Source organism: Macrotis lagotis, chromosome X (genome assembly GCF_037893015.1).
Source record: "Macrotis lagotis isolate mMagLag1 chromosome X, bilby.v1.9.chrom.fasta, whole genome shotgun sequence".
Classification (NCBI taxonomy): Eukaryota; Metazoa; Chordata; class Mammalia; order Peramelemorphia; family Peramelidae; genus Macrotis; species Macrotis lagotis.
The window spans coordinates 586,479,067-586,551,155 of NC_133666.1; the positions used below are offsets into that span (position 1 = coordinate 586,479,067).

At 38.4% G+C, this 72,089-nt stretch overlaps 2 protein-coding genes across 10 annotated transcripts; both read right to left on the bottom strand.

Annotated features, from left to right (window-relative positions):
• Nucleotides 1–205: 205 nt before the first annotated feature.
• Nucleotides 206–29,771, bottom strand: KLHL38 (kelch like family member 38). Of its 9 annotated transcripts, none has more exons than XM_074201611.1 (5): nucleotides 29,560–29,771; nucleotides 26,892–26,994; nucleotides 15,355–16,996; nucleotides 3,243–3,348; nucleotides 206–1,287 (listed from the first exon to the last, which is right to left on the bottom strand). In XM_074201611.1, exons 3-5 carry the CDS (start codon nucleotides 16,702–16,704, stop codon nucleotides 992–994), a joined length of 1,752 nt encoding a protein of 583 aa, XP_074057712.1. In that variant the 5' UTR covers nucleotides 16,705–16,996; nucleotides 26,892–26,994; nucleotides 29,560–29,771; the 3' UTR covers nucleotides 206–991. The 9 variants fall into 9 exon arrangements, 6 of the variants coding, with proteins under 6 accessions (XP_074057712.1, XP_074057714.1, XP_074057711.1 ...); XM_074201613.1 differs by having other exon boundaries at nucleotides 26,989–27,035; XM_074201610.1 differs by having other exon boundaries at nucleotides 26,892–27,035.
• Nucleotides 29,772–37,231: 7,460 nt separating this feature from the next.
• Nucleotides 37,232–66,955, bottom strand: LOC141499383 (annexin A13-like). Its single transcript, XM_074202126.1, has 10 exons — nucleotides 66,916–66,955; nucleotides 66,607–66,701; nucleotides 64,731–64,901; nucleotides 60,236–60,269; nucleotides 60,049–60,128; nucleotides 58,151–58,219; nucleotides 57,662–57,763; nucleotides 49,055–49,130; nucleotides 43,292–43,404; nucleotides 37,232–37,535 (listed from the first exon to the last, which is right to left on the bottom strand). The coding sequence occupies exons 1-10, from the start codon at nucleotides 66,953–66,955 to the stop codon at nucleotides 37,416–37,418; spliced, it is 900 nt and encodes a 299-aa protein (XP_074058227.1). The 3' UTR covers nucleotides 37,232–37,415.
• Nucleotides 66,956–72,089: the final 5,134 nt, after the last annotated feature.

Consider the following 72,089-nt stretch of genomic DNA (forward strand, 5'->3'; position numbering starts at 1 on the left):
AGTGTCAGAGAGGTATAACTTCCAGACCCTGGGCTTATTCTCCCACTCACACCCTGAGTCATATTGCCAATTTGTAAAGCTCAGGAAGATGAAAGGAACTCTTGAAATAGCCAGTACTCTCAGCACAAGGGAGATAGCTGTGTTAGTTAACCTCCTAAAGAACGTGTTGACTTTCTGCCCCCAAAAACAATTCTCCTAGAATGACTCCAAAATAAAATGCTGATTTTAATCACAAGGTTACAGTTCATGCTAGGCTGGAGGAAAACATCAGTTGGTACCAGCAAATATTATTCCTGGGTTCATAGGATTTCAAGCTGGAGGGCACCTTTAGAGATCCTCTAATCTAATAATAGTTAACTTTTACATAACACTTAAGGATTTGCACAACACATTCCTTACTGTATCCCATTTTATCCTCATAAGAGCTCAGGGAGGGAGGGAGATGTAACAGGCATTACTTCTCCCATTTTACAGAGATGCATTCTGAGGTTGAGGGAACGACCCAAAATAATACAGTTAGACAGTTTCAGAGATTAGAACTCAAATTTCGAATCTAAGTCCAGCCTTCTTTTCATTGCACCCCAAGGCATCCATATGCCCTCTGGAGTTCTAATATATTATGTATATAGAGTGATTTAATTAGTATAGGAAGCTTTTGGTAGGGGAAATTCTTTACCCTTCCAACTTCAGATCACAACTCATCCAAAGCTTTAATTTTAGAGAGTTGCCTGGGACACTGAAAAATTAAGCGATTTGTCCATGGTCACGTAGTGGTCGGATTTGAACCCAGGTTCCAGTCTCCAAATTTGTCATTCTATCCTCTTTGAAATGTCTGGACCTTTCCAGATCCAGACCACACACATAGAAGTGAGAGGTTTAGAAGAACACAAAAAAATCCTTTTTCATGCTTTGAGCTTGGCTATGTTTAGTATAAAGGTTCTACTATCGCCTCTGAATCTCCTTATCTTTTTTTCCATCTATAGTGTTATTGCTATCTGTAGGGAGATTCAGAAGAATAAGGTAGGCATTGGAGAGTGAGGCATCCATGATCAAAGAGTTTGTGGGGTAATCTCCCCTGGGATGTCCAAGTATCTGTCTCTGGGTCATAGCAATCAAATGAGTCTAAGTCTTCAATGTTGCTGTCCATGGTGAGCCTCCGGCCTCCAGTCACATAGAGCTTGTCCCCAATCACTGTGGCCCCATGGTGCATCCTTCTGTCTTTCATGTCAGCACACTTTACAAATTTGTTGGCTTGAGGGTTGTAAGCAAGAAGCCTTCTTGTATAACCTGAGAATTAAAGTAATGCATTTTCACCATCAGCATTGTGTTCAACCCTGTGTTAACATTTTTATCAATGACTTGGATGAAGGAAGTCACAGTAGGCTCCTCAAGTGTGTGCATGACACAAGATTGGGAGAGGCAGCTAACTCAATAGATAACCAGGGTCCCAAATGATTTTAACAGTCTAGAACCATGGACTGAATCTACTATGATGAAATTCATTTGAGAAAGTCATATATTTGAGTTTAAGAAATTGGCCTCAAAAGGACAAGATGTTTAGTTGACAGTTTGTCTGAAAAAGAGCTAGGGGTTTTAATGGTTTTAATGGGTTATAAATGCACTTAATTCACTAAGAGAATGCATTCAGGTTACAGTAAGATAATATCCTCAAAGAGTAAGTCCTATCATACTCTATTCAGAACACACCCCAGACTGGGATATTGTGTTCAGTTCTGGTTATCACAGTGATAGACTAAGGATTGTTTAGACAAGGGCAACCAGAATGGTGAAGGGATTTGAGTTAGTATCATATGAGGACTGGATGAATGGTATATGGGTAAAAAGAATAGAAAAGAGGAAAAAGAAAGGACAGGGTGGACCTGACCTCTTTAATTACTAAAAAAGGGAGAGAGAGAGAGAGAGAGAGAGAGAGAGAGAGAGAGAGATTAAACTTGTTCTGTTTGGCCCAAGAGGGCAGAATTAGAAACCAAGATCAGAAACTGCAAAGAGGTCAATATGGACTTTATTTAAAGCCCTTCCTTAACAATTAGCACTAGTCCAATATGTGACTTCTCTCCCTCTGGCGGTCTTTGAGCAAAATCTGAATGCTCATTTGACAGTTATTTTGTAACATTGATTCTTTTGGGGGCAGAGGTTGTACTAAATGACCATTGTTGAGTACAAAATTTTGGAAATCTCAATTCATTACAGCTTTGGGGAACAGCCTATATAAAATCAAGGAGGCAGAAGATGGAGATGGAAGGATCTAGGCCTGTCTGACTGGAACACAGAGAGCAGGCAAGGAAATGACATGGATTGTAGGACTAAGAGCTGGAGATCACCAGAATTAAGTCCTTCCTAGCATGGAAGGAATAATCTCCTTTACAAGGAGCTTTAATGCCATTGGAAACAATTTTGGTTCCTTTCTTTTCTCCTCTAAATTTTCAGCTCTTAAGGGGCAAGAACCACAGGTAATTGCTCAGCCAGGTACAATATATATTACCTGCTGACATAATCTGTCACCTAGAAGAGTGCCATTCAAGCTGGGGGTTCTGGTCAATGGTCAAAGTTCTAAGTGGATTGAGATTACTTAGTCCTGGTTACTTAGACTCCAAATATATATAACTCTGCTATGTATTTTTTTTGGAGAAAATCAGGTTAAGTGACTTGCCCAGGGTCACATAGCTACTATGGGTGTGAAGTCAAATTTGAACTCAGGTCCTCTTGACTCTAGGGTCAGTGCTTTATCCCAGGGCCAGTACTCTATCCACTGTGTCACCTTGAACTTTGACATGTTTATATCTGCTCAACTACAGGGAGTTGATGTTCTCTTATTAATGAAATTTAACAAAGAGAGGATAAAGAACCTTTTCCATATTGCTCTTTATTCTAATGAGAGAAAAGTCCCTTCAAAAACAAAATCTAAATGAAACTAAACAAATTAACATGTTTTAGGATTTTAGTGTTTATAAAGTTTTCTTTAGGATAACCCTCTGAAATAAATGATGTGAGTACCTTCATGATATAAATGAAAGAACTGAGGTTGTGAGAGGTGAGGACATTTGCTCAAAATCCTGCAGTTAGTAATTGTCAGAACCAGGATTTCAAGACCTGTGCTCTTTCTAATTTCTATTAAAAAAAAAAGTCACCGGTAAGTTTGAATAGCATCTTCCTTTTAATTACTCTTCTCTAATGGGGGGCTCCAGGTTCATACTTAAATGTCACACTTCATGCAAACTTACCTCCAACGATGATAATTTGGCCCCTGAGCACCACCGCAGGAGCACAGACATTCTTGATCATTCTGGTCTCCATTCTGAACCATGTGTTTCTAGAAATATGGTAAACCTGTAAGAGAATATGGCAGGATCATAGCAATCAGAGCACAACATTGTTTTTAAGTCATTAAAGTCTATTCCTTATCCAGAATAAAAGAACAGAGTGTAATATGATTCCAGGATGATCCCATGATACTCAAAGTTTAATCTTGATGTGGCCAAGAGTTTTATAAAATAGTCCAATATTTCTGCATAATAAGATGTTGAAACCCGGATCACATATAGTTCAATTCTCTCATTTTTAATAGTTTGCCAACCACAACTCGTGACTTACATAAATGGTGTCACAGATAGGGCTCAAACCCCAATCTTCCAAATCAAATATAAACAATTTAGATTCCAGCTCCACTTTTGATTCTCTACACTTTTTTTGCCTCCATCTCAGTTTCCCTCTCAGCCTAGAAATGTATTTGTCTCTGTGGCTTCCTCCTTTGATGGGTGAAAAAAATTCTCAAGTCAGTCATGTTCACTTCCTTCCTGGCTTCTTCCTCCTCCAGCCTAACTTTTCAGCTTTTTTTCCTATGTGTTGTCTTCCCCCATTAGAATGTAAGCTCCACAAGAGTAAGTACTGTCTTCCTTTTTGCTTGGATTTGTATTCCCAGCACTAAAACTACACAGGTGCTTAATATATGCTTGTGCTCTCCCTCTCTCTCTGCCTGTCTCTGTCTCTTTCCCCCTCCATTATCCATCTATCCCTAAGTATCAATCCATCTCTCTGTTTATATTTCTACTGCTACTTCTATATATCCATCTTTCTCTTCTATTCATCTCTTTATATTCATCTATCTGTCCATCTCTCTCTCTCTCTCTCTCTCTCTCTCTCTCTCTCCCCCTCTATTTCTCTATCCTCTCTCCCTGCCTCCTATCCTCTTATCTATTTAGAAAGGACTTTGAAGTTTCCATCCCCTTCTCTCTCTATAAGGGACTTTGAAGGTCCCCTTATCTTATGAGGAAGTGAGGACCAGAATGTGAAGTGACTCGCTCAGGGTCATACACTTACTAGGTGCCAAAGCTAGAATTAGAAAAGGGCCCTGATCCACAACCAGTCTTCTTGCCCAACATTAGACTGACTTCCACTTCCTTCTATACAACATTGTGTCTTGGAGCTTTGCATGTACCTCCTTTAATAGGAAATGTAGAGTCGCATTATCTTCTTTCCACCAGTTTAATGCTGGGTTTCTCCCATTTTTCAAAATACCCTGAAGGCAAGAAGAAGATCTGAGTTCTTCTTACTCCATCTGGAGCAGGTTGGGAAGCCTTTGAGCCATTTAACACAGAATCTGAATCTAAGAATTGGAAGGCACCAGTGCTCTGTACTTGAATGAGAATCTCTATTACAATGTAAGTGAGCACCCAGTCTTGTCCCGGAGACCTTTGGTGAACAGGAACCAATCACTTCCTCAGGCATCCCATTCCACTTTAGGGTAGCTCTAATGGGTAAGTGGGGCATCTGGGGGGAGGTAAAGTAGCTAGAGCACCAGGCCTCAGAAACTGGAAGACCTTTTAAACAAATCCAGCCTCAGACACCTCCTAGCTGTGTGACCCTAGACAAGTCATTTAACTCTTTTAGCCTCACTTCCTTTTGCATAAAATCAGCTGGAAAAGGAAATGGAGTCATGGAGAGTTGTATACATCTGAAATGTGTCAACGTTTTCCTTCTACAGTGGCATGAATCTGAAGTGAGAAGAGTTCTTGAAAATCATTTGGCCCTTTCATTTTCCAGGTTAGGAAACTGAAGTACTGGGTAGTTAAATGATTTATTCATGGTTACATAGACAGAAAGGCTTCTGACTGAAGAACCAGGTTTTTTTCCTTTGTACCACACTTCTTCCATTTATATCAAACCTAAATCTCTCTCTGAATTCTTGTTTACAAATGATAAGAGTTTTTCCTTTTATCAAGGAAAGGGTTTTTTTCCCCCTAAAGAAAGAAAAAGGGAAAGAAAAGAGAAAAATGAAAGAGATGAAGGATGATATTTCAGTAACGGTTCCACATAAGGTAAAAGCTAGAGCTGGAAGAGTGGAAACCTCTCTTAGCCTCAGTATTTTTCATATAAGTGGAAGTAATAATACCACCTGCCTTAAAGAGATGTGATAAACTGTGAAAAGGGTTTTGTAAACCTTAAAATACCATATATATATATATATATATATATGTATAAACTATCCTCCTCCTCTTTGTTATTAGGCATACCTGTGAGATATAAGGTTTAGAGTATCCCAACACAGTGGTTGGGAAATATTAAGTAACTAATTTATTCCCTATACAAATTTCATAGTATGAATTTCCCCTTTTAAAATGAAGTGATACATAACATTTACATAATGCTAAATTTGTGTTAGGCACTTAATAATTACTATCTTTCTTGATCTTCACAATAATCCTGAGAGGTGGTGCTATAATTTTCACTTTTGCAGCTGAGGTAATTGAGGCAGATTGTGGTTAAGTTATTTGCTCAGAGTCACACAGCTAGAAAGTTACTAAGGCTAGATTTTGAACTCATGTCTTCCTGACCCCCAGTTCTTCACTCTATCCATTAAGGCACTCAGTGCCCCAGAAAAAGCATAGTAAATTGAAAAAAGAAACTCGGGGATTATTACTATGTCATAATTTTCATATGAATATTCTTAAACATGGAAAATATATTACAGGTAGAATCTCCCTTTTTGGAAGACTTGCTATAATGTGTTCTTATTGGTTCAGGATTGTATAAAGAGAGCCTCACCTATTGGTTGGAAAAACATTGGATGGAACGCCAGAGGTTTCTCTTTTGGCCTTTTGATTCAATGAAGCAGGGAAGCACCACATGTGTTGGAGGAGATGAAAAACTAGTAAGACAAATCACAGTGTTGCTAATAACCTTTGGAAAAGACTTTAAAATACTCTTAGAAAAAACTAATTTAGCTTGTAGTTTACCCAGATGAATAAATGCCTCACTCTATTCTCTCTTCTGAGTTTGTATTGGGTACAGTTTCATGAACAAATAAGAATGATTTTAAAAAAAAGAGCTATGTTTAGCTTGGAGAACAGAAAGCAGCAGGGACATGGTATATCTTCAAGTATTTGAAGGGTTGTCAAGTGGGAAGAGGGATTATACTTATTTTGTTTGACCCTACAGGCAGACACAGGACAGTTGTACAAAATAAGAATAAATAAATTAATTTAAAAAAACTCCCTAACTTCTAGAACTTAGAGGAAAAATGAGTGACTGTGGGGTATAGTGGGCTCCTTATCAATGGAGGATTTGAAGCAAGGAATGAATGACCACTTATCTAGTATATTATAATGGGTCTCTTATTCAGGAAAGGGCTGGAGTAGATTCTTTCCAATTCTGAGATTCTGTATTCCTATTAAGTATCAATCATTTTCTTTTGTGGAACTTGGCAAGATTATCCAATGGTAGAGTCAGAAGGAAAGGTTGGTTTGATGAGACAGGAATATGCATGCTTGATCTGAATAGCAAACTCCAATCAATGTTAAGTTTTGATGCCAATGCCCTATTTTCCAAACCAAACTCCATAGCTGTGCTTAAAAATCTCAATCTGCTTCATCAAATAACTCTAAATATTCATCTTCAATATGTTTGAATGAGTGAAATTCCCATTTCAAAAACCAGGACTAAGGAGCCAAGAAAAGCATCTGAATCTACTACTTTTAACTTTTTTCCATTGCTCCAACTGAAAACAGCGACATGTATTATACTTCTTGGCTCTGTAGCTCGTTTGATTGTATCATTTAATTCTTGAAAGCGTAGCATGGATGATTAAGAGGTTTTCAGAATGATACTGTGTTCTTCTTCACTGAGAAAGTAGAAGACCAAATTCCAAATCCCTTTCTTTCCCTATTGGAAGATAGCAGGACAGGGAAGAAGGATAGTCAAAGGGATTGGGCTGGTTAGAGGAGGAGGTGCTTTTCTCACATGGCATCACGTAGGCATGGGGTGGCATGAATAAGACATAAAAATTCCTCATTATACCTGATTTCTTTAGTTACAGATTGGAGAAAGCCTTGATCTAAGAGAGTTTTTTTTAAAAAAAAAGTCTATAATGAGGAAGTAATCAGGCTAAGAATTAACTGAGAGCAGATTAGACAATGGATGAGTCAGTCATGTATGAGCAATAAGAAAAACAAGGATTAAGTTAGCTAAGACGTAGAGTAGGAGGGGAATATTTTGGGGGAGTGAAGTTAGAATGGGCACCATAAAGAACCCATTCAGCCAGACTTCCTTGTGTGTGGGAACCAGGGAAAGAGAAAAACGATTGCAGGTTATCAGGGAACTGACTGGGATTTCAGTTCTGTGTGAATTTAAGGGAAAGAGAGGGGTGGAAAAAAAGAGCTTTAAAAATACTTGTTTTTACAAAAGTCAGAATTTAGAGACAATTTTCCCTAAGGAAGTTAAGCTTAATATCAGAAATGGCACAGTGGAAACACTTAGAAGGGTACTAGATTTAGACTCAGCTGACTTAGGTTCACATCATAGCTTGAATACTTATTAGCTCTCTGTACTCGGGCAATAAATACCTTTCACCTGAAAAATCTGTAAAAGTTATCTTTAAAATAAAAATTAAAAAAAGATTGAATTAGATAAGTTTTTTTTAACCTCCCTTCCAGCTTTAAATCTTTGATCTTGTGATCTATGAAGGACAGCTGGGTGACACAGTGGATTAGAGCAACAGGCCTAGAGTCAAGGAGGACTCATCTTTTTGAATTCATATCTGACCTCAGACATTTACCAGCTGTGTGACCCTAGGCAAATCATTCAATCCCATTTGCCTCAGTTTTCTCATCCGTCAAATAATTTGGAGAAGAAAATGATATAGCACTCCAGTATCTTTGCTAAAAAGATCACAAATGGGAGTACAGAGACAAGACTGAAAAACTGGACTGAATTATTTACGATACCATGAAAAATAAATGTAGAAATAGGAAGAATTAGAAAGAGAAAGTATATTTTTCTCTTACCTGTCTTTCAAATTATTACTCTGGGATCAGTTATCAAATCATTCTAACAACTGCAACTAGAAAAGAAATAAGTTTTCTATTCTTTGGTTTCACTCTTCATCCTTCTCACTGCTTAGAACAAGATTTCCTTTCTTGGCCATCATTCCCTAGTAACTATTGTAGCCTTATAGTAGAAAGTAAGTTTCATTAAGTTAAGAGATTCTATCTTGCTTTTCTTTTTGTCTTTCAAGAACCTAACATAGTATCTGGTACATATTAGGCACTTAATGTTTGTAGATTTTTGAGCAACTGAATCTGGGAGCCAGGGCGAGAAAGACTTCTGGAAAAAGGCTAATTTGAATATCTGTATATAGTCAACGCTCCCCAATGATTGATATATATATATATAATATATATATATATATTATATACAATAAAGTATTTCCTTGGTCTTGAATGGTGTTCCTGGTGATTTACTAATGATGTGGGGAAATTGAGGAAAATAAAGAAATTTGTTTAGCCTTGAAGCTAAGTTTGCAGGTGATGGAATAGGAAGACAAGTAACCCAGGGCAATGTACTTGTATGCAATCCCATTTTTTAGGATTGAGCCAACTTTCAGAGTATTTAATAGAGGACTCACTTATGGAATGAACAGGAAGGGTTTAAATATATCAGTGATTAGGGCAAGTATGCCACCAGGAAAGGTAATTGCTTCTTAGATGAGTGGGGTCTGAGCTGGCATTCAAGCAAGTGTTAATCTGAAGAGCAGGCTGAGTTTCTTAGAGACATTAAAATTCAAGGAGTTGAGAGTCTGAGTAGAAAATCAAATGGAGGAATAAAGATTCAGGACAGGAGGCTAGCACTGGTTCAGGAGGCAAGATACAGGGTGAGGAGAGGAGCCTAACATCTTTCCAAACCCATCTTTCATAGAAGCTACCTACTTTCCTATCCTCCAACTCATGCTGAGGGGCATGAATTGACTCCTCCACTTCTGATTTAACGAAGCCCATCAGACTTGGACCTTTCCCTTTTCTCAGAATTCTTCACCAGGGATGCTCCTTTCAATTTCAGGGTATGCTTCCTGAGGGCTGGCTCCATGTTTATCCTCAGACTTGTGCCCATGGTTTATCTTATCTCTCAGATGGATGTGTGTGTGTGTGTGTGTGTGTGTGTGTGTGTGTGTGTGTGTGTATCATCACCTCTGCTGTCTGGCATTTCAGTTCTGATATTGGGGCAACAGTTATTGGTGAAGTAGATAGTATAGTGCTACATATGTATTAGCTATTATTAAATCGAGAAGGAAATGGCAAACCACTCCAGTATTTCTGCCAAGAAAACCCCCCAAATGGTCATGAATACATCAATTAAATTACAAGAACAATAAAATTGAGTTGTGAAGTTAGGAAGACCTGGGACAGAATGCCACTGCTGACTACTATTAACTGGGTAATTCTAAGTTTCAAAATTTCCAAGTTTTTGGGATGGTCAGTGAATAGACAAAACTGATTGGGATTAGGTCTCCTAGAAGTAGACTGATTATTCAGTTGAATGGACTATATAAGGATAAATTCTCTTTTATGACCACATGGAGCAGGTCTTCGTGATTCTGCTACAGGGAAGGGAACTCTGAGTTGGGAATCTTAAGGAATAGGAGAATTATCCAAATTTTGTAATGCCAGCCAACAGTACAATTGAGAAGGGAGAGAAGTGAGGTCTATGTGAACTGAACATCTTACTTGTTCTCACTCAGATTTGCAGTGGCTTGGTCTACTTGGTTATTAATTGGTACAGTCTGAGCTAAGTTCTCATAGACTATTTCCATAACCACCATGATAGCATAAGAAGTTCTGGGATGTTTATTTTCTCTGGGATAAATCATATCTTGCATATTTATCTTCTCTAGTCCACAATAGAGTTTGTAAAGTTCACAGAGGCCTTACATTCACTATGACTGGTGGCATAGCTGGATCCAGAAACACCCTAGAGTGTTTCAAACCTCAGGTTTGATCTCTAGTGTAGGAACTAGGTAAGTGTAGGGAAGGATAACAGGATGAAGGATGGGTGAAAGATGTGGTGTAGCTTAATGGGAAGTGGTGACAGAGGGTCTTGATTCAGTAGCCTGCTCTGCCATTTATTTACTTGTGTGACCTTGGACTAATTATTTAACCTTTCTTGGCCTCAGTTTCCTCATCTAAAGGTGATCTTTAAGGTTCCAAGATTACATCTTTTAACCCACGATTCCTGTGAGAGGTCTCATTGCCCTTCTTCTAGTGACAGGGAAATATTGAATATGGCATAACTTGGTTTATCCCAGCTCTCATCCACTGTTCAATGGACTTCCAAAGATAGGCTGGAATAATGATAGAAGAGACTTAAGCTGAGCTTAATGCAGATATTTAATATATCTATATAGGATATATAGAAGATATATTCTTCTATAAGTGGATAATTGGTAACAGTACCCTTTTGGATTGATTCATTGCAGATAGAGGAGGGAAAATCTTCTAAAAATTGACCCACCAAGGCAAGGGGATTGATGCTGAGATCTTAGAGTCAAGAAGGAATTACATTCCTTCCTTTGCTGGAGTCAAGTCATTGGCTAGCAAACTTGAGTCTAAACAGATATGGGGGAGGAATATCTTTGCATTCTTAAAGGAAACCCTTAGAATTGTCCATTAGAGGGCTATTTTCAGTGACCCAGCAGGCACTTTGCCCTATTGGCATGCCACCAGGAAAACTCCATTTGCCTGGACTTTGGGAAATGCTCAGGGGAGGAGGTCCAAATGAATAAAGAACCCTGGAATGTTCCCTCTCATGGAAATGGACCCCAGCATAACCCAAGTCAACTGTTCATTTTCCTCAGTGGCAGCTCCATCTTATAGAGAAGTCAATTCTTCAGAGACTGTGCTGGAACCCCCTTCTAGAGAGTTTTCAATATGACTCTAATGTTGTCAGCCACAGGCTCTCTCGTCTTTAGAGGCAGATCACCCAGATACATACCTCCTGGCTGTGCTAGATCCCTTTCTGGTTCAGATAGGATCTGTGGTCTATAACTACTCTTGACTATCCAAGGTTGTAAATGTACAATTTAGGAATTGGGAACATCAATTTTTACATGTTGCAACTCAGCTGTTGCTTATGAAAACCCATTTGATGTGAAGCATGCTATCCTCAAATCATCTACAGCAGCCAATTCCCTGAGTCCTTGAAAGTCAGAGTCCCAAAAGGATAGACCCTTCTCCCCTCTTTGAATTATTAGTGTCAGGAGAATGACCAGAGCAGAAATAAATGCTGCTTCCAGTTTCTGGTATTTTTGACATTTTACTAGTAGTCTAAGAGTTGGGGAGGAAACAATCTGGACTCTAATGAGACTTCATTCAGTTATTTTTTCAATCAACTGAGTCATTAGAGCCAGTAAGATGAAAAGAATGGTGGACTTGTATTCAAGTGCAGACTTTGTTACTGATGAGGGTCACTATGTCACCCTGGGAAAGTCATTTCAACTCTTCTGAACCTCAGTTTTCTCTTCAGTAAAATGGGCTAATATTGATACTTCCTACCTTAGAGGGGTACTGTGAAGATCAGAGGAGATGTAATGTATGTAAAGTACTTTATAGTTATAAAGTGTTATATAAATGTTAACTACTGAATTTGTGTCTGATTAGCTTAGGTGAGGCCTTTCTATTGAGTAAAAACAATGGTTTAAAGATACTTTTATAAACCATGCTTAAAAGACATTAAAACTGTATCCTTTGATTCAGTAATATCACCACTAGGGCTATATCCCAAAAAGAACATAAAAATTGGAAAAGTCTCAGTTGTTCAAAAGTACTAATAGCAGTTTTTTGTAGTGGCAAAGAAGTAGAAATTGAGGGAATGTCCATCAATTGGGATTGACTGAACAATCTATGGTACATGAAAGTGATGGAGTATTATTTTTCTGGAGGAAATCATGAGTCACTGGATTTTAGAGAAGCATGGAAAGACTTGAATGAGCTAATGTTGAGTGAAATGAGTAGAACCAAGAGAACATTGTATATATCAACTACAACATTGTGAGATGATCAATCATGATGGATTCAGCTCCTCTCAGTAGTTCAGTGATCAAATGAAATCTTCTTTCACAACATGGCTAATATGGAATTAAATTAAACACAATTGTACAAGGACAACTTTTACCAGATTGTTTGCTGTCATGGGGAGTGGGGAGGCAAGGAAGGGTGGTAGAAAAATGGAACTCATATTGCAAAATGGATGAATGTTGAAAACTATCTGCATGTAATTAGAAAAATTAAATAAAATTTCAATAGCAAAGATACTTTATAGAAAGGGGGAACCTTTTAACATTGCAATTTATCACCCACTTCAAATTCCAGTCTTGGATATATTATCTGTCTTGGTAGAACTGAATGTACTTCAGAAGAAAGAGAATTGGTAGGTAAAGGACCTCATTTTTAGTTGTAGTTACTACCTGTATGGTTCTGAGCAATCCTGTAATCTCTGGGCCTTTGTTTATACACTTGGAAGATAAAGAGGTTGAACCAGATGATCTAATTCTCAATTTGCGTGTAACTGATTTTGTTTTCCTCATTTATTATCAGTAGGCTTCAGAGGCAGCTAGGTGATATATGTGAGTGTTGGAGTTGGAGTCGGAGTCTGGAAGACCTAAATTCAAATACAATCTCAGATTACTAGTTTTGACCCTGGGTGTGAGAAATGATTCATTTGGACCTCCCTACTCTATTCCAATCAATACTAATCAGTTTGATATGATTCCATAGGGAAAGTGATCATAAATTCTGTATATTAGATCCCAGAGCTGTGAATTATAGATTGTTTAGTTCACTTGCTCAATCAGATGGAAGTTAAACTAAGAGTTGTTATTGTGACCAAGATCATCATGGTAAAGGTGACTCAATTACACAGAAAGTTCCCCAACTTACTTTTGTACCTCTGGACTACTCTCTCTTGACCAACATGAGGTGACCATCCTAAGACCATCTTATGACCATTTAGTCAGTAGAGATACCCTATACTTTGTCCAACCTGAAATCTACCTACTGATATGCCATTTTTTGACTGATACATCATTTTTGGCCCTTGAAACAAGGTCTATCAACTAATGAGATTCGTATTATGTATAATGAATCTAAAGTGCTCAGATATCAAATCTAGTATTAAGTCTTATAAATATAAGGCCTTGGAGGCAGGGGGCATCTCAGATTGGGAGGAGGATCTGAGATCCATTTCATTTCATGGATCTTTTAATAAAGTGCCATCATCTCAGAGCACTGCCTTAGATTGTTTTATTGTAGATTTTAAACTCCACAAGGACATCATTTAACCTTTCTCAGCCTCAGTTTCCTTATCTGTAAAATGGAAGTAATAATGGTACTTTCTCTCCGGGTTAATGTGAGGTAAAATCAAATAAGAAATGTAAAGTATGTCACAAACTTTAAAAAAACTCTTTAAATATTAGCTGTTTTCATTATTTGACATTTTGTTTTGTCCTTCATTCTCAAAGAAGACCATGACATTAGGGAAGTGATGCCAAGACATGCATCTGAATTGAATCTGAGGGGTGCTGTGCAAAGTCACCAGCCTCACTTTCTTCTCTGAGCCTGACCAGATAGGAATCAGGACCACTGGAGAAGACTCTGGATATGAGATAATCAGGGTTAAGTGACTTGCCCAGGATCACACAGCTAGAAGGTGTTAAGTGTCTGGGGCTGGATTTGAACTCAGGTCCTCCTGACTTTAGGGCCAGTGCTCTATCTACTGAAGCATTTATGGCTGTTTTGTAGTGCTAATTATCTTTGTTATATATATATATATAGCTATATATTTATTATATATGTAGATACAGATTGTTATTCTGAGTCAAGGAACAGAGTTTCCAACTATGACTGAACAGACCAATATGAGTTCAGAAGGTTCTAACACAGGTCAGGTATAAATAGTCTGTGTGCACATTTGGGATGAATTCTCTATATTTATGCATCTCATGTTTCTTCTGAGCTGTGCTGGGCAGTCCTGTACCACTGTCTCCCATATCAGACAATCAATTCCAAAGTTCTTCAGAGCGACCTTGGGATGTCCTTGTATTGCTTTATATGCACATAAAAACATATCTGTGTACTGAGCTCCTACTATGTACAAATGCTAATAGTAGTTGGAGATACAAAATAGCAGATGATACAATGGTTGTTCCAAAGAATTTATGGTCTCCCTGGAAAGATTAAATATACTGATAGAAATTGCATGGTGCAGTATATTGAGTCCTGGACTTGGAAATAATAAAATCTGAGTTCAAAACTACCTCTGACAACCTTGGGCAAGATACATAGTAATTTCTAAGCCTCAGTTTTCTCATCTAGAAAACAAGGGCATTTTGGACTCAATGAGCAGCTCTATGTCTAAAATCTTAAGACATATATAATCTTCTCTTTGAAACTCAGTGAAGATACAGAATTTGGAATCAGTACCTGCCCTCGAGAAGCTTATAGTCTAACTAGAAAGATTATATGCATATGTATGTATCTATAGATATGTATATAATACAGCAAATAGACATTATATCATTTATACATAGACATTATATCAAATATACTTTAAATATATATGTCTTCTGAATTAGACTTTAAGTTCCATGAGGGTAGGCATCATACCTTTTGCTCCTTTTCATACTAATAGCCACTAATGCTTTGTACACAATAGAAACTCAATGCATTTTTGTGAAACTGATTGCAACTCTTTAAAAGACTTTCTTTCAGTGAGTGACATTAGATGAAACTTTGAAAAATGAATATAGAGTCTTGTAGTAGATGAAATTCTGGACTGGTACTTAGGTTCAAATTTTATCTCTGACATTTTCTGGCTGTGTGAAGGGGCAAGTCACTTAGTCATTATAAGTCTCAATTTCTAGTAAAATGGGGATGATAATGCTCAGTACCTATAGTACTTCAGGAAAATTTGTAAGACTTAAATGAAGTATTGTATGAAAGGTGTTATATAGCCTTAAAGTGCTCTATAATTATGAGATATATTTATAAAAGTTGCTAAGAATAAGTTTACCTGTATGAGTCGTACAGGATTTTGCATAATGTCTTCTCCTCCAAAAAGATAGAGTCTTTGGTCTTTCACAGCTACTGCAGGGTGAAGGACAGCTACAGGCATGCTGGCCATGGTTTCCCAGACATTATAGATACTATTGTACCTCTCCATGGAACTCATTATCTCCTGTTTTTCTCCAATTCCTCCAATGGAGAAGATGTAGTTCTTATAGGCTGTACTTCTGTGGGAATATCGCGCCACCAGCATGGGTTCCCCTAGCCTCCATTGATTGAGTTTCAGGGAGAAGATGTAAACATTGGGGCTGACTTTCTGCTTCCCTAACCCAACAGACATGCCTCCCAGCACAAAGGCACTACTGTGCAAAGTGACAGTGGAAGCTTTGTAAAGACGAGCTGGGAGCTTGGCAAGGCACTGCCATTGGCCGGTCTTCTCATGGTATAGCAGAACTTCCCTGGTGGTTTGCTGATTGTCCTTTCTACCTCCCAAGATGATGAGAAAATCCTGGTGAGAATGTCTCCGAGGGACATGCCACAGTGGCTTGAGGTCTGGACTGCTAGTGCCATACAAGGAAAATACTTGTCTTCTCATCACTTCCAGGACAGCTTGGCATGCTGGTGAAGACTGAAGAAGGGAGTCATTAACAATGAAATGGAAGAAGAAGGTTGGATGGACGTATTGAAGACGGACTTTCTTGAATAGTTCTTGGATATATTCTTTCCGGGCCTGGAGGTCATGCCTAATCCAGACCATTAAGGTTTCAAACACCTCTTCTTCCTCACCCCAGAGCTCATCATCCCCCAGGTAGTCACTCAGTTCTAAGGGACATAGCTCCTTTAGGTCTTCTGATAAGGCAACTTCTGGAAAACACCTTAGGGCCATTGATCTGGCTTTCTGTTTGAGGCTCTCACAACTCAAAGTGTCAGAGAGTCTGATCATGCTGAGGCAGTTGTTAGGGGTCAGCTGCTTCTGAAGATACAATGAACAGGCTTCAAAAAGTCTGAGATACTGCAACATGGATGCAGCCTCCATCAAGTGCAGCACATTCTCTGCCGTGATGTGAATCTCCCCAGTGTATACATATAGGACAATCTCATATAAAGTATTGGCCTCAATGCCTAGCAGATCAACTTTGGCCTGAGCACTCTCTCTGAAGTTGCTACAGAACATTGCCTGGAAGTAAGGGCTGCTGGAGGCCAGGACATTTTTGTGACAGGGGACTTCATAGTTCCCAACACATATAGTCACATCAGTCAGGATCCTTTTTTGTCTTAAGACATTTAGCTGCCTCAAAAGATCAGAGGAGAAGTCCTCATCTTTGAAAAGCAGACTGTCTGGTGACACCCCATCCATCTTAAAGCAAAGACAAGAGTCAATGGGTGGTAACAAAGTCAAGCCTTGCTAGCTTGCCTAGGGATGTTCAATTGTAAGATGAATCAAGACAAACCCTCTGTCTGTCTCAATCTCTTGAATCTTGTATGAATTCAGTCTGAATATTGATTAACAAAGATGGGGAAATAAATGTCATACTACATTTAATTCCTGAAATTTACTGATTTGTTTTGTTTTCTCTTGTTTGCTTGCTATTATTGTAGCCAAAGTGAACAAATCAATGAAAATATGGATGCTGGGGTCTTCTGCTAATCTGGCAAAAAAAATGGACAAGTTGTAATTTATTTGACTATGCATGGGTGACATGTTAACCTAAAATTTCTCAGATTCACAGAACATGAAAGTTGGAAGAAAACTTATAGCCTCTGTTAACTCCCTCATTTGACAGAGGTGGAAACTGAGGCTTTGGGAGAGAAAATTGATTTGCCCAAAGTCACACCTATTATAAGTAACAGAAACCTAAGACTTGAATACAGATCTCTTGGCTCCAAAGCTTAGTCATCTTTCCATTGCCTCACAAATAAGGTAACAGTTAATTTCATTTTGCACACTAGAAATAGTTGGGGTTTTTTTTTCATGGTTTTCAACAGATTTGTCATCCAGTAAATGCATGCATCTCCTCCTGGGACTTAGTCATTCCCCAAACATGTAATGCTGGCAACTCTGCCCTCCGGTAACAGATAGACTAACTCCAGAAAATGAGTGAGAACCTTGCTTTTTTTTTAAACCATGACTTCTCCCCTTTCCCCCACCCCTACCTTCTCTTTGGTTGATGTGATTAAAAAAAAAGACTGAGCAAGTTTCTGGCCTGGCTTTGTTTTGATGACAACCAAGAGCTTCTACCTGCAGGGTAATCGAATGATCGAGATATTTACCTTCTGCTCTTTTTGCTCCCGGCATCCACTGAGTCCGGAGCCGTTTATGTTCCCTTGAGATTTTCCATCATTAGGACACAAGTGAAATTGTAAACCCAGAACTCTCCTTCAGCTGGCAAGTGATTTATACATGGCAATCTCAGGATTTGTTTATTCTGACGTTCTTTTCTCTGCCTTCTGGAGCTTTGTGAAAGAACCATCGGGCAGAGAGACATTGTATACATTCCATGCCTAAGAATAGTGGCATATGTACTTTCCACTCTTCTCACATGTGACTTTCCAGTTGCCTTCTGCAACGAGCCCAGCAGGACTGACCCGAGCTGCGCATGCCCATGGGATGTTTTGCTGGCTGGTGTTTGCATCCATAAAAATAGAGCCCAAGATGAGGCTTCTCTTTTATGCCAGACCTTGCTGCCCCCTTGGAGTAGCCCGATGCCCTTCTCCTGAAAGTGCCTGGGAATTGGAGGTCTGTAAACAGGCTTCAGGGCTTAGAATCACCGGCTTCCTCCAAGCTCAGGTGCACCCTGAACTGGAGGCCTTTCTCCCTTTCTCCATCTGCTCTCTCACTGGAAATTACTTTGTGAAGACTTTACATCTTCTTGTTTATAGGTATCTCCTGGCATCTCAGTAGAATGTATGCTCTCTGAGGGGAAGGACCATTTTGTTTCCACTTTTATATCCCTTAGCGCTGAAAAAAATTTATATGAAAGAATTTAATGCCAAATGTACCATGGACTGCCATTCCCTTAAATGTTCCTTGTCATGTCAGAATTTTAGTAATGTCCTTTCATTCCTACTTTAAGGATATTTACTCTTGAGTAGGTTGAGGTGAACTACCTGAGATCTTGCCATGGCAAAGAACCGGCTTGAGCTGAATTTGCTGTCCTTGCCCCTTTCCATAGGGATTCCTGGCTTGGAGGGCAAAACAGAATGAAGTGGCTTTCTTTGCCCAGATTGCCAAGGGCTAATGGGGTCTCATGACCAGGCCTTCCTACCTCACATCTCCTCCCTCTCCTCCTAAAACTACAAAAACTTTCTCATGAGTCTGGGAAATCTACTGGGCATCCCCCAGGATGGCAGGTTTGCTACCCTGTGGTCTCATTAAGGATGCTTTATTCCTCAGATCACGGTTTTTATTTCAGGTCATGACTCTTAGCTGCTTGATATTTAGTTGTTGAATTCAACCTTCAATGCTGGTTAGTTAAGTCTTTGCCTTGAACATATTTGATTGTGGAGAGCAGATGACAGAGCACTAGATGAGTATTTTCCAAAGAGTTGGAAGGTCCTGGTGGTATTGGCTTTGAGATCCCTTATGGCTTTTTGGGTACTTTTAGGCATAATGAGTGAAGATGCTTAGTTTGGTTTTTATTAAGCATTCTTAATGTACTAAAGGGCAGTGAGGTAGTATACTGGATAGAGATCAAGCCTGGACTCAAGAAGACACGAGTTCAAATTTGGCCTAGCTATGTGACTCTGGACAAGTCATTTTAGCCTATTTGCTTCAATTTCTGGCTATCTTTGCCAAGAAAACCCCAAGTGGGGTCACAAAAAATCTTGACATGACTGAAGTGATTGAGCAACAACATTTAGAGTATATTTATATAGTATGTTATGGTTCACAACTTATTTCTATCTTGTGAGGTTGGTAGTAATATAAATTTTATTACAGTATAGTTTACAAAGTGCTTTCCTCAGAAGTCAAGATTATCCCCATTTATAGAAGAGGAAATTGAGACTCAAGAAAGATTTGCTCAAAGTACAAAAAAAAAAGTTAAGAGTTAAACCCAGGTCTTCTCATCTCAATTTTATAGGTATTTTTATTATTCCAAAGTGCCTTTGAAAAATTTTACATACTTGCTTCTTGTATCTTTTGCTTTTGTTGGAGAGTCTGGAGAGGGAGACAGTGAGGAAAAGAAATTGGAGAAAAAAAATTTAAGTGAGGGACTCCAAAATTTAAGGGACTCCAAACAACTACAGGGACAATATACTCAGAGTGCTATATCTATTCTATTATTAATATTATCTTCATGGATTATACTGAACTGTAACCCCAAGGACAACTGAAGACTTTTCCCAGAGCTTGCCAGTGTTGACAGCACATTAGGGTATGTAGAAACTGCTGAGCTGATCACTTTTGTTAGAAAGTGGTTTCATATATGATCCTTTCTTTTGTTCTTTTGATCATGTTTAAGTTCATAATGAATAAGACAATTAAGTTAAACTGGGAATCAACCAGATGCAACAAGCTTTCTCCCAGACCACTCCATACTGATACCACTAGTCAGTTCATTGTGGGAACTGATAGTTGGTTTCCTGCTTTATATCCAATTTAATTTGCCAAAGTTGAAGGTAGTTTTTCAGGCTACTTACCCTGGTTGTGTTTTGTGAAGCTTGTGACTCATGTACACAAAAGGTTTTAATTGCATATAGATCCTTAATTGGATCTATGGGAACATGGTATTAAAACAATATGAAATTTCTATAGGAAGATGGCATAAATGACCAATTGCTTGACCAATGTGACTGAAATTTCGCCACTATATAATGTTCAGCTAAAATGTGATTTGGTTTAGATTACTTAAAGCTGACATGTCTTATTTAAACTCATTTTTAACTCAATTCATTTAAACTCACAGACCTGGAAGGGACGTTGCTGTGTCATCTAGTACCATCCTGACAAAGGATCTTGGCCTTGGATTTGCAACTTGGGTGGGCAGTTTCCCTAGTCCCTCTTTGTGCCTGGAGAAGAGTTTGATATACACAGCAGTAGAAGGCTCTCCTGGGACATGGAGATAAGATGATCATATTCAATGACTTTAATGCCCATTGCCTGAAATGCAGGTCAAACTCCCAATCTAATACTATTTTTATCAAGAACAGAGGGTTAAATGCTTAGCCCAAACATCAGAGGACCAAAATTGAAATAAGGTCTCTCACTTCTCATATCATTGCTCTAGGACTTGGCACATTAAAAAAAGCAACTTCATTTCTGTTGAAGAATGAAATGCCTTCATCTTTCACCTTCAGTGAAGAGAAGATGTAAATTTGGGTTTGGCCCCGAGAGGGATAGGAATTCTTTTGGAGTAAATTTGTAGCAAGTGCCCCTAACCAGGCATGTCGTCTTGCATTCTTCTCACCGGGTCTTTTGAAATCCAGTTCTAGCTTCCAACCAGGTCTGGAAGGGTATCCAGTCACACTGACCAGCTGTAACAAATCCTTTGGAAACAAAGGCTTCATGCCGCTGGCGAACCCATGTGGTGCTTTGCTGCTCAACACTTAGATGTCAGAAAAGATACAAAGATGACTTGGTGTTTACTTCTTGGCATCTTTTAATAATCTCTTCTCCCCCTGCCTTTACCAATTTATTCAACCATTTGTGCCTGGGCACACAGACTCCCCATGTACACTCCCTCCCCAAACCCAAAAAGCTTCTCAAGTCACCTAGATGTAATCAAGCAGCTCACATTTGTCCAGAGAAAATAGCTCCCCCAGAGGACTTTGTAATGTCTGTTTTAGTTTCTGTCATGAAGACTTTTTAGCTTCAGGTCTGTGGGGGCGGGGGGAGCCTGAAAGGATGGCAGTAGTATTTCTGGCTAACCAGTCGCCAGTCTTGGTATTATTTTACATGCTTTACAGAATTGATTGGGTCTCGGTTCTTTCCTTCTTCCTTCTGGGTGGTGGGGAGGAGAACTCTTCACTCTGACCATCAGTATCTTGGGAGTTCACATCACTCCCATCTCCATGCCCCACTTCAAATTGCTGGTTCCTCATCAGGCCTGGCCTTCTGCTTACTTTGGCTGGGTTACTAATGGAATAAGGCCCTTTTTCCTTTGCCCATGGCAAATGCTACCCTTTTTGTACCCCTCTGTTCTAAGCCCAGATCCACCACTGCCTGGCTTCAGGATCTTGGGCAAGTCTGTTTCTTTGGACCTCAGGATCTGCTTCTATAAAATCAGGGTTTGGGGCTGGTCTGGGAGGACTCTTTCAGCCTTAATGTTCTCTGGTTCAGTAATTCAGCAGTACACTTCCTCAGGCTTGGCATTTGGGAAGGAATGCTGCCAGAAGCTGGGACTTAGTGATTATGGTCTCCTCAGAGCTGTTTGAGCCCTGAAACATGAGGCAAAGAAAAACCAGCTAGCCAAGTTGGCAGCTGCTCCTTTTTATTGTTTTGCCCTTTTAAGTAAATTCAGAGAGACTTTTTCCCCCCTTCACAGAGTTTTTGAGGATGAGCTGATTGACATTCATGAGGCAGTAGTATTAGGCTATAATTTTTTTTCTACCTAGTTCATGTGTTGAGCCAAGAGGCTCCACTACTGGTCCAGGTCAGCAGCAGGTTTGACTGCCCCAAAAGAAGAAAAAAAACAAACTTGTAACCCTTGTCCTCTGGATAGTCCTTTTTCCTTTCTCCTCTTCCTCCACCCTGGCTGAGTCACTGGGATTCTCTTATAAGCTGTCACCAGGATGAAACAATGCTGTAGAGATTCACTGAGGAGATTTACTTCAAGAAGTTATACAAAAGCATTTCAGAGGCACTTGTGGAGGCTTTGCCTTCTGATGCCTTCTGAAAAGGGGAAACATGTTTTGGGTATAGCTTTGGCTATACCCAATGAGCTGCAGGAGCAAAACACAGGGCCATTTTAGTAAGCCAGATCCTAGACAGTTGGGGGGAAGTGCGAAGAGACTTTGGCTCTTATAAATTTGTTTTTGTGGGTATGTTGTATTTGTAGTCTATTTGTCCTGATTTGTAATGAATTGAACAAGGACTTTGTCCTCAAAACAACAACAGAGAGGGTCCATGGTACTTGCATCTTAAGGGTTATCTTGGTTATCTTCAGGGAGATAAGATGCAAGGTGTCTTACTAGGCTAGTACAGATTTCTATAGTCCTAATGATCACACACTCCCCCCGCCCAGTCTTTTACTTTAATAAATCTTCATTTCTAAATAGAGAAGCAAGGATGGCAGAGGGGATGGGGATATGTGTAGTTGATAGTTGGACTAACAGAATGGTCTGGCCTCTCTTCCTGTGCCTGACCTCATATATCATTTATGCCACAGATCAGCTTTCTCAGCCCTAGATCAAACTGGGGGAGGGAAGTTAGACATAGAGTGGGTACAAACCAATAATATGATCAAGGTTACTTTCTTACCCTTCTTTCAGTACAAGTGGTCACTAATAATGATAGTACTGAGCATTGAACTCTATTCTCCTCCTCAGGGCCTCAGGAATCTGGCTTACTATCATTCCCTGATAATAAGATAAGCACTAGGGAGGAAAATTAACTCCCTCAGTCCACTAAAAGTGTTTTTCAAGTCAAACTACACTGTTGACTGGTAAAATATAAAAATATTCCACTGAGGACTTTTGGGTAGCATCAGTCTGACAGTACCTGGGATGAGGCGGGGGGGGTGGTGGAGACAGAAAATCAAAAGAAAGGAGAACAACAATAAGACTGGGTTGTTTAATGTTTTAAGAAGAGTAGTTATTAAAAGTAATAAAAGTTTTTGTGGACTGATAAAAATTGCCTTGAATCAGCATTTGGAAACAGCACACTAGAAATGCCCTTTTTTTCAGTGGTGCTTCCTGAGATTGGACTAAGAGAGCAAGTACTTCAGTATAGTGGAGTGTGAATGTGTTGGAGTGTAACACCTTAGAGCATGGTCAGTTAAATCAAATGTATATCTGATGCTGTGTTAAGTCTGAACATTTTCAGAGATGCACAGGTTTTTTTTTTTTAGTGGTGTCAATGGAATATGGATAGACACATAAAAAATCCACATACTTTCTTGGAAAGGGCACAAAAGAGATGTATTGAGAATCAATCTCAGATTGCACCTCGAAAAATACCTCTGATATAAGGACACATGCACAATTTTTCACAGTGCCTCTCTAAGTGCCCATCTAAGGCAATTCTGGAACCCTCTGAATATAACCTATCCCATTCCCCTTCTTCACCAAAGAGTCCTTAGTTCTTCTCAAATAATTAAGCATCAGAGAAGAGTTTTATTTATCCCTACAAACATGCATTGGAAATATTAATTCTGTCAACAGAGGACCTCAAAACTAATTCCAATTCTCATACTTTCTGCTTTTTATTACTTTAGGCAGGTCATTTAAACTCCTGTTTTTTTCATTTGCAAAAGGAGAGAGTTATACCAGAAAACCTAATGGATTTCTTTCTACCTAGAGATCAATGATCTTCTAATCCTTTAAAAACCTAAAAAAAAACCATGTTTCCCCTTTTCAGAAGGCATCAAGCAACTTTATCCTCTGGTAGGAGGACAAGATCTCTACAGCCTTCATTACTTAAGAGTACCAAAAAAAGAGCAAAATCCACAAGGTTTGTGCCTCCTCAGCATAGATCACTACAGCTCTATTTTTTTCCTGGGGAGCAGAGTTGCCTGCTGTAAAAATCCTTCTCACTCTGCTTTGACTCCCTAATTTGTTGCTGTCATTGAGTTTTCATTTTCTTTACCTCATTCTTGAATCTTTAGGACTATTTATTCGACCCAGTCCAAATCAATAACCTGTCACACAGTTGTCATTTACCATCATTTCCAAAGGTAGACAGCTGAAAATTCTCATTGACTGAATTTTCCAGTTAGTTGCTCATTTCAAGACTTCTGCATGAAATTCTTCAGTGGTTCCCCAGTTAGTTACTGAATTTCCTTTGACTGACTCAAATGGGTCTTCACCTTATTCTTCCCTTATATCCTATTTTTATATAATTATATCCATATATATGTATATATGTACTATCACATTCATCTTCTCCACCTACTCTATGTTCCAACCAAACCGGACTATTGACTATTTTGTCCCTTTTGGAATATTCTTTCAAAGATACTGGACTGGTTTGCCATGTCCTCTTCTAGCTCCTTTTACAGTTGAGAAAATGGAGGCAAACAGGATTAAGCGAGTTGTTCAGGGTCATACAGCAAGTGGTCTTCAGGTCTTGTGCTCTTGTCAGTGTGCCATCTGAGGCTCCTTGAACCAAAATGAATGAATCTATACCTCCATGTTAACTCATTTTAATGATGAGTAGACATTGACTATGATCCCAGGGAGCAGAAGCTAAATGATCACTTGTTGAAGACTTATATAAAGTATTCCTGCTCAGATACAGGTCAGATCTTTTAGTCTAGATCCCTTATTTTATAGATGATGATTATGATAATTGGCATTTATAAAGTGCCTTAAGATATCCAAAGTACTTGATAAACCTTGCCTTATTCAGTACTCATTAAAATACTGTCAGATATGTGTTATAGCTATTATTAATGGGACCCAAATGGGGTCACAAAGAGCCTGATACAACTGAAATGATTGCATAACAAAAGAACTAAATGCAAGAGTCACTGATTAAAGGCTCAGATCTAGAACAAATACTTTTTTATATATAATAGACTCTACTCATATGGAAAAATTTACTGCAAGAAACATAAATAAGTTGATAGACTATAGATTTACAAAATAATCATTCACAGAAATATTAATTTTATAGAGGAAATAGGCTTGTAGAAGTGAAGTGACTTGTCCATGATCATACTTTCAATAAAGTTTAAGAGGCAGAATTTAAAACTACTGATGGTTCCAGGTGCATTATAGGAAAACCAAGAACCTGAGATGTGGGATGCCCCATAAAGGGTCAGTGAGAAATAGCAAAGCAAGTAACCAGAACATAGGGTTCCAGGTCTAGAAACCCCCAGGGCTGGGCAAACTCAGGAACCAAGTAGACATATCCCTCTCCCTGTCTTATCCCCAATCATCTATTGGCATGTCTTTCTCTCTCCCTCCCCCAAAGAACAAGAAAGCAGGAAAGGAGAAGGCAGAAGAAACTCTGTGGGTTTGGTAATCCCCCTTCCTAGGGCCATCTGCCAAAGCCCCTGGGACTTCTTGGTAAGGAAGTGGGGAGTCCCCTGGGTTTGCTTTCCCTCCCAAAAGACAGGCAAGCACAGGTTGTGGCATTTAAACTATGAGCCCAACAGTCAGGAAGTAGATCTATTTAAACATTCTACACAACACCTAGTGCATTGTCAGTTTTCCAAAGGTATTAAGTAATAGTAATAGTGATAATTAGAAGCAAGAACTTACAACCCACCTGGGAGATAGATTCATTATTCCTACTGTCATCTCAGTCATTTACTCCGACCCTGAGGGCCTGAAGGAGAGCTTTGTCTCTCTCCAGTTCACAACCTGGTGGAAAAGTGAGTCATTCCAACTATAGACAGACTCACATGTGAGATCCTAGAGAGGGCAACTGTTGGTTGGCAACAGAGTTCTCAAACATCGCTGAACTGTGCTCCATAATGTAATGGTAAGGAGACAGAAATAAGAGCTTAGGAAATGAAAATGATAATGATGCTCTTACTATTTGCCTCTGTGGCTCAGTGGCCTTTGGCAGGTCACCTAAGAGGCTGCCTTGCAGGGGTAGCTAAAGAGGCACTAGATAGCTCTGTGACCTTGGGCAAGTCACTTAGCCATTGTCTTTCTCAGTTTCCTCATCTGTAAAATGGAGTTAATAGCACCTCCCTCCCTGAACCATTGTGAGGCTTAAACAAAGTTGAATTTGTAAGGTGTATAAGGCAGTGTCTGACATAGAGTAGGTGCTTAATACCTGTTTCCCTCCTGGCTAGAAGGAGTTTTCTCACCAGAGAGAGCTTCAGTGAAATTATGCCAGACCCTATCATCATCAACCATCATCATCATCATCATCATCATCATCTTGATAGTTTATAAAATTCTGTCCTCACAATGAAGCAGGTTGTGCATCTATTTAACTGAGATTCAGAGAAGTGACACATTTCTGTTACATGACAAAGCCTTAAACCAGGACTTTTGTCTTCAGATTCAGTTTTCATTTCAAATTTTTAGCTGAGTAGTATAAATAAACTTGAACACTAGTCCTATTTAAGGGGGGTGTACCAGCTATATAGTGAAATTTGGGGGTCAGAAAAGCTCCTGCTTGACTAAACATGTCTGCTGACCATGCCAAGTCCTACCTACCCTTCTAATGGGTTTGAAATTCCTATCACTGGAGTTGCTAATGAGTCAGACAACAAGGAATGGGGGGCGGTAATGGGGTTACATTATTTCCAGAAGTCTGCTAATGGAAGGTCATTATTTATCTGCATCTATTTATTTACCTGGTGATGCTTTTCTTAAATCTCACTCTAGCATGGGTTTATAAGGTTACCTAGTATTGGCATCTGAAGAAGAGAAAGGTGGGCAAGATAAGTTTAAACTCTAGTGAAAATTTCTCTCATATATTACCTTTATTTTGAATATATCTTTTGTTTTTGTTGCTTAGTCATTTCAGTCATTTCTCATCCTCCTCTCTGGTCACACTGATCTCTCTCATTCCACTCACCTTCACCTGCAGGAAAGATTCCCATGCAGAAGATAAGTTCAGGGATGCTGAAAGCAAAAGTGAACAAGGAAATGAGTCTGGAGTCAGGAGGTCTTCAGGAATTTGCCCTGTGGATGGACAGAAAGGAAGCACAAGATCTTGGAGCAGTGGGTCACTTGTTTCTCATGCAGACTTTGTTTATAGAATCTTTTTTTTTAAATTATAAAATCTTGAAAGAGAATGTCAATATGATATTTGGAAGGTTCTCCCACTCCTGATTAGATCTTATCTCTCTACCAATAAGGCAAAAGGAATATAGGAAGCCAGGATCATCTGGGACTGAGAATGCTTAGGGCTGCACTGTTAGATTATTTTCATGTTTACAATCTGGGTAGCTTTTGAATTCTGGGAAGGGCATGATGAATATATGATACTCCGACTGAATCATGACTAGAACTCTGACCTTTCTTAGGGGAATGTGGCAAAGTGGTCAATACAGATGAAGAGGTATCAGGAGTTAAGAAATCTTTTCTTGGCTTTGGGTTAGACTCACTCCCCAAATATGGATTGAGCCACTTAGTTCTTTTGTAATTCAAGTTTCTTTGATCATAGTATGAAGATGAGAACACTGACCTTTCTCAATCATAAGCGCCACACTAGCAGGGAAAAACAATGGAACTTTAAGCAATAGATTGAAAATAAGGGGCTATGAATATCTGTTCATCTGCTCGTTAGTTCATTACATCAAAAAAGTCCTCAATGAGTAACTTTTATATGCCCATCTCTGATGGATACTGAGGATACAGAATAATTAAAAAGAACGATCCCCTTATTGACCAAAATTTCCAATCTAGTCTGGGAATGAATCAGGTAGTCTCCAGGTTCTGACACTTAATAGCCATACAACTCTAAGGGAAATCACAGTATCACAGATTTGGGACTGAAGAGAGAAGACCTCAGAGGTCATCTAATCTAATTTATTCCTTTTACAAAGGAAGAAATTGAAGTCCAGAGAGGCTAAATGAATTTCCTCATGTTGATGATAATGATGATGATGATGTTTATACTTTGTTCTCCATGAAGACAATAAATACCTCAAGTTAAGATGGTAGCAAAGACAACATTCAAAAGGAGATTCTCTGACTCCAAATCCAGGTTACTTTGAACAGAACCAGGCTTCCTACTTCCTGAATCTTAGTTTCTTCACCTGAAAAGCTAAGGTCTTGGACAGCTGATGGAAGCCAATATTGTTCTCATCCAGCCACTGCTTCTATAAAGTAACAAAACTGATCTTTCTATGGCATTTTAAAGTTTGCAAAATATCTTACATAAGTTATCTCATTAGATCAACCAAACTTTCTTTTTAATTATAAAACAAAATATAAAAATGTAAATAATTCCTATATATGATGAAGGATAATTCTTTTGGTTTGTGATGCTTGTCCTTCGATCTCAAAGAAGAGACCATGACATCATATAATACCATGGCAAGCACATAGATTGGATTTGAGTGAGGGGGTGCTGTGCTAAGTCACCAGTCTCACTTTCTCCTTCAGTGCCATCTGGGTCCAGTGGCCAGATAAGAATCGGGATGACTAGCGATGACCCTGAATGTGAGGAAATCAGGATTAAGTGACACATCTAAATTAGTAAATCATACATCTAAGATGGGATTTGAACTCCTGTCCTCCTGATTCCAAGGCCAGTTCTCTATTCTACCACCTAGCTACCCTTGTAAAGGGGTTCTTTTCAAAGTCACCAGCTTCACTTTCTCCTCCAGAGCCATCTTGGGTCCAGTGGCCAGATATGTAACACAACGACTAGAGACAGTCCTTAGTGTGAGGCAATCAGGGTTAACGAATTTGCCTAAGGTCACACAACTAATAAGTATCAAGTGTCTGAGGCCAAATTTGAACTTGGGTCCTCTTGACTCCAGGACCAGTGATCTATCCACCTAGCTGTCCCTCATTGGTTTGAAATTATGATCAAGAACATCATTGAAAAAGAGCAAAATGACTATGTTGTTAACTAAGGACAAGAACCTATCAAATGTAAAACATAATACTCGTCAGTGGCAAAGTAGATGGGACATTCTACTTGAAATTAGAAAGGCCTGAATTCAAATTCAGCTTCAAACACATGCAAACTAGGCAAGTCACATAAACTGTCTCAATTTCTTCTTCAGCAGAATGGAGATAGTAATCCTACCTTCCTCCTAGGGTGGTTGTAGTATTCAAATGAGAAAATATATGTAAGATATTTGGTAAAACTTAAAGTACCATATAAATGCTAACTACTATTATTATTAGGAAGCCAAATGCCCTTTCTTTCCCAGTTCTAATTACCAAGCATGAAATCTATAAAACAGGGTCAGTTTTTTTGGGGGGGGGTATGTGGAGGATTCTCAAATATAGTTGAATTGGTACTCACCAAACATTTTTTTTGCACCTAAAATGTTATGTCTCTAGCCTTCAGATACTCATCTGATTATCCCTAGTTCCTTAGGCTATATCTCCCATAGTACTAATGTCCTTATTTACTATCTTTTCATGAAATGACTTGGCCCAGATGAGAGGCTTAACTCTAACTTACCCTGTGGTTGCCACATCATCCAGTCTCTTGGTTATTTCTTCTGCAATACAGTTTCTCCACAGTAACTGAACCTGGCTGATATTATTTACATCGGCTGTGGAGTGGTAGCCTGGTGTCTCCTCTGCTATTCCTCCCCCCCACAGCTGACCTGGCTCCTCTCTACCCTCTGCTTTTCTGAAATGAGGGGTTGGTCAATCTTAACTGAAATAGAATCTTCAATGTTTAGAATTCTTCTCCCTCCTCTCCCTCCCCCCCTCCCCTACTCCAAATCCAGCCTCTTCACCCCCTTTGATTCTTTCTTGGAACTCATATTTATCTGAAATGTCTCGTGCATCATTCCATTGCCCTTGCCTTCGCAGGCCAGCATCCACTCCAATGGTCTTGGGCTGGTTATGCAACGTGACCACTGATGAAATTGAACATCTGCTCAATTATTTATGCCCCTCTTTCTGAGTGGTCTAATTATAAAAGAATTAGGAGAGCACAAGCCTAGGACACCTGACCTGACCTGTTCCATCCAGCCTGGTTTCTTGGAGCTAAATGAGGGCACTCAAAGCAACTGCCAGGCTCTAAGTCACAGAATTCTTTCTGAGAAGAGCTCAAGGCACAGTTTGCTCATGGGTTTTTGCTCCAGGAACCCTGACTCACCTCGTTGCCTACTCCCTCATCTTCTTCTCCAAACCTTTGTAAGGGAAAGGGAACAGGCATTATTTAACACTTGCTGTGACTGGACAACAGCACAATAAAATGGGCCAGTTAGTTGGGGGCAGCTGGGTGGTTCAGTAGGTGGAGCTTTGGTCCTAGAGTGAGGAAGTCCAACTTTGGACTTTTACAAGTTGTGCAACCCTGGACAAATCACTGAGTCTCTGTCTGCCTTGGTCCACTACAGAAGGAATGGCAAACCCCTCCAGTATTCTTGCCAAGGAAACCTCTTGGAGAGCATTGCTGTGCTGTGGCCCCTAGGGGTCCAGGGATATTTCTGCCTAGAGCCTGGGTGCCAAACCCAAATGTGAAGAATCCTTGGCTTTGTCAGTCTGGAGGACTCCCCTCCATCAGTTCAGACTGAAGCCCTGCATTGATCTATGGCTTTATATTATATTATTATTATTATATAGATTATTATTCACCTTTGGGGAAAAACACGTTTTATCTCTATTTAAGAATAGAGTAAAAAGCCAATACTTATTTTTGACTCAGGACTGAATTGATGATTGTTGCTCTTCTCATCTTTTGAGAAGGGCAGCTAGGAGACACAGTAGAGAGAGAGGCTGGACCTAGAGTCAGGACCTCCTGAGATCAAATCCAGGCTCGGACACCTACTAGCTAGGTGTGATCTTGGGCACTTATCCTCTGATTGTTTCAATTTCCACATTTGTAAAGCAGGTAATAATAATAATAATAATAATAATAATAATAATAATAATAATAATAATAATAATAATAATAATAATATAACTTTCTGCCTCCCAGGGTGGTTGCAAGGGTCAAATGAAATAATTGTATAGTGCTTCATACAGTATTAGCATATAGTAAGAGCTATATAAGTGTTAGTTTTTTTTTGCTTAATAGTTTCATAAGTATAAAGTATAGCTAAGGAGAGAATTGAATTAAAGTACACATCAATAGAGGACTTTCTCACATCACAAGTATTTTTCTTATATCCTGGCAAGTTGATATTATAAATAGAACTTTCAGATAGGAAAAATGAGGCCCAGAGAGTAATTACTTAAGTGATTTTTTTCCCTTATCTGCACTAGAGGCAAGTAGATGACAAAATGGGTTGGGAACTAGACCTGGAGTAAGAAGATCTGAGTTCAAATCCAGCCTCAAACATTTACTAGCTGTGTAACCCTAGAGAGATCATTTAATCTTTGCTTGGTTAGGAGTCTTCCAGATGGCTCAGTGGATAAAGTGTTGGGTCTGGAGTCAGGAAGATGAGTTCAAATCCAAATTCAGACACTAGTTGTGTGACCTTGAGCAAAATTCATTAAACCTCTGTTTCAGTTTCCTAACCTGAAAATGAGGATAATAGTAATACCTACCTCTCAAAGTTGTTTTGAAGTCAAAAGGAGAAAATATTCATAAAATGCTTTGTAAACCTTAAAGAAATATGTGATAATAATATCATTATTAGATTTGAAACCAAGCCTCCTACCAGTATTCTTTCTTCTAGTCTATACTGAGGGGGTTGAACTAAATGACCTTTGAGAACAATAAGTCTGTGCTGCACTACTCTTTCTGCAGAAGGCAATACTAATAATCAACCAGCAAACATTTATTAAGCTCCTACTGTATGCTATATACACTGGAAATTTAAAGACAACAGTGAAAGGGACCTGAATGTCAGGGAGCTTACTTTCAATTGGCATATAGGCAAGCCTATAGAATAAGCATACAGGAAAGCACCTATAGGAAATAGCATACACACTTGTAGGAATAATGAATGGACTTAATTCATATGTGATTTAATTCATCATACATATATTTATATATATTCACTTATATACATATATTTATATATAAACACACAATATGTATGTATATGGACAAATGTATATAGATATTATAGATTATATACAGTTAATAAATATTTGTATATCCATATATACATAGAAAATATGAAATAATTTGATGGGGAGGCATTCATGAAGGGGCATAATTAAAAACTCTTGTTGGGGGTGAAGTTTGAGCTAAACTTTGAAGGGAGGGAGGATTTCTAAGAGGCAGCTGGTAGTTTAGTTCTGGAGTTCCTGGAGACAGGAAGACTTGAGTTCAAATTCAACCTCAGACACTTGCTAGCTGTGTGACCTTGGACAAGTCACTTAAACTCACTTTGCCTCAGTTTATGTAACTGTAAAATAAGGATAATAATAGCACCTACCTCCCAGGTTATTGTGAGGATTAAATGAGATATTTGTAAAAAAAAATGCTGGCAGATATGTTCTTTTTCAGTTGTTTCCAGCTCTTCATGATCCATTTTGGGGGTTTTCTTGGCAGAGACACTGGAGTGATTTAGTCATTTCCTTCTCCAGCTCATTTTACAGATGAGGAAACTGAGGCAAGCAAGGTTAAGTGACTTGCCTTACATCTAGTAAGAGTTAGGCCAGATTTGAAAACAGCTCTTTCTGCCTCCAGGCTCAGCACTCTATCCACTGTGCCACCTTCCAAATTGCTTCCCTTCCCTTTCCCTTTCTAAGGGACAGAGATAAGGAGTCATGGGACTATCTCTGTAAGGTCCAGTTTGGCTGAGTACATCAATAAAAAGCCTTTGAGTCAGGTTTTGAGAGAAGACATGACACAATGATCTTGTCACTCTGCCAGCCAACAGATTAGGCACCCTTCTGGGATTGCACCTGTGCGTAAACAAACACTTCTTTCTTATGCTTATACTGGAAAAAAATAAAGTTAGCTTCTTCCAGTATAGATCTGATTCAAACCAGACAGAGCAGGAAGAGCTCTTTGCTCAGGGACTTCTTTTCTAGTTTTAAATGTTCCTCTGATGAGATAGCGAAACCGCAATATGCTCATTGCCTCAATTTCCCCAGCCACACATTAAGCTTTATCAGACTTTCTCTTTTTCTTCCTACCCAGGTGATCTCAGGATTTGCTGAAAGCCCTTTGAGATCCTTGAAAGCCAGATACCCTAAGAACAAAGAGGAATGATAGAAACTGGTTCAGTCACACCTTTTGGCACAGATCACTATCACCAACTAGGAGAATCAGCTTCAAAAGACAAATGATGCCACAATACCACCCACGTGTAGACTGGCAGGGACCTGAGAACCAGAGCAAGTCTGCCAGGTGTCCAGTCAGGAAGAGGTCAGTCCTCTGCTCTGGTCCCTGGGACTGGCCCAGAAACGGAGTCAATGGTACATTGGGGCAGAGTCAGCTTTGCCATGTTTGGATTGACACGTTTTTTCCCTCCCCATATCCACCCTCCTTTAAACTTTCTTCTCACTGCTTGCTATCGAGGAGTCTCAATTTTGAGATGTTGACATCTCTTGAGTCCGGCCTCTTTCTAGTCCTCTGACCTGATGATGGCAAGTGTGTTCTTCTTGGCCCCCCCCCCCCCCCCCCAGCTCTGATCCTCCAAGGAAAGGCAGCGACAGGAGGGCTCCAACTGGAGATCCCATCTTGAACCTGGGAACCATGCAGATCTGGAAACATCTTCCTTGTTGGCTCTGGGGGATGAATACCATTTCTGGTTTTCAGGCGCCCTTGTTAATGTGCCTTATCTGGTTCAAAGCAGGAGGTTGGCTGGGGGTTCACTTGAGAAATTTTTATTGGCTATAAACTGGTTTGGGACATAGTTTGCTCTGCTGTATGTAGGAGTGTTTTATATTAGACTCTAAAGAGGCCATGAGATCTTTAACTCAAACTCTGTACTCCTGGGCTAGACACTGAATTTATTAAATTCTCTTTGGGCCATGAAAGGTTGAATTTCCTCCGGGGTTGCCATGTTCCTGGGGCTTTGACATTCAGCTCTGACAGGAGAGGGAGGTTTGTCTGAAGACAACTAGCATTTCTTTTCCCAATGTTTCTTTGCTTTTGGCCCCATCATTCTTCTCACTTGATCAGCAACAGTCTTTGCTATTAGGAAGACTTATTTATAGGGTATATGATATATTGTCCTTTTTCTCTGTTGTCTCTTTTTATAACCTGAATTTTCCAAAACACTTTCAAAAAATCTTCTGTGAATAGATAGACAAACTATGATTATAAAATAATGTGACCAAGCTTGGCACCAAAAAGAGATAAGGGAAGATAACTACCCCCTCCAGAAGTGGGAACTTTAGGCAAAGAATACTGCAAATAATGTCAGACTTTTTAATGCTTAGTTTCATTGAATCTTGAATGTTTTTCTGTCCTTCCTTCCTTCCCTCCCTCCCTTCTTTCTTTTTCTTTTCTTCCTTCCTTCCTTCTCTCCTTCCTTTTTCTTCCTTCCTTCCTTCTTTCCTTCCTTCCTTCCTTCCTTCCTTCCTTCCTTCCTTCCTTCCTTCCTTCCTTCCTTCCTTCCTTCCTTCCTTCCTCCCTCCCTCCCTCCCTTCTTTCTTTCTTTCTTTCTTTCTCTTTCTTTCTTTCCTTTCTTTCTTTCTTTCTTTCTTTCTTTCTTTCTTTCTTTCTTTCTTCTCTTTCTTTCTTTCTTCTTTCTTCTTCTTTTCTTCCTTTCTTTATATTGATAATCCCACCATCATATGGGTTTGAGTCAAATAACTGTGAGGGGGCAGTGAATAGAGCACTGACTCTGTAGTCAGGAGAACCTGAGTTCAAATCTGAACTCAGACATTTAACACTTACTTAGCTGTGTGTCCCTGGGCAAATCACTTAATCACATTGCCTTGCAAAAAACATTAAAAATATTTTAAGAAAAATCTAGGTTGGATGGAACATAGAATGTGGAAAAGGGAATAATGTGAATTAATACTGCAAAGTTAGATTTGAGTTAGGTCATGGAGAGCCTTAGACTGAGGAATATATGTGTGTGTGGTATATATATATTATATATAATATATATCTATAATATATATATATATATATGTTTATACTTTGAGGTAATAGGGAGGCACGGAAAATTTTAGGCAAGGGAGTGACATCAGTCAGTCATCAAGCATATATTAAGTACTTTCTGTGTCAGACAAGCACTGGAAATACAAGGACAAAGAATGAAATAAACTCTACAGAGCTATGCTTTAGCCAGAATATTTTGGCAGCTGTGGAAAAGATTAATCAGATAAGGAAGAACAATCAGAAAGACCAATTAGGAAGGAACATTAGTAGGTGTTATAGGTTATTATTGACCCTTGTTAGATGACCTTATGTTTGCATTTCCCAAGCATATTTGAATTTTATGAGTCTTACATCTTACCTTCAACATGAGACAAGAGCTCTTTGTAAATATCAGTGACAGAAAAAGCATAATATTTAACTTAAGCAAACTACAGTCCTCTTTGAGAGAGAGTTTTGGAGCAATTTGACATTGCAGAGTTATACAATGTTAGAAGAAATTCATTGAGCTTGGAACCAGGAAAATCTGTCCTTACATTTGTTGGTTGTTGACTGTAGGCAAGTCACTTCTCTGGACTTCATTTATAAATGGTGAATGTTAATGCTCTCACAACTCTATGAGTTTTTTTATGAATTATTAAGTTTAAAAACAATGTGTGTATATTTATATAGATGAAGAGAGTCAGTGCAACTAGGTGACACAGTGGATAGAGTACTGGACTTGGTATCAGAAAGCCTGAATTCAAATTCTACCTCAGATACTTATGTGCTGTATGAACTTGGGCATTTCCTTCAGATAATTTCATCATCTATGAAATGGGAATAGTAACAATTCCTACCTCACAGGGCTGTTGTGAGAATCAAATGAGCTAACATAGATAAAGCACTTTGTAAAGCAAAAAATATTATATAATATTAGCTATTATTATAATAGTAGTTAGAGAAGTTAGAAAAGACCTCTGGAGCCAGGAAGACTTAGATTTGAGGTTTGTGACTAACAGAAACTTTCTTTGTGACCTGGACGAGTTGCTTAACTTCTTAATGCTCTAGGTAAATCTTGTAGACTCATGTTGCTGAGAATGTGGGGATCTGCATCAGGAGAGGGAGTTTCCTCATCTAAAAAATCTCCTGATAGATGAGAAGTAACATGATATAACCAATAGAAAATTGACCTCCATGCAAGGGACATCAGGTTAAAGTAGAGCTTTTGCCTTATACTGACTTTGTGACCCTGAGGAGGTTATTGGATCACTTATCTTCCCAGATAACTCTGAGATTCAAAGAAAATGCATTCTGCATTAGTGGAGGGAAGTCCTCACTAGAAAACTGCTTATACCCCCTAAATTCCAGTCTGGTTGAAATACATATATGCTTATACATTTATACACACACATCATATATACATATGTTTATATACACGTGTGGTTATATATGGATCTATATACATGTATATATGTGCATACTTTATACACAAAGTATACATACATACATACATACATATTGTAGGACCTTGGGGATCATTTGACTCATACCCTTTGTATCACAGAGAAGATAACTTGGCTAAGGTTGCAGAGCTCATGTCTGTGTAGGCTGTATATGCAGCTGATTGAATTAGTTCCGATAAGTTTGTGTAAAGTCTAGCGGAGTGAAAGTAGATAGAGGGCTTGCCTTAGATTGAGAGCATGTGAGTTCAAGTCTTAGCTTTGACATGTATTAGTTATGAGCCCAAGGGCCTGTCACTCCATAGTGTCCAAGGTGAATCTCTTAAGTTAGAAGGAAGTTACTGATTTGCATTAGTTGAGAGAGTTTTGATAAGTTTCTCTTGTGAATGAGCCGATGAGAGACAAATTACAGATCCAGATCCCTTCTCCTTCCTCCACCGAGAGAGGAGTATAAGCAGAAAGAAAAGAAATGAATCTGCTTACTGTCAAATCCACGTAGACAATAAACATTCAATCCGATCCGAATCCCACCCCTCTAAAACACAAACGACTTTGTGAATGTATATACATTTTTATTATAAACACATCGCTTCTCATTAGCTTCTGGTTTTGCACTCTGCTGTGGAACTCTGTAAACATTTTGTGACATGTTTAAGGAGGAAAAAAAAGGGGGAGAGAGAGAGAGAGAGAGAAGGAAAAGCAGAGACTATTTATGTTGGGGCGTTTCGTTGAGGATTAATTACAGGAGCCGGTTTAGGAGGACCCCCTCCCCTAAGCCCGCTGGCCCGGCTGCGGCAAACTGGGCTCGGGGAAGAGACTCGGCTGCTCCTCGGCCTCCCCTGCCTGTCTCAGGTTGCGGAAAGTGATAAAGGTGGCTGTTCCCTGTGTTCTTGCTGCTTCAGACTAGGCTCAGTGTAGGAGAGCCAAGAGCAGCTTCCTGAAGTCCCCGGACGTGTCCGAGCGAACCATGTCGGAGAGAGATTTTTGGTACTTCTCTTGGAACTTTTCTTTTATTGCTTGGAGATCGACCTGTTAGGAGAGAAGACAGGTGCTTGGCTGTCTTGGCAGGGCTGGAAGGAATCAGCTCCCCTTTGATCCAGAAGCAGCCTTTAGTCAGGATCTCTTTCAGTTTAAACGTGATCTCCTGCCTTGAGACTCAGAAACTGGGGGCTCGAGTAACTTGTCTTCTCCCCTTCCTGCACAGGTTTGGAAGGAGGGGAGGGAGAGAGGGAGAGGGAGAGAGACAGAGAGCAGAGATAGCCAGTCAGAGATAAGGACAGGGAATCAGAGACAGAGAGAAAGATAGAGACACAAAGAGTTGAGAAAGAGACAGAGAGATGCTTTGGTTCCCAGGGCCAGCAGCATGAAACTGCTATCAAATCAACTGAGGACAAATTCACTTCTCATATTAACACTTTGATTGAGAGCTCAATCTTGGTAGGAAAAATTGAAAATTTTGGTAGGAAAAAAATAGTTGAATGTTTGTTTTTCATTATCCTTTTCCTTTGGCGTTCCTAGGTATTACTTGACTTTTTCCTCTTTATCCCAATATTACTTAAAGAAGTCCTTTCTATTATTGTTAGAATTTATTGTGAACCTCAACCAGACCACATCCTTTCTAACACCTCTCAGAACTTTGCCACATTTCATACTCATCTTCATTTACTTGCTCTGACTTTTTTCTTCTTTTTTCTCTTTTTTCAATTTTTGACTGAAACTATGTCATTGGTATAGAGAATTCCAAGTGAGGAAAGTCTATCGATGAAGATTGGCAGATTGGCATCTGCTTGGTCATTTAGAATCTTAGAGAATTGCTTTAGCAACCTGAGACGCTGAAAGACTGGCTCAGAGTCACAGAACCAGGGCGAATTAAGAGATGAGAGATGAATCCAGATTTTCCTAACTTTGAAGACAACCTAAATCCACTACAAAAATTCTGCCTTTACATGTTACTTAAAAACTAAACTTGGTCAATGACTTGTTCAAGCACACCAGCTTCTTTGGATATCTTACCCACCTTCTTTCTTCACATCAGAATTAATTTTTTATAGATTTTATTAATTATATAATTATATATATAATTAATTATAGTGATTTATTCTTGAGAACCCCTTTTTCTTGAACCCATTTCCTTTCTAGGGTCTCAATTCATGGCTGTGAGTGATGTCACTTTTGTAAACTCTTCAAAATAAATTATCTTCAAGTTTAGGACATCAGTTTGATTCTGACCAGAATTTCTCTTGTTATCTGTAACAAATTCCTCGATGACATGATGATTGCCTCTTAAGATTCCCTTGATTTTGACCTTTACCAACAGAGACAGATTGATTCCTTCTTACTGCTTAGAATTGGGGCTGGAATGAATATAACTTCATGTTACTCTCTCAAATTAAATTTAGAAAGATTAGAGTAGTAGTAAGATATGTCAAGAATTGATTATCTGCTGTGCTGTGCTATGCTGTGCTGTGGCAGAATGAAATCCTGGGGGTTGAGGTTTCCCATGCAGATATTGCATTTATTGTGCTTTCATTATTCAATATTTCCAGATGCTCTAGTGCGCTACTGCAGTGTTTCTCAAACCTTCTAATCTCAGGACTCCTTTATATTCCTAAAAACTATTGAGGATCCTACAAAAATTTTTAGTTAAATGGATTGGATTTGTTCATATTTATTGAATTAAAAATTAAAAAGTCAGTGCTGTTGTAAAAATAGTTTTGAACTCACAGACCTCCTGAAATGGTTTTGAGGATCCAGAGAAGTCCTTGGGTCACACTTGCAAATGGTATACTCCTACCACTGTATTTCCTATGATCCTCATGAAAATGTTCTGAACATATTTCATCACTCCATTTTCTTGATTGACAATGTTCATGGGTTTCTCTTTCTATTTGATTACAACTGGGAGGAATGTTAAAGATCCCCATCATTTTATTTTATTTATTATTTGAAGCCTAGAGAGTTAGAATGATGTCCCAATATTAGTCAATATTGTCCTTCCAGTGAGCTCTGCTCTCCCAATCCCATTGGATTAAGTTGTAACCTTCCATTATTACTCATAAGATGCATTCCATTGAATGAAAGGCAGCTAGGTGGCACAGTGGTTAGAGCACTAGCCTTGGAGTCAGAAGGACAGAAGTTTGAATCCAGCCTCACACACTTGACTGATGAGCAATGTGATCTTGGGCAAATCACCTAACCCTGATTGCCTCTCATCCAGGACCATTTCCAGTCATCCTGATTCATATCTGGTCACTGGATCTAGATGGCTCTGGAGGAGAAAGTGTGAGGCTGTTGACTTAGCACAGCCCCCTCCCTCAGATACAGTTCATGTACTTGTCATGGAATCATCTCCCTGATGTTGTGGTCTTCTTCAAAAATGGACAAACATTATCCCACTGAACATCAATTATACTTAGGAAAGGAGTTTAATGAATGGCTCTTTGTTTCTGGGAAGTCAAGTCCCTGAAAGGAGGAAAGAAAAGAGATGCAAGAAGAAAGAAAAAAAAGAAAAGGAAAGAAGGAGGGGAAGAAAAAGAAATGGAGAGAGCGAAAAAAAGAAAACAGGAAAAAAAAGAAAAAAGAGAGAAAAGAGACAGGGAAAGAGAGGGGAAAATGATAAAAGAGGAGGAGAGGGAAGAATCATTCCAAGAATAGAAATAAAGAAGACATAACTTTCTTGTTGCTAATTTCTATTTAAATCTGGTACCAGATGTTTTATATTATTTGTCAAAAGCCTGTGGATCAAAATTACTCCCCTCTTTTGACAGCTTTTTGAGAGACAATTTATGTAAATTCCTAAGTATTCCTTTTTTTAACCCCCTTTTACATCCCCTACAAGATTTATCCTATTACAGTTAAAAATGAAATGCTGCCTTTAATAGAACTTCTATTGGGGGCAGCTAGGTGGCACAGTGGACAGAGCATGGGGTCTAGAATCAGGAGGACCTGAGTTCAAATACAACCTCAGGTACATAATAATAGCCTTAGTTATGCGACCTTTGACAAGTAACTTAATCCAATTGCCTTAAATAAAAAAAAAATTTAAAAAAAATAACTTCTTTCCTATAGACCTTAAGAAACTTTCCCAAATAGCAAATAACTAATCCACCTGCCTTAGCAAGGTTAATGCTATTGTTCCAGGATGGGAAAGGCCCAAAGAAGCTATCTCAAAGTGACTCCACAGTGTATACTTCCTGTAAGACTCTTCACATTTTTAAGGAAATTTTGTTTTGAACAAAGTCTTGCAGTCTCTTAAAATAATCTCTTTTTGTTGTTGTAGTTGTTCAGTTCTGTCCAACTCTCTGAGACCCCATGGATCCTAGCATATCAGGTCTTCATATTTTCCACTATCTACTACAAAAGAAACCAAATAATATAGAGCTAATTAAGAAGAGAATCTTAGGGGCAGCTAGGTGGCACAGTGGAATAGAAGCACCGGCCCTGGTGTCAGGAGTATCTGAGTTCAAATCTGGCCTCAGACACTTAATAATTACCTAGCTGTGCAGCAAGTCACTAAACCCCATTGCCTTGCAAAAACTAAAAAAAAATCTTGTCTCCTCAAATCTAACTTATTTTGCTTCTAATAATATTACCCAGCATTTGAGGCAATACCCTATAAGATGTGCCATTCTAAAGTTGATTTTCCCATTTACTTATAGAGGATTGATTCCATTTTCACTTTTTAAAAAATAAAATTTTGTTTCAAAATTCACTTGTCTGTAATTTTGCTGAAATGATTTAAGAAATGGGTACTGTATCATACTCAAGATTAAGAGAAAGAAACACAAGTTGGTGCTTATCACTGTTGTGTTTCTTCTGTATTTGGGATCTGGTGCTCAGAGGAGGTTTAAAGATATTTTTCATTATTAGTCTTGTTTTCAAATTTTGCTTTCTACTCTTTTCAAACTTTCCTATTTTATCTAACTATGCATAATGGATAATAGAGACACCTTGGAGTAGTAGTAGGGTAGAGCACAAGGCTTTAGAATCTGAAAGACCTGAGTTTCAACTGGGGCCTTATTCACATTACTTCTGGGTCTGTGTAAATTCCATAGGACTTGAACATAACTGGTGTGGCTCTGCTCTGCATTTTTTAGAATTCACAACTGCAGTTTCTGAAAATGGGGGAAATTCTAGATCCTTTGACAATTGGCATATGCATAAATGGAACTAAAATAAAACTATATGTGGTAAAAACAAACTGATATAAATGGATGGTTGTTTATTTTAGATGTTGCTCTGCCAAGGCAGAAATGGCAAGTATTTATACATATTGTTAGGTTCATTATTTTGTATTAATAAGCCAATTTTCAGTGATGTGAATGATATTTACTAAGCTTCAGTGCTTCTCCATATTTACTAAACACATAGACTGTGTATAAATTACAGAGACAGTAAATTATCGCAGAATGACAGAATTTTAGAGTTGGAACTATTTGGACCAATCCACATCTGTTTCCAACAAAGGATCATGTAGTCATTGTTTGAAGATCCTGTAAGATGGGAACCTACTCTCCCCTAAGGTAAATATTCCAATTAGGTTAGTTTCAAGATGGAGATGGGCTGGCAGCCATGGGCTTATCTAGTGATACAAAGGTTTTCTTTGCATTCCACCCACATCTACTACTTTGCAGACCTGACAAATACTATTTGAAAAACATGGTCTTAGAGCATGGGCTATGAAATTTGACTCCTAGTCCTAAGCTCCTAAGGCTAATTGTCTTTTCCATATCTTCATTCTTTTGCCCACCAGTATGTCTGCAGATTACCACAGGAAAGGCTGCAGGCTCTGAGCAGCGGAAAGAGACTAAGGCTGGGAGGTAGGTGACATAGTGCTGCCCCTCTGCTATGACACCCCTCCTGGGTTCCTATCTGACCTTGCCTGTGGTGGAAACAAGGACACCTGTACTTTTGTCACCACCCTCAGGAGCAACAGATACCTGTACTTGCTTGAACTTGAATTCCTTTTAATTGTGTGTCACAAAAATAGAAGCAATGTTTTAGGTTTTTGTCTTTTTCATAAAGGGGAGGGGGAGGGGGAGGAGGAGGGGAGAAGAAGAAGAAGAAGAGGAAGAAGAAGAAGAAGAAGAGGAAGAAGAAAGAAAAGAAAGAAGTGGGGTCAAAGAGATGTTCTCTTCAAATTTTCCCTCTTACACATATTGGCTGGTTCCTCAACAAATCATTTCAAGTTTTTCTAAATTTCAGAGAAAATTCCAACTGGTCTTAGGAGAGAGAATTTCTTGTATAGAAAATTCCATACAATTGAAATAACAGGTCCATTTCCTATTTTTTGTACCAAATATAAAATAAGGTATAGAAATGATTACCATAGGAAATATGTGTGAAAATGATAGATAATAATAATAATAATAACAAAATAATTAACTAGTTTTTATATAGCTCTTTAAAGTTTGCAGAATACTTTACAAATATTAATTTATTTTATCCTCACAACAATTCTGAGAAGCTTCATTACCCCATTTTTGCAGATGAAGAAACTGAGGCAGATTGAAGTTAAGTGACTTTACCAGGGTCACCATAGATAGCAAGGGGCTATGGTACGATTTGAATTCTGGATGTCCAGATTCCAAGTTCGGCACTCTATTCACTGCACTACCTCAGGCAAGGACTTCTATCTCACTTTACTTTTTCTGTTATAACCCCTCACACACTACCTTTCCCATAGAAACAAACAAATTAAAAAATAACATAAAACTTGTTTTGATGATGCTTATGTTAAAAGTCATAGACTGCCTCCTTAAAAGAAGGTCTGCTTTCTTACTTACCTCAGCCCTGGTTACAATGATTCGGATTAAAGTCCCTTCATCAGTCCCAGCTCCCTTCATGGATTTGTACAGGCATTCAGCAAAGTAGCCTTGACAATCTTGGGCACATTTCACTGGGCAAGACCAAGGGAAATGAAAAAATGAGCCATTTTTTAGACCCACAAGCTTACTCAAAAAGTTGAAGCAACTGGAAAAGAGTTGGGTTGTCAAAGGAAGTTGCCAGGCAACACAACTGCTTTTGAATCACTGCTTGGGTGGTGGTGGTGATTGCGGGGAGGAGGGGTTAATTCTAACTTGTCAGAAGTGGGATCTGAAGAAGGTCCTGTTGAAACAAGGGCCTCCCATTCAATCAATGGTGACCTTTGTTTTTTTTTTTTTTTGAGTGACCTGAAGGGGAAGGAGATTTCATAAAACCAGCCTTGGTCTTTTAGATCAGAGTGGAAAAGACTTCATGGTCAGAAAACAATTCTTCATAGTCTGAGTTCTCCACCAAAGTCTTCATATCAGAGAAGGCTACCTCTTCCTGGAATGTAGATAGCCCTAAGCTCCCAGAGGCAATGGTAGCTAAGCACATACTTTGGCAGATCCTACCAATTTGAAAAAGGCTCCTTCAATGAACTGCACCCCTGTTTGTCTGAAGGACTACACTAGGTAAGGCCAGGGAAGTCCATAAACAGAGAACAGATTACCAATCGATGAATTTTTTTTTTCAGTCATAGAAAAAATCACTTGTGTCTTGTCAGCATCTTAAACTCAACATATCTAAAAACATCACATATTTCTTACCTCCAAATGTCCCTCTCTTATGAGCTTCCTTATTTCTGTTAAGAGCACCTGTCATCAAGACCCACTATCTCAGTCATCATTGACTATTCACCTCTTCCTCGCTCCTCCTCTTAACAACTAAGTAGCACAGTGGATTGAATGCCAGGAAGACTCATCTTTATGAGTTCAAATCTGCCCTCAGATATTTATTAGTTGTGGTGACTCTGGGGCAAGACACTTCATCTTGTTTGCCTCAGTTTTCATCATCTGTAAAATGAGTTGGAGAAGGAAATGACAAAGCACTCCAGTATCTTTGCCAAGAAAACCCCAAATGGGGTCACATAGTCAGACACCACCAAGCAAGCACCCTTGCTCCTATATCTGATCAGATGATAAGTATTGTCAGTTCTATTTCCACAGCATTCCTTATGTCCATCTTCTTTCTCTAATCATGTGGCCACTGCCCCTACCCCACTTCCCTCAAGTTCTGACCCCTCCATCACTGTTCTCCTGTTTAGTCTCTCTATCTTCCATAGGCAATCTGTATAGGACAAAAGATAATCTTCTTGACATTTAAAGCCCTGCATAATCTGGTACTGGTTTGCCTTTGAGGTCTGATGGCATATAACTCCCTGTCTTGTACTCTTGATTCTGGCCAAACTGATCCATTTCCTATTTTCTGGACAAAACGTTCCATTACCCACTTCCTTGCCTTTGTACAATTTGTTCCGTCTTGCCTGAATTACATCTTTTATTCTCCCCTATCTTCCTTGGAGGTTCCGCTCCATGAAGATTGCCCTAATCTCCTCCTCATAGAACCCCTATCCTAATTGCCAACATTTCCCCCTGAAATTATCTTATGTTTATGTGATGCTAATGTTGTTCAGTCATTTCAGTTGACCTCATTTTGGAATTTTCTTGGCAAGAATTCATTCCTTCTCTGACTCATTTTACAGAAGAGGAAACTGAAGCAAATAGAGTTAAATGACTGGTCCAGAGTCCCTTAGCTATTAAGTGTCTGAGGCCAGATTTAAAGGCAGGAACATAAGTCTTCCGTATTCCAAACTAAGTGCTGTATCCATTGCACCATTAACTCTCCCGTGTATTTGGATATGGTTATTTCTTTTTCTCTAGGGCAGAGATTTTTGCTCAATGCCTATCACATGGTAAGGGTTTTATGAATTCTCTTAGAATGAATTTTTGAAGATAGCTTATTAAGGACATGGGGGGGGGGGGCAGCTAGGTGGCACAGTGGATAGAGCACTAGCTTTGAAGTCCAGAGGACCTGAGTTCAAATTTGGCCTCAGACACTTAATAATTGCCTAGCTGTGTAACCTTGGACAAGTCACTTAAACCCATTGCCTTAGAAAAATCTAAAAAACAAAACAAAAAAATTGGAAAAAAAACCCCAAATAAACCGAAACAAAGACATAGAGGGGTTGTGATCTGTTTCATTAGAGGGACTATCTTCTCTGATGAAATCACAGCTCTTTGGAGTATGGCAGTACACGTAAGTTATATCTCTTAGGCTGCAGTTGTGTTCCAGATGGAAATCATGATGAGTACATAAGAACCTTCTCAAATACATTAAAAGTTCATATTCTTGGATACAAATAAATTGTCTGCAGTCTTTGCTTCATAAGCTGAACAATATTCCTTATTTTTTCCTTTTAGGCCTTATTTTCTAATTCTTAGATCATCTGTTATGGTTTTTCTCTGAATCTTCTCCAAGTTTCTTTGTAATTTGTGGTGCTCAGAAATGGACTTTTGTGAACAAATTTGTCCAATGCTTAGTAGATATCATTCTTTTCTACCATCTTCCAACAAGTGCTTTTCTTTAGAATGGACACAGCATTACTTTGCTAAGATTCCACCACATGATTTCTCTATTCTCATTCCTTTGGTATTCAGGCCAATTTATCTTTTTTTCTGTTTGTTCATCTTAAAGTTGTCCTTGTTGAACTTTTCCAACTGAATCCCAGAATCTCAGAGTTGTATGGGAAAATCATAGGCCCAGTCTCAGAACTACCAGAATAAGGTACCCTTCTCTTTAGTGGCTATCCAAATTTTATTACAAGGCCTCCAGGGGGGAGGAAATCCCTCCTCACTAGGGGCAACTCATTAAAATTTTGGATAGTTTTTAACTGTTGAGAAGTTTTTTTTTTTTTCCTTTTTTTCAAGATTGAATCTATCCCTCTGCTACTTTTATCCATTGGCCCCAATTTTGATCTCTGGGTCTTCCACTTGCCTAGTTCTTCAAAAAGGGGGAAGAAAATCAGGAAAGACTCATGTTTATGAGTTCCAAAGCTAGCCTCTGACACTAACTAGTTTATGTGACACTGGGAAAGTCACTTAGTCCTGTTTGCACTCAGTTTCTTCATCTGTAAACTGAACTGGAGAAGGAAATGACAAACTATTTCCAGTATCTCCTTACCAAGAAAATCCCAAATGGGAACCTGAAAAGTATGACACAACTCAAAAATGATTGAACAGCAATGACAAAATCATTATATTAACCCTGTGTTTTTCCTTTCTCCAGTTTAACACCTTCAGATACCTTCACCTAAATCTTCTAGAAATATGATTATCAAGTTGTTTTTATCATTCTACTTTTTCTTCTCCCTGTACTCTTCTTCATCTTATTAGTAGTCCTAAAGTGGCATTCCAAAATGACTGAATATCTAATTAAATGCTCACAATGTAGTCTGACCAGGACAGAGTATTACCAAACTGTGTCACCTCTACAAAAGGAGAATCTTGCTTCTAAGACTAGCTTCATAGATTATCCACACTTAGCAATCTGAGAGAAAGATGGCCAGTTAGGTTTTCCTATGACTTTAAAAGGGGCAGAATGAGGATAGAAAACTATTTCCTCCCCTGAATTCTTTGTTGCGAGACTGTGGGGTAGACTATGGGCTGCAGAAGTTTCCATGGTAAAAGTAAAATACATAGTCCAATTCCACCTTTTTCCACCAATTAAAGATGAGTTCTTGATCCTTTCTTGAAAAAAAAAATATTGATTCTGGGGGGGAAATAAGAAGCCAGAATTGAGGGTGACTGATTTGGGGGCTGCTATATCTGAGGTTCTAAGAGGATCAAACAATTTAAGTCAATGGCCCCCACTAATTTTCACACAGTGGAAATCTATACTCCATATTTACTTAGTTATTTCTTCTTGCATTTCTTCTTCCTCCAGCTATTTGAAGAAATGTGCTCTTTTTTTTAAGGCTTTTGCAAGGCAAAGGGGGTTAAGTGGCTTGCCCAAGGCCACACAGCTAGGTAATTATTAAGTGTCTGAGATCAGATTTGAACACAGGTACTCCTGACTCCAAGGGCTGGTGCTTTATCCACTGCGCCACCTAGCCGCCCCATGTGCTCTTTTTTTAAAGAGAATTTTCTTCAAATAGGTTCTCATTATGGTCAATGACAGTAGGGACTCAGTAGTCTTGATAAGAAAGACTTTCCAGGCTCTGTAAATAATTTGATTTTGCAGAAAGTAAAAGGAAGAGTCAGTTGGCTAGGGTGCAAATCTCTTCAATGGCTCCTCAGCTTTCAGAAGTTGGAGGGATTAGAAAGGAGGAAGGGCATCAGTCAACAAGATTGCCAATGTCTGGGAGCCATTGTTATACCTCACAGTAGTAAGCTAGAATACTTCACCACTGTAACTCCTTCAATCAGATATCTACTAAGAATGAATAAAGACCTATAGCTACACAGATTTTTATTGTTTCTTCTGGGGGAAATTTTTTTTTAATACTTGGAGGAAGCATGAACTTGAAGTGAGCTTGAAGTTGGGGGGGCTCTTATTTCAAGTTTTCCCTTGGATAGTTATTATTCAGCTATATCTGCCTCTTCATGATACCAATTGGAGTTTTCTTGGTAAAGGTCCCTGGAGTGGTTTTCCTTTTCTTTCTCCAGTTTATTATACAGATGAGGAAACTAAGGCAAAGGGGGTAAAGTGACTAGCCTAGGGTCACAAAGCTAATAATAAGTGTCTGAGGCTAGATTTGAATTCAGATCTTTCTGACTCCAGATCCAGTCCTGTGCTATCAAGCAGCTTCATATAAAGTACTTTGTAAATCTTAAAGTATTAAACAAGTGTTAGTTATTAATCATCAATTTTGCTGCCATTTGGGAGCCCAAGTCTTCATTTTTCTCTTCTAGTATAGAAATCTGAAACAATGATGTCAAATGTTTAGGAATAAGTGAAGGTTTCTGGTGAGGGAGGAAGGGTTTGTTAGGTCATGAAGAACCCCAGATCCTATTTGAAGAATCCTTCTTTAAGCCCAAAGCACAGTCTTTGTGCAAGAGCTTATGTGTTTATTCAGAATGAGTCATGAGTAACACTAGGGACATTCATGCCAACACAGATCATGGCAGAGGTTCCACTAATCTGAATGCAAAACTGGTGTGGATGAAACAATCAATTACTGCTATTATTTTTGGGAAAAAAAGAAATGTTTGGCAATTTGAGAACATTTTTTAACTTCCAGGGTTGTTTTTTAATTTTTTTCATATTATCCTCCTTCTTCTGGGAATATTCCTTTTAGTTCCCTTTGGTATGGTGCCCTGGACTCTCTACTGTTGGATGGTGGACAATGGACAATGCCTTCACTCTAGTAGGTCTTGCAAAAAAGGGCTTCTGCCAAGGCAAGCTCCTCTTGTCCCATCTCTGCTATTTCCTGCCTATCGGCAAAGAGTGGAGAGTGAGTACCCTGGTGTTTTCCTGGCAAGTTTATAAATCAGGGCTCCCCTCCCCCTTCTCACAGTAGATTTTTTTTCAAAGAGAGCTCTTTTTCTTTCAAAATGCTAAGGGAAACAAAATAGAGTGCAGTATCCCTTGATCTATTTGTAGCTTATTGCTTGGATTCCATTTATCATTACCTTTGGTCTCACTAATAAATCCATTATGATTCAATTAAATTAGTAGGTTTCAGACATGTGCTGTTAAATAACAATTATGTTAGTGGTGGGGGGACTCTTCCAACTTGATGTTACCTAGAGTTAAATAGGCCTTCTTCAAGTCTCCAGATGTTTCTTCTTCAATGGCCTCTTCGATATCCTTGCCGATTAACTAAAGATAAAATCAAAATGCCGTTGTTATTAGAAGTTTTGTTTTTGCAAAGAGGGTGCTAACCTCCTGGCTAATAGCAGTCACTGAGCCCTGGCAGATTGAGACTCAGCAGTTTAGTTTGACCCTGTCCGTGTTGTTCCTTGCCAAGTCTCTTGTTGCTGAGAATTTAGTTCAAAATATGAGTCCTAATGGATTTTGCCCTTACAAAGTCAATTTAGTTTCCTGTGCCTCAGTTTCTTCATCTATAAGGCACAAAGATTGGATTTATATCAAGATAAATAGCAAAATCTGAGACAAAATTTGGTTCAACAATTGAAGAACACAAATGGAGAAATAACAGAAATATATAACAGGTGTCTGTGAAGCATCTAAGTTTTAAGTCAAGAGGGGCTATTACTAGGAAGATTTAGCTTTAAAATGTGTGAATTTAGGACTCTTAAATAGAAATATAATATCTGAATCAAGGGAAGTGGCAATTCTACTATATTCTGTTATGATCAGAGCACATGTGCACCATCATGTACACCACAATGTATGACATTTCTGAAAATATGATGTTATATTAAAACATGTCTGGAGGCTGACCAGGATGGTAAAGAGGGGATGAACCACGAATCCTTTGAAAGATTACACTTTACAAATTGATAAAGATGACACAAAATGGAAACAATCCATTTTGGAGGAACTATGTAAATATAGATTCACTAATTCATCGTTGGCAGGGCTGTAAATTGCTTCAAATGCTCTGGATGATAATTTGGAATTATTTAAACAAAGTGACTAAGTTGGTCATGCATTATGTCTCAGCTATCCCACTCATGAGTACGTAGCCAAAGGAATTTAAAGACAAAAAAAAGGTTGCAATATGTACGAAATCATTTTTAGCAGTACCTTTTTTTGGGATCAAGGGACTGGATAAATGATAAAAGAAATCACATATGTGAAAGTGATTGAATATTAGAGTGCAGTAAGAAATGATAGAGATTGAGGAATTCAGAGAAACTTCAGAAGGTTGCATGAACCGATGCAGAGTAAAATCAGCAGAACCAAAAGAATAGCATACAAAATGACTACAACAATGTAAATAAAATATCCCTAAAAGTAATTGATGATTGAGCAAATAGCAAAAAAAATGGCTCTGGAGAAAAGAGAATGAAATATTTATCATCAGAGAGGAGGAGGGCTATTATGGCAGAATGTTGCATGCCTTGTCAGACTCAGTCATATATTGATTGTTTTTGCTGAACTGCTTTTCTTTGTTACAAGAGAGGGTTCAACTCTAGAAGTATAAGGAGAAAGAATGTTGATGGATGTAGCCAGATGGCTGTGATATAAGAAAAAGGAGACTCAGTAGGAGAAGGATTATTATTTTTAAGTATCTGACATGATTATTTGCTGATTAAGTATAAAGAATATGGATTAAACATAAAAATGTGTCTTGCATACATTTTTCTGACAATGGTTAAAAAATTTACTAACACACTTTTGCACTTAATCTTGCCTCAGTCTCCTCAACTGCAAAGTGAGCAGAACAATACTCCAAGGACCCATCTCCTAGGCTGGGTGAGGGTAACATGAGATAGTGTAGACTAAACATTCTGAAGACTTTTAAAAGCTCTATATATGTGGGCTAGTAGCCAGCAAACTGAAGTAAATTTGAGTACTTTAAGGTCTACCAAAAACCTTTTCTTCCTCAGGAATAGGGTAAGGATAGGGCAGGGTTAGAACAGATCACTGAGAAAAGAGATCATAGCTAACATGACCCCTTTCTCATTTTTTTCCCCTATCCAGATTTGGTATTTCTTCTGTGGGTGGAATTTCAATATAGACATGTCTTTCACTGGGGCAGACCCACAATGTAGGGTCTTAAAGAATTCTAGGAGCACAGAGAGGTCACATTACTTGCTCAAGGTCACACAGCCAGCATGCCTCCAAGGCAAGATCTGAAACCAGATCTTTCTAATGTCAGGGGCAGCCTTTCATCCACTGAGCCAAGGCTGCCTCCCTTTCTTGAGTCTGGTGAACGTCCAAACCATTCTACAGTCTTCATTGGCCAGGGTATCTTCCTGCAGCACTACATTACACATTAGGATTCTATTCAAATATTTATAGACTCTGAAGTTTAGTGTAAATTGTGATTAGCTTAACACAAATACTGCCTGGGCCAAGCACAGGGCAGGCAAATAAAGGGAAAGGCAAATTTTGTTCTGCGTTTGGTGGAACATATTTGGAAATCAGAAATATTGAAAGCCATTCCTTGGGAAGAAAGTATATAACACTGAACTTGATGAATAACTGTATTAGACTCTATAAATAACTGGGGTCTTAGGATAAACACCAGTGGGCTTTATGTAGTATGTTTGTAACATTCATACATAAATATAAAATACCCTACAGGAAACAATGACTTGATGAAGGGAGAGGGATATGGTGCAGAGTCATGGAAGTTTGGCTTCCAATCAGGAAGACCTAAGCTCTAATTCAGTCTTGGAGAGTAACTAGTTGTATAACCTTGGGCACATCACTTATCTTGTTAGTTCTTAACTTCCTCATCTGTAAAATGAGATCAATGGGACTTTATGACTTTTAAGGATATAAGCATGTATATAGTGCCTACTCTTGGCCAGGTCCTAAGTTAAGGGGAATCCTATTATTACTCCCATTTTACAGTTGAGGAAACCGAGGCAGACTTCAAATGACTTGTCCAGGCTCACATAGCTAGTATATGTGTATATGTCTGAAGTTGGATTTGAATTCCAAATTCCTGACTCCAGGATATTCCTGAATCTAGGTCCTCTTTCCACTGAGTCATCAATCAGTTCTCTCTAAGCTACCTTCTAACTTTAAATCTATCATCCTGCACTATATAATCCCAAGAACTAGGTTCAAGTTGCCTTTCTGATACATATTAGTTCTGTGACCATGAGCAAAACACCTTTTCCCTTTGTCCCAGGTGAGTCTCTAGGCCTATAAATTATAGATGGTGCTACATATTTGTGGAGGGAGTTTTCACACTGGGAGTTCTCTATGTCAAAGAAACGTCAAATTCAGAACCCCTAAAAATAGTATGTGTAAAGACCACAAAATTAAGTTGTTCATCAGCTAGTAAGAATAATGGCATAATGGGTAGATTGCTGGACTGAGAGGAAGTTGAAGTTTGTTACCAGCTGGGTGACCCTGGGTAAGTCACTTAAACCTCTGTTTGCCTCATTTTTCTTAACTGTAAAAATGGGGATAATAAGAGCATCTATCTCCCAGGGTTGTTGTGAGAATCAAATGAGATACTATTTGTAAAAATCACTTAGCACTTCTCTGATGGGAAGTAGATGCCATATAAAAGCTTATTCCCCTTCTCCCCTCTCCCAAATTGACTCCAGTTATAGTACTGGAGACTTGATTAGAAGATGATATGGGAGATACTATCTCCCCAGAACCCTTGAATCCACTAAAGATTCTTGTCAAGGGCTCTCTCAGCCCTTCTCTAGCTTTGGAAGGCTTTGGGGGTCCAATATTCCTTGTCCAAGTGCTCCAATTGGCTGTGCCTGTGTCTCAGCACTTAGTTTGATAACATTTCATATTTTGTCTCTCTTCCCCTTTTTGAATAATGGACACTTTTTGCCAAAACAAAGATTGCTAGTAGGCTTTTGTTTTCTTTTTTATACCTAGTTACTTGGGGTTTCCCACCCATGCAGAAAAACCACTCTGTAAAAATCCCTTAAATTAAATTACTGACCCCAGTTGGGGGGAATATTTTAACCATGAAGCTCATTTTTCTTTTTTGACCCAGACCTATAATTTTTTCCTGACTCCAAGGCAGGCTGCTCTCCATGACACCATTCTGCATCTCCAGGTTGACTTATGCACCCCAGAATATGTGATTTAGAGGCAATGAGAATACAAATTAATGTTTCTGAATTTTATAAAAGACTTTCCTCCTAATCATTTTGTGCATGAGTTCATCCATCTAAGTATCCATCTTTATTTCCATCTCTTTATCCATCTCTCTATCCATCTATCCATCTCTGTATCATCTATGCTATTCTATCTGTCTGTCTGTCTGTCTATCTATCTATCCATCTATCTATCCTTCTGTCCATCTGTCCATCTGTCTATTGTCCATCATTAATAATCATTTATTAAGCACTAATATCAAGCATTGTGGGATACTAGGGATACAAAGATAAAACAAAACTCTTCCTCTGAAGCTTTTAATTTTATCAATGGAAACAACATGCACCCAAACAGGTAAATTCAAATACATACAAAAGAATACTGAACTTGGAATTAAGAAAACCTAAGTTCAAATCTGTCCTCAGACACTTACCAGTTAGGCAAGTCACTTAACCCTATGAACCTCAGTTTTCTCATAAAAAAAATGATCTGGAGAAGGAAATGGAAAACCACCTGCAGGATCTTTGTCAAGAAAACCCCATATGGGTCATGAAGGATCAGATACCACTGAACAACAACAACAACAATTTTAGGAAGGAGGTACAGGCAGCTGGAGAGACCAAGGATAGCACTTGAAGTGATTTTTTTTTAGGTTTTTGCAAGGTAATGAGATTAAGTGACTTGCCCAAGGTCACACAACTTGGTAATTATTAAGTGTCTGAGGTCACATTTGAACTCAGGTCTTCCTGAATCTATTCACTGTGCCATGTAGCTGCCCCTTGAAATGAGTTTTGAAGGAAGTTTTTAAAGGGGTCTAAGAAGAGGGAGTGAGGAGAGAGCATCCTAGGTATGGTACCAGCCTGTGCAAAGACACAGAAGAGAGATGCTCCATCTTCCATGTCCATGCTTTTGTCTTGGGCTCCTGGCCTTCTCCATCTTTACCTCTCCAAGTCTTTAACTTTCTTCAAGACTCAGCTCAAGGGCTATCTTTTGCATGAAACCTTTCTATTCCCCAGAGCTGCTGAAGTCTTTCCCTCTAAGGTTTCTTTGGATCTTTTTTTGTTTATGTTTGATATATATATATATATATATATATATATATATATATATATGTATATATATATATACATATATACATATATATATATAGATAGGTAGATAATATAGATAGATGATAGACAGATATAGAGATAAGGATATAGATATAGGCAGATAGATAGATAAATAGATAGATGATAGATAGATAGATGTATTTCCCCTTTTATAATGTAAGCACCTTGAGGGCAGCAGTTGTCTTCTTTTATCTTTATATCCACAATATTCAGCATGGTGTCTGGCACATAACTGACCTTTGATAAATGTTTTATTGGTTGTGATTGGAGATAATATATCATATGTGAGATAAAGCAAGGAGGTCAGTTTGACTGGTGAGTAATATGTAAGAAGTTTGAAAAGATAGACTGAAACCAGTTTGTTAAAGTTCATGAAGGCCAAAAAGAAGAACTTCATATGATTCTAGGGGCCCTAGAAAATTACAGAATTGGGTGAGTGACTTTCCTAAAGGCCTGTGTCCTAGAAATATTGCTTCTGCAGGAGGTGGAGGATATCTTGGAAGGGAAACTAATTAGGAAGCCTTTATAATAGAGTAGGTTGGAGGTGATGAGAGGCTGAACTGAGGTGGTGACTGTAAGTAGGGAGGAGGTAAAGAGAGGTTGTGGAGGTAGAATTGATAAAATTTGGCAGAATGAATATGTGAGGGAGTCAAGGATGATACTGTGATTGTGAATTTGGAAGGATGGTAGTGCCCTTGACAGAAATAGGGAAATTCAAAAGAAGAGGTGGGCTTGGGGGAGGGGACCAAAATGAGTTTTCTATTGAATATGGTAAGTTTAAGAGCATGGGTCATCACTTTAAAATGATCAATAGGCAGTGATGTGGGTCAGGAGATCTGATGAAATAATTATTAGTATGCTGGAAATATTCTAGGAATAATTTCTAGAGAAATGATTGCTGAACCCATGGGAGCTAATGAGATAGCTAGGAAAAAGCAAAGAGAGCAGAGAAAAGGTCTCAGAACAGAGCCTTGGGCAGTACATGCAGTTATAGAGATAGGGGTAACCCAGGAAAATAGGCAGAAGGAAGGGTCAAAATAGAAAACAGGAGTGGAATGGTGCCAGAAATACCCATAGAGAGCTTACAGGAGAAAAGAGTGGTCAGCAGTGTCCAATACTGCAGAAAAATCAAGAAAGTATCAAATATTAATGCCACCTTCATTTTTTATAGATGAGGAAACTGAGGTACTAAATGACTTGTCCTTTGCCACAAAGCTACTGATGGCATCTTGTACCTAGATCTTGGGAATACAAATCCATCACTCTTTCTATTATTCTGCCCTACATTGGTATGATTTATACTGCAGGATATGTACAGTAAGTGACAAAAGCAAGATGCCAAGGTCATTGCAAGATTTACAGAACAAGGGGAAGAGGTATTGATAATTTTTTTTAGGTTTTTGCAAGGCAAGTGGGGTTAAGAGGCTTGCCTAAGGCCGCACAGCTAGGTAATTATTAAGTGCCTGAGGCTGGATTTGAACCCAGGTACTCCTGACTCCAGGGCTGGTACTTTATCCACTGAGCCACCTAGCTGCCCCTAGGTACTGATAATTTTTTAAAAATGATAAAGATGAAAATAGAACCAATTGAAGGGTTTTTTTGCATCTAAGAATATGGGCTAATTTGAATTTGATTCATAAAGGAAATCAACATACATTGCTGTATTGTTTTAATTGTAGGGTCCAAAGTATGATTTTCTAAAAAAATTTTTGTTATAAATTTAATAATCATGAACAAAGCAAATAATCAAATAAATAAACCACATAAGGAATGAAAAAGCTTATCTAAAAACCCTTGGCATTTAAACAGGGTAGAACAAATGAATTAATAAATAATAAAAAATTGTTTTTTTCTTGTCCCTTTCCAAAACTGTCTAAATTTCCCTTTTCTTCTTCCTTCCCTCCCTCTTTTCCTTCCTTCCTTCCTTCCTTCCTTCCTTCCTTCCTTCCTTCCTTCCTTCCTTCCTTCCTTCCTTCCTTCCTTCCTTCCTTTCTTCTTCCTTCCTTCCTTCCTTCCCCTCCCCAGATTGACTGGTATTATGAAAGGACTAATAAAAGCTAAAGAGAGAACTCAGGCTGGAGAATCTTGAAGTTTTCATCCACTTTCAGGCACTTGCTGTGTGGTCCTGATAAGTTACAGATGGTCCTAATTTTAAAAAAAATTCCTAATTTATCAAATGAGGACAATAATACCTTTCCCCTCTACCTCACAGAGTAATTAAAAGGATTAAAGGAGATAATAGAAATGAAGGAACTTTAAATAAAATTAAAAGTTCAATGTGAAAAAAATCCATTGTGGGACAGAAAGAGCACTGGACTGAGTCAGAGTCTAGCTTGGGTTCATATGCCAGCTCTGTGGCTTGCTCCTTGTGTGACCTTGGTCAAGCCATTTCCCCTTGTGGGCTATAGCTCTTCATCATTGAAATGAGGGGCTTGGATTAAATGATTTCCAAAGTCCTTTCTAGCTCCAAGTTTGTGATTCTAGTCTCCTATGATATAATACTTGCAAATCCCAGTTGGCAAAAGTAGCAAGGGTGATGGTGGTGATAGCAATGGTGGTAAGAAAAATCAGAGTTACAGAAGTCTGGAGACCAGACTAACCCTAATTAATTCTAACTCTGCCTGGAGAATCTGCCAGGCTCACTTTTAGACCTCAGTTTTGTCATTTGGAAAATGAAGTTGTTAAACTAAATCCTTTAAATCACTTCCAGCTCTAAATTTTCTGATTCTAAATCTAGCTTGACTTGTAATACTGGACCACTCACTAAAGTCTCAGTTTCCCCATTTGTGAAATGAGTCTGATGGACTAGATCACCTCTAAGATTTTGTCCAGTTCTAAACTTAAGTAGAGACTGCTTTCAATGTGAGCACATTCTCCTGCAGTTATAGAGATAGGGGTAACCCAGGTGTGTAATTTGTAGTCTTTGAGAGTTCCCTGGGGACACCGAGAAGCTAGGGATTTGCTTGTGATTGCACAGTCAGTAAGGGTCAGGATTTAAACCCAAGTCTTTTTACCAACAAAACCAGTTCTCTGAAACCATGAGGTACCTTAAACTAGGAAGATGCTAGATGTTATATCTATAACAATTTCATTAAATTACAACCTTTCAGGGATACTTCTCTGGGGTATTGGGGAGATAATCATCATCTATTCACATTTGAAATTGAGATCATCATAATAGTGATAGCTTATTTTTCCATATGCTTGACAATGCTTCCTCATAATAATCCTGTAGTGTAGGTAAGAAGAGCACCCTTAGCCTCATTTTTTTAGATGTGAAATCTGTACCTCAGTGATGAGATTTACTCAGCAAGGGTCACAAATCTAATAAAAGCTAGGACTCAAACTACAACAGACTCAGTAATACTTCTATTCCTCCACAGTTATGTTGACCTATGCCCCCAAGACCCCAAGGATAGTATTGTAAAGTGTTAAGGAAGAAAAATCCCCCAATTTCTAGATTTCTGGTTTTGTCTTAATTCTCAATTATAAGTGCTAAAGTAATTGTGGTAGTACCAAGTCACTTACAATTTGATAGGCTTGGAAAGTGGCCCTCAATTGCTTGTAGTTTCTCTTTGCCAGTATCTCATTGAAAGCTGATTCATCTGTGCCCCAACGACCTTCCCCTGCCTTAAAAGGTCAAAGATCAGCATTTTGTTAAAAATCCTCTTGAAAAAGACTGAAAGTGCTGTTTTTTTAATACCAAATATCACTTAAAAGAAATTATATTCATAGACTTGAGATGCTTCACTTATGAACTTTAAACTTCTAATAGAGGTGAATAAAGGCATGATATAAATGGAGAATAATTATCATTTACTATATTTAAAATGAAAAGTCTATTCATAAATGAGCATATTTTAATTTAAAGATGAGCACATTTTCATTTCTCAGATAATATAATTACTTCCTAAGTAATTAGAAACACTTCTCCCATACAATGAGAATAATATTAAGTGGTAAATCAAAAAAAGGAAAAAATAATTCAGAGAATTATTGGCACATTTTCACACTTACATCATAGAAATCTTTTGCATCCTGACCGGCTAGATCTTTATCAATAGTCTCGCCTTCATCTCGGTCAGCCTATAGAAAGAGAAACTCTATCAATTACAGTTGCTGAGTGACTCTGGGAAATCAAAGAAAAAGTAAGAGAACTGGGGAATTTTCTCTGATCTGGTGGGAAGGTCTGATCCTAAATCCCATCTAATTGAAGTTTATAATCTCTGTAGGGATTGCCACAACTATTGCTCTTTGCTGCCATCTATTGGGCACTATGATAATAGAAAGTATTAAGTAAAATTGTTGGTTTCTCTGTCTTTTTCTCTCTGTCTGTCTTTGTCTCTCTGTCTCTCTGTCTCTCTGTCTGTCTGTCTCTGTCTCTGTCTCTCTTCTCTCATAGAACTCAGGGATAGTTTCTTAACATTGCATTACTTAGGGTCTTGAGGAGACCAATTTGTCCATCCTCTTGCCAATGTAAACCTCTATTTAAAATGTCTCTAGTCAGAGAGCACAGAGAGGAAGGAAGGCTTTCTGAAGGACTGACCTGACTTCTCTTTGCATCAGCTTGTGTCTTTTCTTTCTTGTTCTCTTCTGCTAGTCCCACCACAGAGAGATGGGCCATTTTGGGGGGGGGATGGGGTTCCATCATAAAACAAAGGGAATACATAAAGCCTGCAAGGACATGATGTATCAGATGTGATGTGAATCAATGGACTGTCTATTTGGTTGGATGTCCAGTAAAGAGGACTGTGTGTTCCCACAGTCCTGTGTTGGGACCTTGAACAGCTGACTGTTGTTGTCAGAGAATTTTTGATTCAGTTTTTATTTGACAGTCAATAGATGAATCTGGTTCCTTCCTTGGTTAAATCCTGGTAAAGGAAGTTCAATGCCATGCACTTTTCTAATCCCCTCAATTTTGCCACCTCCTGGCACTTCCCCTGAGTTGCTCATGGCTTCCTCATCTCTATTACTGCCCTCTGTCCTGCTTGGCTATTTAACCTTAACTCATTCTCCAAAATGTTGCTCTGAAATGTTTCAAGGAGGCCACCATGTGGAAGGTTTTTGTCTGAAATTAAAGGTGGCAAGTTCTGGGCCCACCTATTATTTCCCTAAATAGACTATTCCCTCCAAAGATTCAGTATAACTCATTCATGCCTATTCATCCTGTCCAATTCTCCCCCATGTCATTCCATAAGTTTACCAAAGGGAGTCCATCTCCCATTCAGGGAGCCATCTGTATAGTCTCTTCACATTAGGTGGACAGCAAAGGGTAGTGTGGTTATCCATTTGTTATCCCTCCCTCTCAATATGTGATTAGCCCATCATTTCAACAGCTGACATTTACTAATCTTATAATCATGGACAAATCACTTAACTCTGGGTCTTAGGCTTAAGACTTACCTATTAATTTGTTATGTATATTGTCGCCTTCAGTATTTGAAATCCTAGAACTGAAGAATCACAAAAGATCCCTTTGCGTTTAAGATTCCCAAAAATCATTTGAGAGAAGAAAATGTTGTAACCAAGGAATTAACTAGCTGAACCTTTTTTTTTTTAAAAAGTTCCTTATCCCTCAAATACTTCTTTTCTTGCAATTTTCACCAAAGAACCTTGATGACTAGAGGTAGTTGTTTTTTAAGTTGTGTCTGACTCTTTGTGACCTTGTAGACCATAGAACATCAACACTGTCTAGGGGGTTTTGTTGGCAAAGATACTGAAGTGATTTGCTGTTGTTCTCTCCAGGGGATTAAGGCAAACAGATGGTAAGTGACTTGCTCAGGGTCACACAGCCATTAAGAGTTTGAATTAGGATTTGAACTCAGGTCTTTCTGAGTTCACCTAGCACTCTATCCACTGAGCCTCCTATAGAAACCCCAATATAAAATAAGAGAGTAAAATCTCTGTTCTCTTACCTGCAACAAGGACACAAGAATCTTTTTAAAGCTTCCACTTGTGTCGCCTCTGACATCATCTTCAAGGTTACTGTTGAATACTATTAGAAAAGGAAAAAGAGGGGACCAGATTTACTCTCCCCGGTAGACTGTGAAAAAGACCATTTCTTCTCCAGACTAGGTAGGATTTATAGAAAATGACACTCACGCCTTTGGTATGCCTCTTTTATGGCTTTGATTTCCTAGAGAGAGGGAATAAAAATAAATATACCACCATCAGGTTAGTGTGCAATGGACTCTAAAGAGAGACAGATACAGAGAGAAAAGAGACATGCCTTCCTTCACTAGGCTACTTGATGCTGATATTACTATTTAACAATTAGAAGTTCATACTTTTGTAATTTAAATGGACCTATCCAACCCCTTCATTTGTCAGATGAGAAAATTGAGGCCTAGAAGAGTTAAGTGACTTCCCCAAAGACAAATAGATCATAAGTGACCATTAATTGAAATTTCATTTGTAAAGCACTTTATAAACCTTAAAGTATTATATAAAAATTAACTATTCTTCTTTTTGGTATTCCAAATCAGGTGCTCTGACTCCAAATCCAGAACTGTCTTTTTTATTTTTTACTGTGCTGTGATGCCTATCTGGAATTCAGATTTTTGGGCAAATCACTTTGCAAATAGCTTAAAAGGTAGATTTCTACTTCACCCTCAACATTTTTATGCAGGTAAAATCTGGTTAAAATAACCCCGAGCGCAACATTGCAGGAAGAAGGCAAGGGTGAAAGCATGACCAGTTGGAACTGGTTGTTTTGTCTTGGTGAGGGGAAGGAGTGAGAGATTTACTTGCTTACAAATTATATTTGCTAATGATTTTCTATTATATTCATGATGTTTCCTCTCATCTTCCTTTTCCTCTTCACTTTTTAGTTTCTTCTTCCTCATTGTCCTTTTCTTCCTGACTTCCCAGGTTTGCAGAATTTCAAGAATGACTCTGCCCCAATCACTTTGCTCTTCATCAGATCAATTGGGCTAAAAATAAGGAAATGACCTAGAATTTGAAATAAACTGGGCCAGACCTAAACTATGACTAAATAAGACTTCTGGTGGATAGAGAATCAACCTGGGAGCCAGGAGGATTGGGTTCAAATCAGCCTCTAACCCAGACTGGCTATATGAAGATGAATAAATAGCCTAAGTGCTCTAGGCCAGGATCTTCAAATTCAAATAGAATCAGGTCTCTGCAGGCAGCACTGATGATTTTAAAAAATCTCAAATTAACATTGTTTTGTCTCATTTTTATTTATTGTGTTAACCATTTCTCAATTACATTTTAATGTGGTTTGGAGTATTTGACTCTGCTCTAGGAAATTCTCTAAGCTTATAAATTGCAGATATGGTGCCAACTTGTATTTAAAGAGACCATTTTCCCATCCAGAAGAGTTTCCCATATTACTGGAATCATAGGTCTCGTCCCCATTCTAAATACTAATGACTATTAATTATTGGTCATACATTAATAATGGCCCAACTCTTTGGTTTCTATTCCTCCTGATTCCTAGATGCCTGTGATTCTTGCAAACCTGAAAAAGGCACAAGAAAATCAGTGCAGACTTTTGAATGGATGTCTGTGTTACATCTGACCTTTGGGTCACATCTGAGCACACTAAACATTTTGCAGAAGAAAAGAAGTACTGGTTATTAAGAAATAATCGTGGTGTGAAGAATAAGGCATCAACAAAATCTTGAAAGATGAAACAGGAACACCTTGTTGATGCAGTTGATAGAGCACTGGCCCTGGAGTTAGGAGGATCTGAACTTCAAATCCAACCTGAGAGTCTTCCTAGCTGTATGACCCTTGGGTAAGCCACTTAATTCCAGTTGCCTTCAAAGGAAAACAAATGAAACTAAAAATCAGAGCTGAAAAATTTTCTTTTTAAGTTGGAAAAGAGTTTGCAACTGCGGAATATGGATGTTGGTGAAACCTTATTTATGATCACATATCTTGGGGAAGGACTTCCAAAGCTATGTATCTCTCATGTCTATTTTATTATATTAATATTAATAACAATAATATTACTCTCATCTATATGGTACTTCAAGGTTTAGAAGAAATCTTCCTCACAATCCTGGGAGCTAGATAACACAAGGATTATCACTAATATTTTGCACCTAAAGAAATTGAGGTTGTTATAGTTGAAAGGGCAAAGCAGCAGGAAACAGAGGACTGGAGTTCAAAGGTGGGCTCTCTTCCTAACTACATGCATGAAGTTGCATGTCATTTAATCACGACCAGCTTCAGTTTCCCCTTTATAAAATGAGGGGATTAGGCCAGCTGATTTCTAAGCCTAAACCACCCTAGAACTGCAAATCAAGATCCTTTGATCTGACCACAGTCACACAGCTTTAATATATCAGTAAGTAAAGAGATCAGGATAGTTTGATTCCAAGAACAGGGCTCTTCCTGCTACAACCCAACTCATTCATGATATTCAGATAGACCTGTGATTTCATCTGTGTGGACATGCCCCTTAGAGGCTACCACATATCAAGCCTCTCTTCACCCACTCATTTTGTTTAACTCCTCCCTTCCTTCCATTTTTCACCAGGCTTGTGATTTTACTAGCATAGGAAACTTCTAATGAGAACATTCTCTTTACCAGTGAAAGTTGACACCTTTTTTGTAACTCATTTTGTATTATCTGGGAACCCTGGGAAGTTAAAGAGCTTGTTTACTTGTTTTGGTATTCCCTCTTGGGGATACCAGTATAACACCCAGAGATTTTTCTATTTTTTCTCATTTGTTCCACAAAGCTGGTATTGTCAGATAGCATACCATATCTTATAAGTACATATTGAAATTAAGGGAAAAGTTAAGACAAGAGATACTAAAATGTATCCTTGTATTCTTATTGATTTTAAGGTGGGACAATAGTGGCCTTAACCCAAAGATTCAAGAGACTTAATCATTTGATGGAACAATCTCCAAAAAAGTGCAGGCTGTCAGTCACTAGAGGGAGTGTCTGCTCTCACATAAATCCTCTATAATAGGGACTTCTGCTTTATCAGGCCATTTACTATTACAAAATAATAGTGATAATCCTTGTGTTATCTATCTTACAGGGTTGTGAGGAAGATGCTTTCTAAACCTTGAAGTACCATATAGATCAGAATTATCCTTATTATTATTATTGTTATTATCATTATTAATAATATAATAAAATGGCCATGAGAGATGAATACATACATTTTGTAAGGAAAAAAAGCTCTGGATTTTTGCAATCCTTAATTTAGAAGCAGAAGAAAAGATTTGTGTAGTAATAATATAGTTTTACTTTCCTCATAACAATTGAATCAACTAGAGAGGGTATAAATATTATTAGTCTCATATTATAGATGAAGAAACTGAGGTTTAAAGAGGTTAAGCCAATGATCATACTCTTGATAAATTATAGTGTCAAGACTCAAATTCATGTCTGAATTACATCTATGACCTTAGGCAAGTCACTTCTCTCTGGACTTCAGTTTCCTCAACTGTAAAATGAGGGAGTTGGACTAAATGACCTCTCTTCCATCTCTAAATCTATGTTTCTAGGATCCAGTCTTGTCTTCTGACTTCAAGTCCAGTGTCATTTCTACTACACCAATACCTCATTAGTAAAAGGAAACTACCAAATGAAGCATTTAGGTTTTCAAATCAGAATATTATATACAAAAACAGAATCTTAGAGTTGGAAGCAATAACCAGAGCTCATTTTGTTCAGTTTCTTATTCCATAAATAAATCTCCCATATCCTCTACAACAATGGTCATCTAGTCTAGATGTCCCCATTACTTCAAGTAAACTTGAAGGATTTGAACATAGAGATTTACAACCCAAAATAGTGAAGTGATGAGGGCCCACCAAAAGTTTTCCATAAAGAGGAGTTTCTGACTTTTTTGCTGTGCTCTGCAGAATCTCAGGTTGTTTACAAACTCAGAGGTCACTAGATCCAACCCTCACTGAACAGGAATCTACAGAATCAGGGTAGATAGAAGTTTCAAAGGAGTCAATTTAGTCTGATGTTGGTAAAACCTTCCTAGTATTACTACTCTTCCAAAGTGGGAATGATCTTCCTAGAGAGTTAGGGGGTTCTCTCTTCCTTGGAGATCTTTAAGCAGAGCCTTGATGGCCACTTGTAATATGTTATGGTAGGGATTTTTTTCATACACAGGTTGGACTAGGTGACTTCAGCAAAGGTGCAATGGATGACTGATGACAGCCAATTGTTAAATTTTCAGTGTTAGCATTTGCGCCACAGAAATTGGCAAATAAATTAAGGCTTGCTTTGTAATTTTATTATTATATTCTAGACTTAAGAAAACGTTAATCATGAAGATTAAACTAAAATTTGTGTCTTATGAATTTTCACCCCCCCCGTTGTTAAACATTTATTTGTTTACTTATTCTTCTCTGAAGAACCTTCTAACTCTTAAATTCTCTGTATCATGATTTTGTTATTTATCATGTAAAGTGGGGTATAATAACATGGGGCCAATCCATTGGAAAGATTCGCTTCTTTCCAGACTTTGTCCAGAGTCCCTTTCATTGTGGGAGTCCACTCTCCTAAGGCAAGTTCTATATCTCTAGGAGAGAATATTTTCATCTTTTCCCTTAGTAGAGTCTTTGAGAAAAGTCACGTGACTGTGGTTCTTACCTTATTGGTTCTGGTGCAGAGAATCTCAATCAGCACAGATTCATCGGTCCCAAGGCCTTTCATGGCTTTATGTAGTTCTCGGGCACTGTATTCATTTGGGAGATCCAGAAGGGCTAAAGCTGTCTTCTCAAAATTCCCACTGAGCTCACTCTTCAGTACCTCTTCAAGGTCCTACAAATACATACAAGATCATTGTATGAGGGACACGTTCATCCATTTTCCTTTAAATGTTCTCCTTTAAACATTGACAAGAAGGTAAAGGTGATCTCAAGGTCTACAGGCAATCTCTCATGAGTACATGAACCAAACCCTAAAGGAGGATATTACGGGCATGAAAGCTATTGATCTTTGTGAGATCATAGATATAAAACCAGCATGAACCCTATTGTTGAATACCCTCCTTTTGTAGACTGAGACTCTGAAAGTTTAAAGGACTTGCCTAAGGTCACACAAGTGGTAAGCATCAGAAGGCAGGATTTGAATGCAAGACCTTTGATCCCAGAGGCAGTGCTTTTTCCACCATAGCACACAATCCAGAGATGTTGTCTGGGAACAGTCTAAGTGAAATTTCCCAAAGTCCTCCAGTTAATTAAAAAGACTCCAAGTCCAAGACTTTTTACTCTACCACATTTAATCTTTATAAGACTTTAATACAAAGTTAAAAAAAAAGACCAAGTAAGTGATATGAAAGATAAAAGACAAAATACTCCATGAGTTCAAAGAAATAAGGCATTATCTTAGCCTCTGTCAGGAGGAGGAGGTAAGGAGTTGGGGGGGGGGCAGCATTTAAAAAAAAAACTGTGTGAAGTAGGTAGGGTTTGATTGGGACCTTGTTGCATGTGTATACATATACCTGAAGTTAGGGGTTGAGGAGGGAATGATATTCTAGGTAGAGGGACACGTAAAAGTAAAGACACAAAGACAGGAAAGCACAAGGATTGTTTTGGTAATGGCATTATTTAGTTTGCCTGGAATAAAGGAAATGCAAAAATAAAGAAGTTACAGGTTGGGGTCAAATCACTGAGGTCCTTGAACATCGTGAGAAGTAACATCTCTGGAGAAAAGTAAAGGAGAAAGAAGAAAAATAACAGAGCAGACATGAGAATTGACAAAGTCACAGCAGTCTGGGACTCTTTATTGTAGGGGCAAAGAGCCTTACACACTTCCATTGCTCTTGAAGGTATCATTTTATTATGATAACACACCATTTCACACCATAATAGATCATATTTATATAGCTCTCTCTATTTTTGTCTATTGAATTCCTACCTTAAAATTCTATCTCAAATGCTAAATGTGAGGCAGTATAATGGAAAGAATATTAGATCTGAAGTCAGAGAGGGATGAGAAGATCCATTATATTTAGTTCCATGTACAGAAACTGGTTCACTTGCAAATTGTTGATCCATCTGCAAATTGGCAGCTGGAACTTGCCAGCTTTTAAAGGGGAAAAAAACTCCTCTATTCCAGGTTTTGTAAAAATGAAGTCAATATTTTAAAAACTCTAAAAGAGTTTAAAAACAGTCAAGTCCAAAACAACAGTAGCCACAGCAAGTTACTAAAATAATTGAACAGTTTTAAGAAATCAATAGTCTGTTAAAAACAATTTCATTATTTTTCAATATTCTGAATATGGAAGAGTGAAAAAGCTTAAGAATGAAAGAATGTCAAAGAACAAGTGTTCATTAAGCCAGTCACTATGTTCAGTTTTAAGGAAGATAAAAAATTTAGATAAAATGATCTATGCTTTGTGGGAAATGAGTCTAATAGGAGTGTGTGTGTGTGTGTGTGTGTGTGTGTGTGTGTGTGTGTGTGTGTGTGTGTGTGTGTGTCTAAGTGAATACCATACAAATTGTGGTATACATCTTGAGATTACCTTGCCATATGTGGTCTTGTATTTGTTCTTTATTTGTTGTCTCTGGTCTATTGTTCTGCTGGACAAGACTTCAATGATGGCAGTTTCATCAGTTCCTAAGATACAAAAAAAGAAGCCTAAATGGATAAGAAAGGGGTTTTATTTTGACCAAGAGGAGAAAATCAGCACAAGCTGCTTCTTTCTCATTCAAATGTATAGTAGAACCCAGATTGAACTCAAAACTTGGCTTTCCTGTAGTTGATTTGCATTGACTCAAAAAATTGCATTTCCATCTCTATCCTTCAACAAAAATTTATTGTGCATCTTTACTGTGTAATGTGAGGGAGTTGGACCCACAGACTACTTCCATCTCTAATAGCTCCCTTTTAAGCACAAGTATTATTGTCATTATTTTATAGATAATTAGACTGAGGTGAAATGATTTGCTTAGGGGTCATAACTAGGAGGTGTCAGAGCCAAGTTTTGAAACCAGGTTTCTTAACTCTAAGTTACTTTTCTCAATTCTAAGATGCTGTGCTCAAGCTATAGGCCCCAACTAGTTAAAGACTAGTAGCAGTATAAGGCCAAGGCCAGAACCAGTCCTACATTTACATAGAATAGATAGATGTCGATGTAGCATGGTTTGAAAGATGCTGAAATGTCTCCCTCCCCAAAATGTATCCCTTATTGCCTCTGCTATGGACACTGAAATTTATACCATTAGTACCATATTGTTTTCAGAGCTAAAAGGAGGACAGTCATCAAAGTCAATGCTTTCACTTACTAGATGAATATATTGAGATCAAGAGAGATTAATTAATTTTCTCAAGGTCACACAATGGCAGAACCAGGTCTTAAATATTGAATAATTAAATATTCCTTGTATTATATGGGATATAATACAAACTTATTTTCAGATGAATTTAAGGCTTTATAAAATATGAGAACATTATTTGGAGTCTCCAGTCCAAATCATGTTCAATTAAGGGTCATAACTATAGCCATGGCCCAACCCTCTGTGGCCTGTGGGTATTTTCTGTTGGAAGAGGGCTCTGGTATGACTGATCTTTGGGCCTTTTGCCTTTCTCTCTACTTTTCTTCACAAAAATTTGCTGGCAAAGCTTCCTGAGGATCATAGTAACTCTGTAGGACAAAAGTTTGAATCAATTCTGCATTTAACTCATTAGCTACCATCATTGTGGAATACTAGTTATTAGGTAGAACTTAACTGGCTAAAGAAAGCAAGGCTCTGAAGGAATCAGACACTGGAGAGATGTGTTCTGATGGAAAGACTGAGGTCAATAAAAGTCTGGGATGTATCAGAAGGAAGCTCTAATGAGTTAGCAAGGAACTCAACTTAGTCCCCTGCCCAGGGAAGAGGAGGTAAGGAAAGAAGAAGATCCATTTAATGAAAATATGCATCATCCTTTTGATGTGCCAAGAATTCTGAATAAGGAACCAAGACCCTGACTTCTAGTTTCTAATACAAATAATCAAATGACTTAGGCAAGTCACTTGTATACTTCAGTTTCTGTCTTTGTAGAAAGGTATTATCTTTCCAATTACTCAGGCTTGCAACCTTGATGTCAACCTTGACTCCTCATTCCCACTCAGCCCACATATCTGTAGCCACATTTTGTCATTTCTACCTTTATTTCATCATTCATATATGTCTCCTTCTTTCCACTCCCACAGCCATCACCCCAGTTCAGGACCTCATCATCTTTCAGCTGGCTGATTACAATAATCTATTTATTTTCTTCAGTCAAGGATCAAATACAAAATCTTCTGTTGGCTCAAACCTTTCATAACCTACTTTCTCTAAACTACCACAACTAGTTTTCTCATAACTTACTTCTTTCGGTCAAAGAAATCTTCTTAAAGAAATGATCTGATCATATTATCCCCTATTCGTAAATTCCACTGGCTCCCTATAACCTCCAGAATCACATATAAAATTATTTGTTTGACTTTTAATGCTTTTCAAAATCTTGTCACTTTCCTCTGGTACTTTGTTGTTGTTGTTTAATCGTGTCCAACTCTTTGTTACCTCCATTTTCTTGGCAAAAATATCAGTGTAGTTTGCCATTTCTTTCTCCATCTCATTTTACAGACGAGGAAATTGAGGCAAACAGGGTGAAGTTATTTGCCCAGGGTGACACAGCAAAAGAATCTGACGCAAGATTTGAACTCAGAAAGATGAGTCGTCCTGACTCTAGGTCTAGTGCTTTATCTACTATGTCTCCTAGCTAAACTGGCCTCCTATGTGACATTCTCCCAACTCTGGTCTTATCAATGACTTATTCACATGTCTAGAATACTTTTTCTTCTCATCTTTTCTTCCTTTATTTCTTAAATTTCTTCAAAACACTGCTGAAATCCTACTTTTTTTTCAGGAGACCTCCTGTATGTATCTTGTATGAACATAATTATTTGTATTTTATCTCCTCCATTAGAATGTGAGCCCCTTGAAGACAGGGATGATGTTTTTGCCTTCTTTGTTTCTTCAACTCAAAAAAAAAGAGTATCTGATATAAAGTCAATAAATGTCCATTGACTGACAGATTGACTTTATGAACTTACTATCCAGAACTACTCTTCCATACATCTACTTAGCATCTGAATCCTCTGTCAGAAAATACTCATTTAAAGAGGAAATATAAGACTCACTAATCTTCATACTGTATGAGGTTTGGAGCTATGAATGGAGCTATGAAAATATCTGTAATAAATGGAACGGCCTTCATAGCTGAGGTTCAGTCCCTTCTTTATGAGTATTTTCCTGCCCTCTAAAAGTGCTTCTGGGAAGTTGTCCCTTGATGACCAGTCCTTGTCAGTCTTCCGAGAGAATCCAAAATCTCTAGAGAGCCTTCTTAGTCTAGGTGAAGAATGAAAATCCTTCTTTAATTCAATAGACACAATGGAGTAAGAAACAAAACTTTGCTGGGAAATTATGAGGGGAAGGAGAATTCAACACAAGAAGGTTCAAATGTCAAGATGGTCTGGGTTTTGGAGACACCTATATACGGATATACGAATATTCCTATATATGTAATAAATACATACATACTCACATATATTTGTTTGTTCCATTCTAACCCTTTGCAATTAAGAGAAGAGATTTTGTTTTTCATGTCTGGGAGGGGGAAGTTGGAAGACAGTTGGAAAAGGTGGGACCATAACCAGTGGGGGTAGCTATTTCAGAAACTCTATGATGTGAACCTATAGGGAATATTCAAGAAATATAGTCTGTAGTTTAGCTGTGAATGTTGTCCCCTTTCTGACTAGATGCTTCTTTATAGATATTTCTGTAGACCTCTGAGGTTCGGTGATGGGATTTCTAGGTACAATCAATGAATTATGGGCCTTAAAACTGAAATGGCTCTTAGAGGACAAGCCATTATTTTAGAGATTAGGGGACCCAGGCTCAGAGATTGTAAGGGACCTGTTCAAGCAGAGCTAGGACTCTAGCACAGATCCTCTGATGACCAAGCCAGTGCCTGTTTCATGACAGCACTATCCTAATAGTAAATTCTGATCCTACAGTCAGTCCCTTACATGAGTAACCTATAAAAATGATGCTTCAAAAATAGCCAGTTAGATGAGGAAAGAATGTGGCCCATGAATATACATTTAGAAAAATAACACCATAGTTTCCAGAATTTCCTTTTTGAATATCAATAACAATTTTTTTAAAATAACAAACCTGTTTGGAAATGACTTAGAACCTACCTGCGAGGGGCAGCTAGGTGGTACAGTGGATAGAGCATTGGTCCTGGAGTCAGCAGGATCTGTGTTCAAATTTGGCCTCAGACACTTAATGATTGCCTGGCTGTGTGACCTTTAACCCCATTGCCTTAAATAAATAGTTTTTTTTAAATAAAAAAAGAAACTGCCTGCAGGGAATCTGGAAACAGGTGACTTCTATGATATGATGCTTCTGATTTTCTCAAAGAAGTTATCTCTACTTCCCAGGCAAGAGGAAGATTTATTAAACAGTGACCTCATTTTACATTTCACGATGTGCGTGTCATACATAAGTAGTCCTTGCTTTGGAACAGTTTTCTATAAACATTTACAATGGTTTGAAGTTCTGTGACCAGTCACCAGACAGTGGTTCTTAGAAACTTAAAAAAAAAGAAAAAATAAAAACCCCAAATCTTGATTGGACATTGAGGAATAATGACATAGTATGGCTCAAAACTTAAGTGATGACTTACCCCTTGAACTGCCAGAGGTCTTTACTCATGGTGTAGCTCTGAGAAGTTCACTTGGGGAAAAAATTGAGAAGGGATAGGGAGGAAATTGGCCAACTCTTCAATAGGATGGAGGTCATTGAGTTTGAAGGAAGCAAAAGGGATCAATGTGTCCTTAAGACCACTGAAATCAGCTGTGGTTGTTTGGTCTTTGTTTCAAGTACTAAAAATTGTGGTTAGCCACAAACAATTACCTTCTATTCAGCTCAACTTACAGTCCAAGCCTCAGCACTGGATGGATGACAAAATGATACATCCTGTTTCTATTTCCAAACCACCACTGGGGCCTTTAGCTTCCTCTTCTGTAAAATGGGGTTATTGAAAAGATGAGAGAAATGATCTATGGGAAACATTTGAGCTTTTTTAATAAGACTAATTTTGTACATGAACATACATATAGCTATATGGATCCAAAATGTAGATACATCTGTCTCTCTCTGTCTCTGTCTCTCTCCTCTCTCTCCCTTTCTCTCGGTCTCTCTGTCTCTCTGTCTCTCTGTCTCTCTGTCTCTCTGTCTCTCTCTCTGTCTCTCTGTCTCTCTGTCTCTCTGTCTGTCTGTCTCTCTGTCTGTCTGTCTGTCTGTCTCTCTCTCTCTCTCTCTCTCTCTCTCTCTCTCTCTCTCTCTCTCTCTGATACTTGAGAAACACTAATTGGTATAGATAGAACATTGGACCTGGATTCAAGAAGACCTGAGTTCAACTCCTGCCTGTGTGATCCTGGGTAAGTCACTCAATCTTTGTTTACCTCCATTTCTAGTTCTGTAAAATGGAAATAATAACAGCAAAATAATCTTTCAGAATTACCATGAGGAACAAATGAGATCATTGTAAAGTCTTAGCACAATGCCTAGCACATAGTAAATGCTAGTCACATTATTGTTGTTATTGTTATAATAATAATAATAATTTTGTATACACACAGATAAATGCAGCCTATCATTTCATCGATGTGGTGAGGTTCCAATGTGGCAGCTCACTGCTTGGGCAGATGTGTGATTAGTCTGTGATTTCAATTCTTCAATGGTCTTCTTGGGCTCTGTGACCTTAATCGAGTTTTTTCTGTTGTCCCATGGCCAGCATGTACTGTTACTTCTCCTACTTATAACATCTTGTATTTGCATTATACTTTACAAAGTTTTTTTGTACCTTTGATTTCATTTGGTTCTTAAGATCCTAGAGAATTCCTAGTACAAGTCTCATTTATTTTATAAATGGGGAAAAAAAGCTAAGTAGTTTGCCCACAACAAA

Excerpts from the sequence above, each read along its gene's own strand:
- KLHL38 (XM_074201614.1), bottom strand. The coding sequence starts at position 16,704 with ATGGATGGGGTGTCACCAGACAGTCTGCTTTTCAAAGATGAGGACTTC. Across the intron at positions 3,349-15,354 it reads ATCCTGTACGACTCATACAG|GTTTACCATATTTCTAGAAA; the intron begins GTAAACTTATTC and ends ATTCTCTTACAG. Across the intron at positions 1,288-3,242 it reads CCAAATTATCATCGTTGGAG|GTTATACAAGAAGGCTTCTT; the intron begins GTAAGTTTGCAT and ends TTTAATTCTCAG.
- LOC141499383 (XM_074202126.1), bottom strand. The coding sequence starts at position 66,955 with ATGGAAGTAGTCTGTGGGTCCAACTCCCTCACATTACACA. Across the intron at positions 60,129-60,235 it reads AAAAGAGGCATACCAAAGGC|TATTCAACAGTAACCTTGAA; the intron begins GTGAGTGTCATT and ends CTTTTCTAATAG. Across the intron at positions 37,536-43,291 it reads TCATTGTAACCAGGGCTGAG|GTCGATCTCCAAGCAATAAA; the intron begins GTAAGTAAGAAA and ends CTCTCCTAACAG.